The sequence below is a fragment of the Gossypium hirsutum genome, chromosome A10 (genome assembly GCF_007990345.1).
Source record: "Gossypium hirsutum isolate 1008001.06 chromosome A10, Gossypium_hirsutum_v2.1, whole genome shotgun sequence".
NCBI lineage: Eukaryota > Viridiplantae > Streptophyta > Magnoliopsida > Malvales > Malvaceae > Gossypium > Gossypium hirsutum.
The window spans coordinates 117,262,320-117,332,976 of NC_053433.1; the positions used below are offsets into that span (position 1 = coordinate 117,262,320).

At 33.1% G+C, this 70,657-nt stretch overlaps 10 protein-coding genes across 11 annotated transcripts; 5 read left to right on the plus strand and 5 right to left on the minus strand.

Annotated features, from left to right (window-relative positions):
* Positions 1–18,718: 18,718 nt before the first annotated feature.
* On the plus strand, positions 18,719–19,370 carry LOC107943760 (protein EARLY FLOWERING 4). Its single transcript, XM_016877553.2, has one exon. It carries the CDS (start codon positions 18,801–18,803, stop codon positions 19,125–19,127), a length of 327 nt encoding a protein of 108 aa, XP_016733042.1. The 5' UTR covers positions 18,719–18,800; the 3' UTR covers positions 19,128–19,370.
* Positions 19,371–21,439: 2,069 nt separating this feature from the next.
* On the plus strand, positions 21,440–22,193 carry LOC121207880 (protein EARLY FLOWERING 4). Its single transcript, XM_041078384.1, has one exon. It carries the CDS (start codon positions 21,613–21,615, stop codon positions 21,928–21,930), a length of 318 nt encoding a protein of 105 aa, XP_040934318.1. The 5' UTR covers positions 21,440–21,612; the 3' UTR covers positions 21,931–22,193.
* Positions 22,194–22,409: 216 nt separating this feature from the next.
* Positions 22,410–25,589, minus strand: LOC107931852 (peptidyl-prolyl cis-trans isomerase CYP19-4). 2 transcript variants are annotated; one of them, XM_041078385.1, is made up of 8 exons: positions 25,273–25,589; positions 25,136–25,180; positions 24,940–25,012; positions 24,295–24,342; positions 24,164–24,187; positions 23,225–23,407; positions 22,981–23,056; positions 22,410–22,621 (listed from the first exon to the last, which is right to left on the minus strand). In XM_041078385.1, exons 1-8 carry the CDS (start codon positions 25,348–25,350, stop codon positions 22,483–22,485), a joined length of 666 nt encoding a protein of 221 aa, XP_040934319.1. In that variant the 5' UTR covers positions 25,351–25,589; the 3' UTR covers positions 22,410–22,482. The 2 variants fall into 2 exon arrangements, with proteins under 2 accessions (XP_040934319.1, XP_040934320.1); XM_041078386.1 differs by having other exon boundaries at positions 25,117–25,180; positions 25,273–25,492.
* A 1,789-nt stretch (positions 25,590–27,378) lies between these two features.
* Positions 27,379–30,514, plus strand: LOC107931804 (phosphoinositide phospholipase C 2). The gene is made up of 8 exons (XM_016863742.2): positions 27,379–27,925; positions 28,285–28,481; positions 28,672–28,807; positions 28,886–29,086; positions 29,171–29,364; positions 29,525–29,786; positions 29,872–29,958; positions 30,029–30,514. Exons 1-8 carry the CDS (start codon positions 27,629–27,631, stop codon positions 30,329–30,331), a joined length of 1,677 nt encoding a protein of 558 aa, XP_016719231.2. The 5' UTR covers positions 27,379–27,628; the 3' UTR covers positions 30,332–30,514.
* A 4,016-nt stretch (positions 30,515–34,530) lies between these two features.
* Positions 34,531–37,347, minus strand: LOC107931847 (putative serine/threonine-protein kinase-like protein CCR3). The gene has a single exon (XM_016863803.2). The coding sequence runs from the start codon at positions 37,109–37,111 to the stop codon at positions 34,688–34,690; it is 2,424 nt and encodes an 807-aa protein (XP_016719292.2). The 5' UTR covers positions 37,112–37,347; the 3' UTR covers positions 34,531–34,687.
* A 10,290-nt stretch (positions 37,348–47,637) lies between these two features.
* On the plus strand, positions 47,638–49,624 carry LOC107931844 (tryptamine 5-hydroxylase). The gene is made up of 2 exons (XM_016863801.2): positions 47,638–48,582; positions 48,915–49,624. Exons 1-2 carry the CDS (start codon positions 47,692–47,694, stop codon positions 49,530–49,532), a joined length of 1,509 nt encoding a protein of 502 aa, XP_016719290.2. The 5' UTR covers positions 47,638–47,691; the 3' UTR covers positions 49,533–49,624.
* A 359-nt stretch (positions 49,625–49,983) lies between these two features.
* On the minus strand, positions 49,984–52,572 carry LOC121208152 (probable phosphatase PSR2; the record flags this gene model as incomplete). The annotated part of the gene is made up of 4 exons (XM_041078647.1): positions 49,984–51,138; positions 51,248–51,401; positions 52,286–52,367; positions 52,443–52,572. Coding segments are annotated over 4 exons (471 nt in total), but the record flags the coding sequence as incomplete, so codon positions are not given.
* A 747-nt stretch (positions 52,573–53,319) lies between these two features.
* On the plus strand, positions 53,320–56,969 carry LOC107931802 (DEAD-box ATP-dependent RNA helicase 38). The gene is made up of 8 exons (XM_016863740.2): positions 53,320–53,553; positions 53,642–53,935; positions 54,596–54,835; positions 55,754–55,819; positions 55,978–56,382; positions 56,449–56,560; positions 56,634–56,719; positions 56,809–56,969. The coding sequence occupies exons 1-8, from the start codon at positions 53,377–53,379 to the stop codon at positions 56,869–56,871; spliced, it is 1,443 nt and encodes a 480-aa protein (XP_016719229.2). The 5' UTR covers positions 53,320–53,376; the 3' UTR covers positions 56,872–56,969.
* Positions 56,970–57,530: 561 nt separating this feature from the next.
* LOC107931845 (carboxy-terminal domain RNA polymerase II polypeptide A small phosphatase 2) lies at positions 57,531–60,680 on the minus strand. Its single transcript, XM_016863802.2, has 6 exons — positions 60,127–60,680; positions 59,481–59,609; positions 59,273–59,393; positions 59,117–59,198; positions 58,076–58,229; positions 57,531–57,966 (listed from the first exon to the last, which is right to left on the minus strand). The coding sequence occupies exons 1-6, from the start codon at positions 60,430–60,432 to the stop codon at positions 57,832–57,834; spliced, it is 927 nt and encodes a 308-aa protein (XP_016719291.2). The 5' UTR covers positions 60,433–60,680; the 3' UTR covers positions 57,531–57,831.
* Positions 60,681–64,589: 3,909 nt separating this feature from the next.
* Positions 64,590–67,999, minus strand: LOC121207882 (probable serine/threonine-protein kinase dyrk2). Its single transcript, XM_041078387.1, has 6 exons — positions 67,470–67,999; positions 65,934–67,039; positions 65,732–65,839; positions 65,361–65,639; positions 65,128–65,271; positions 64,590–65,050 (listed from the first exon to the last, which is right to left on the minus strand). Exons 1-6 carry the CDS (start codon positions 67,759–67,761, stop codon positions 64,877–64,879), a joined length of 2,103 nt encoding a protein of 700 aa, XP_040934321.1. The 5' UTR covers positions 67,762–67,999; the 3' UTR covers positions 64,590–64,876.
* Between the last annotated feature and the right edge of the window lie 2,658 nt (positions 68,000–70,657).

The following is a 70,657-nucleotide window of genomic DNA, read 5'->3' on the forward strand; positions in this document are numbered from 1 at the left end:
ACAAAATGAATTTTTTTTAGAAAATTTTTGACTTATATAGGGGTCCAAAACGATGCCGTTTTGGACCCCCTCTGTTTAGACTAAAAACGACACCGTTTTGGACGCGGGTCGGGTCGACCCGACCCGCACCAGGTCAGATCCGCGTGTTTTTTAATTCAATGGTATATTTGCGCATTAGATCCTTCCGCATTTTCAGTGTTTTAAATCAGGTTTATTTTTGTTTATAATCTGGCCCTAAAATTTAATCTGACTTGCAATCTACTCCCTGTTGATGCGCTGCGTTTTGATAGAATGGGAATATTACTGATTCCGTCCCCCATGTTTCGCGCGTGTTGCAATACGATCCCGTGGCTTATTTTTAACCCCAAAACTTCGATTTTAATCCAATTTTGGTCCTTTTTTCATTTATCTTTCATTCTTATCTAAATTTTCTTGTATTTTCATATTATTATTATTATTATTATATATTTTTATTATATGCATATACATATATGTATTTATGTTTAGTATTTTAGCTACTTTATTTTAACATTTAAATGTTATGCTTGCTTTTATATATTTTAATAATATATTATTATTATCTTTATTACAATAGTGTATATTTTTATTTATGTGTATAGATTTATATATATAGTATTTTTGTGTTACATTGTTGTTCTTCGTATTTTAATGCCATTACTATTATGATTGTTAATGTAGTGAATGTGTTGTTGTATGTATACATCTTTATATCGTCATTGTTATTATCATTAACCATAGTATATATTTTGTTATATATGTATATATCTATTTGTGCATAGCATTACTTTTTAATTGCTTTATTCTAATATTTCTATATCAATTATATGTATATATATTTAATATGCCTATGTACATATCCATGTATTATTAGCTGTTTGTTCCCTATATGTATGCATTATGTAAATATTTTAATATTATTTAACATATGTATTTTCGTTTTATATGTTTTACATACGTTTTTTAATATATTATACTTTATATATTGTTATGTATATTTTTAGTATATATATATATTTGTGAAATATTATCAACAGTTTTATTAATATTTTTAAATAAGTATATATATCGTGCACATATTTTAATACTACATTCTACAAATTTTTATATTATGTATTTAGTCCAACATTATATACTTAGTATTTCTAATATCCTTATTATTTATATCGATGAATGTATATGTCTACGTAGTATATTAGTAAGTCCATTTTTATATTGTTGTTATTTCCAATGTATATGCATATATCATCTATGTGTTATATATATTATATATTTTCAATATTTTTGCGTTATTGCCCTATATGTTATTTACTTCAGCATATTTTAATTTTTCCATTTATTTATTTTTATTTCATCTCAATTTTGTTTTACATTACTTCAAGAATTTTATCCATGTCCTTCTAATTAATTTCAACAATCAAGGCAATATACCGATTTAACATTAAGTCATCGAGTTCATCGCTATGTTGGGTGAACGTCAATTGACTCGTGTTAAAGCGATATACCCTTCTCAAAAATCGGAATAAACTAAAATTTCTCGTCTTCTTTTAATTGGTTCACGACTAAATTTTAATATTGAACTCGTATTTTTAAAAATCAAGACAACACGTGTTTATGAGATACCAATTTCTGGGCGTCGCAAGGGTGCTAATACCTTCCTCGCGCGTAACCGACTCCCGAGCCCTAATTTTTCTCTGGTTTTTAACCTAGACCCTAAACTCAGCCTTCTTTTTGTTAAAAAAAAAGAAATCTAATAGGTATCCGATCATATCTAGGAAAAAGGATCGGTGGCGACTCCCGGTTTATTTTAAAATCAAATTTTAGCTTTCAAGCTTTCAATAGATCGCCTCAATTAGCGACCGAAACTGAACAAATTTTTACATCGCTACAGCTGGCGACTCCGCTGGGGACACCTTTTTGAGAGTCGTATCTGGAATTAAACACGTTTCGTCAAAATTTTCAAATTTCCTTGTTCAAAGTAAATATTTGGTCGTGATCCGAGAATCTCGTTTTCAAAATTCATGCATTTGTATCGTGTTGTAAATATTTCTTCTAACTTGCTTATTTGGTTGTTTTTCAGTTTTCAATTTTTATGGTTTTAATTTTGGTCTAGTTTCTTTAAGTAAAACGTAAAGGTTTATGAGTTTTTCCCCACACACCGTGCACTTGCATTTTCGCATAACATGAGCTCTCTACCCGGGCTCCGTCCGTTTAAGTGAAAGTAAACGCTACGCCTTCGTGAGTTAACTCGTCCCTCCGCACAGGCTAGTGAATACTTTCGGGTTACATATGACTTATGCTTTCGTGAGTTAATTTGTCCCTCCGCATAGGCATAAGTAAATGTAATCCCTTGAATTGAACTCGTGAGCCTGTGATGGGTTATGACCGAGGCTTTGTACTAATCTTAACAGATGCTAGTACGAGCAATTAGAGTACCTATCTGGAACCGAGACTGCATATAATGAACCATAGGAGCTATCCAATTAGAGCCATGCCGAACCTCTGTCCGCTTATAGTCACCAAAATAAGTACACGGGGAAAATGCCTTTTGCCTTTCATTTACACTGTTTATACAAAAGATTTGGATTGGGTAGTTTAATTTGTTTCTTAAATTATATTTGTTGTGTTTACTAACCAAGTTTGTTTTTATTTTTATTTTCATCATGCATCATAGGCATCATATTAGGAAGGTGTTGATTAAAGGTTGGTTGCCAAAAAACGGGTTTCTGATGGAGGAGTCAATTACACAAATAACCGAGAAGAATACCGTGGTCGGGACTGGTCTCTAAAAACTCAAAGAGAAAAGGGGGATAGTCTAGTGGAGGGGTGTGTTGCCAATTTGCCCGAACATATAACTGTAAATGTTCGCCAAAATAACCTTGAGGATTTGGTTCGAATTTGGAATCAGTGGGATTCAGACATTAGGGGCATTTTCACTAAGAGGTACGGAGATATAGCTCACTTGATCACCATCCGTGTAGACGAACAGTTGATTCAAGCCATGGTTCGATTTTGAGACCCAGCTTATCAGTGTTTCACCTTCAATCAAGAAGACATGACTCCAACCATAGAAGAGTATGATGCTTTACTCCGCATCGACAATGTACAATTTGACAAAATATATGTGAAGGAGCCTAAGCCGATGACCTTCAAGAAAAAGTTAGTAAGACTGACGGACATGACTGATGCATGGGTTGAAAAACAAATAAAGAAGAAGAATGAAACCATTTGCATTCCGTGGTCCTCCCTTCGAGATTTGGTTCTGAACCATCCCGACATGCTGAAAAGGGTAAATCTATTCGCTTTGGCCATTTATGGTTTGGTCATTTTCCCAAAAGTTCTCGGACATCTCGAAGTTGCAGTAGTTGATTTCTTCGAAAGGTTAAAACAAGGAGTCAACCCTGTCCCGACTATCCTAGCCGAGACCTTCAGGTCCCTGAGTACTTGTCGAAGGGTTGGAAAGGGACGATTTAGTGGATGTGCTCAGTTGCTCAATGTTTGGATTTTGAGTCATTTTTGGAAAGTAGAGCGCACTCCGTTCCATATGTTTTCAAAAACATTTTCCCCGCTAGAAGCTTACCTCAAGAAAGAATGGCCGAAGGAAGTCACCGAGCAACATTGGGTATCAGTCTTTCAGAATCTTCGCGCCGAGGATATAACATGGAGAGCACCCTGGATCCGTCCTTTAGTTCTGCTATACAAATGTGGAAGCCAAGATTGGGTACCTTTACTCGGGTTATGGGGAGGAGTTGGATATGCTCCACTATTAGTCTAAAGGCAATTTTCTTCGCGACAATTCCTACCCGCAACTGGAGGATTAGCACAGTTCGAGTTCGCTTTCGCAGGTGAAGGATATATGAAGAGAGTCCGAGACACTGCAAAGTCTTGGAAGGAAATTCATCTCATGGAATTAGCCTTGTATGCTGATACCCTTACCCAAGATTACAACATATAGAGGAAGCAACGGGTAAATAGTCAGCAAATCTCGTCAACAAACTACACTATCCAGAATCCTTTCTCGGAGGAAATACCGTCCGAGCTGGAAATGGCTAGACAAGAATTCGAACGAGAAAAAGCTAAGATGTTTAGGGACCTTAGTACCCTTCAAGAAGAAAACTATCAGCTGAATATTGAAGTTCAGGTTGAAAGGTCCAGAACTGAAAAAGTACAAAGAGAAGCCGAGATCGTGAGAAACGACTTAAGGGACCTTCATTTGGAAAACAAGAAATTAAGAAACACTATAAAGAATAGTGGGTTGGGCAAGTCGACAACAGAGTGGAAGGAAGAAATTAGCAATATCAAGGGAGAAATGGAATTTTGGAAGGGAAAAGCAAAGGAAGAGGAGGAAAAGGCTGCACGCGCTGTGATAGAGTTAAGAAGGAAGAACGCCGAGTATAAAATGGTGACTGCAGAATTTGCGAATAGTCAGTCTGAACATCAAGAATTAAAAAGGAAAGCACGAGATCTAGAAAATATGCTGCAATCTCGTCAACAACAATTAGATAACCTCCTGAAGGCTCTAAAAGAAAAGAATGATCAGTACGATAGGGACATTCATGCGTATGAAGGAACTCTCAAAGAAAAAAAAATGCAACTCGACTTCTTGATCAATGAAATTCGCAAAGCGGCTATGCAAGTTGTTCAATTATCAGATGAAGCCGAAGTTCTCAGTTGCCAATTCCCTCCGAGCCAAAGATCAAGCATATCAGAATTTTTAGAGCAAGTGAAGAAACAAGGCAATGTGGCTAGAAAATTTGTGTAACTGTTGGAAAAATGGAAACTTTTTGTAATAGACTATGTTGATAAATGAAATGCCTAAATATGGGGCCATCTTGAAATCAACACCAAATTCTTGCATGTTTACTCATAACTAACATTTATGCATCATTTATTCTTTGGACATTCATCCATTCATATACTCATTCATCCATTCATATACTCATTCATCCATTCATATACTCATTCATCCATTCATCGCGTGTACATATCACCATAATCATCCACCGAAACTAAAGAACCGTATAATCCGCAGTTGCAAGACTTCAAATCTGGAACCACGCCATTCCTATAAAACGCGCCGACAAGCTAGAGTAATGGAAGCTGAATTCAATGAGAGAATTGAAAGGATGGAAAGGGCTCAAAAGGAATTACAAGAGCAACTGGCCAAATCGCAACAAGAGACGAGAGACCTAATGGTGAGATCTCGAGAGGAATCACTCGAGCAAAGAGATCAGATGGCTAAAATAATGGAGATGATGACAACTTTGGTCAAAGGAAAAATGCAGAACCCCAATGTTATGGAACCTCAGTCAAGAATTCACCACGATCAGGATCCACTCTATCCCCCGGGATTCACTCCACCGCCCGCATATACAACACAAAGAGGGTATACTCAAGGGGAACCCACAGGCTTGGAACATCGACCTATGCCACCTGCTCCACCCACTAATTTGGGGCAAGGAATATTTGCGTCGAACCCAAGGGCTAGTCCTGCTGATCCACTAGTTCCAGATCTGGATGACCCAGCAGAGGTAGCCAAGTTGAAATTGGATAACCATGACGCAAAATATAGGAGTCTAGAGGAAAGACTCAAAGCAATAGAAGGCACTGAAGTCTTCTCCGCACTAGGTGCCAAGGAACTCAGTTTGGTACCTGATCTAATTTTGCCTCCGAAGTTCAAAGTGCCTGATTTTGAGAAGTATGATGGGACAAGGTGCCCAAAAGCACATCTCATTATGTTCTGTCGAAAAATGACCGGTTATGTGAACGAGGATAAACTACTCATACATTGCTTTCAAGATAGTCTAACAGGGTCAGCTCTTCGGTGGTACAATCAACTTAGTAGAGAAAAGATTCGATCCTGGAAGGACTTGGCGTCAGCATTTTGCGAGCAGTACAAGCATGTATCGATATGGTGCCAGACCGTATGACCTTGCAAATGATGGAGAAAAAGCCATCAGAGACTTTTAGACAGTATGCGCAGAGATGGAGAGACGTCTCAACTCAAGTGGAACCCCCACTAACAAAAACGGAGATAATCGTTCTCTTTATCAATACTTTAAAGGCACCGTTTTATGACAAATTAGTGGGAAGTGCCACGAAGGATTTCGCGAATATTGTAATATCCGGTGAACTCATAGAGAATGCCGTCAAGAGCGGTAGAATGGAAGGATCAGAAGGCTCAAGAAAAGCAGCACCCGTAAGGAAGAAAGAGCCAGAAGCCCACATGGTGGGAACTAGGAGTCGTTACATTCCCAATTCGTATCCTAATCAACTCCAACCTCGAAATTATCCACCTCCAAATTTCTATTATCCTCCTCAAACCCCTTACTACCAAGCACCACATCCGTCCTACCCCGTATACGCCACGAACAACCAAAGACCCGTCACCACTTTCCCACAAAACACAGTACCCGCCTAAAGCCAACCCAGAAACGAACCAAGACCAGCAAGGCCTAATCTCGAGAGACTGTAGTTTACTCCCATCGCTGTGTCGTATGGGGAATTGTACCCAAAACTTTTGGAGAAACAACTAATTTCTCCCCATTACATGGCACCCCTTAAACCTCCATACCGAAATGGTACGATCCAAACACTAGTTGTGCATACCATGCCGGGAACCAGGGGCATTCTACTGAGAACTGTCTTGCTTTCAAGAAGAGAGTTCAAGGGCTCATTGATGCAGGCATTTTGCGATTTGATGGTACCGGCGGTACGACCGGGAATCCATTCCCAAACCACACCGAATAGAATGTGAGCGCAGTAGGAGAGGAGGATAAACGACAAAGTAGAAGATGGGTTACTGAAATAAAAACACCTCTGCAGAGAATCTGGGAGGTACTAGTTGAAAAAGGGTTGCTCCGTCGTTTTAACGGAATATTTGAGGGAAAAGATGCAAAAGGTCACAGTTTTTGTGAGTTCCATGGCATTGAAGGGCACGACATTCAGTCCTGCGAGGAATTCAGAAATTTACTGCAAAATATGATGGATAACAAGGAGATTGGGATTCTTTGTAAAGCCAAAGAGGCCGATAGTGGAGAAATATGTGCCTTTGACAATCAATCATCAGGTTTCCCGTATAGCGCCGACCGACCGTTAATAATTTATTATGACGCGAAGAAGGAGCCGGTGAAACCACAGATGGTAATTGAAGTACCGTCTCATTTCCCGTATAAGGACAACAAAACAGTACCGTGGAGATATGATGTTAATATCGTTACACCAGAAGTTGAAAAGTCCAAAGCAATAACTAAAGATGTTGGGGAGGTAGGTCATTTTACTCGAAGTGGACGTTGTTATTCGAAAGAAGTCGAACCAGTAAAAAAGAATAGTGATTGAAGGCAAAAAGGGAAAGCAGTGATGCACGAAGTCGAAGTCGAGCAGGAAATTCCACCCGTGCAAGGAACCAAAAAGCCTGTGAATGAGGAAGAAGCTCAGGAATTCTTGAAATTTATCAAGCACAGCGAGTATAGTGTGGTGGAACAATTGAGTAAGCAGCCAGCGCGAATCTCAGTTCTATCTCTACTGTTAAATTCAGAGCCACACCGGAATGCTTTATTGAAGGTGTTAAATCAAGCTTATGTGGCCAACAACATATCTGTCGAAAAGCTTGATAGGTGGGTAAACAATCTGAATGCGGACAATTTCATCTCTTTTAGTGATGATGAGATACCGCCAAATGGTAGAGGCTCGGTGAAAGCGCTGCATATCACGACTCGCTGCAAGGGCTACATAATACCGAACGTACTCATCGATAATGGGTCAGCGTTAAATGTTATGCCATTGGCCACGCTTTTCAGAATACCGATAGATTTGTCCCACTTAAGGCCCTGTCATTCCACGGTAAGGGCATTCGACGGAACGAGGCGCGAAGTCATGGGAAAGATCAAAATCCCTTTGGAAGTGGACCCTTACATTTATGATGTCGAGTTCCAAGTCATGGACATTACACCCTCTTATAACTGCCTTTTGGGAAGACCTTGGATCCATTCTGCTGGAGCAGTCCCATCATCCCTCCATCAAAAGGTGAAATTTATCATGGACGGTTGTTTGGTCACTGTCGAGGGAGAAGAAGACATTGTCGTATCTGTCTCTGACGATACACCGTATTTGGAAGTGAACAAAGACGCATTGGAATGTTCCTTTCGATCCCTTGAATTTGTCAATACCACTTTCGTCGCTGAGGAAAACAGAATTCCGATGCCAAAACTGTCGAGAAATACCAGAATGGGTGTCAAGTTGACCGTAGGAAGGGGAGCTCGTGCGGGAAGAGGTTTAGGGGGACATCTGCAATGAATAGTTAGGGCTTTAAAACTAGTGCACCACAAGGTCCGATACGGTTTGGGGTTCCAGCCTGACATGCGTCAAAGAAGAAGACAGTGGAAGAAGGATCAAGAGAGAAGAATTGCAAAAACTTTGGGCCGAGAACCAGAATGGGAACCAATAGAGTACCCTCCTTTGTCAAAAACATTTACATCTACGGGAATGATGTACCCTGGACAAGATGATCCACGAAACATGCTGGGGTTAATTGAAAGGGGTTTTCAGAATGTCACTATAAATGTCATTGACAAAGGGGCTGGTGCAAGTAAAGATGTCTCGAGGATACGCCTTTGCCCTCCTGGTTTCATGTTGAACAATTGGACTGCTGAGGAGCTTCTTGTAGTTTATAAGTCTTCAGAGTAATGCTAAACATTAACTTTCTATTGTGTCCTTAGATATAATAGAATTCTTTTGTAAGAGCTTACATTCGCTCTTTATCATTTAAATGAATATCAATGAAAATGCATTTTGTCACGATTTTTCGCATTATCACTAATTTCATAATCATTTTCTCATTTCATAACCTATCCTTACATTTGTTTCATTGCCATGACATAACATTTTGTTTGTTGTTTCCAATACTTGGATGTCCCTCTATAGCTTCCTTTTCCATTCAACTTTCAGGTGCTCAGATATTGACGATATGAATAAGCCCGTTACGAATCTTGAAATTGATTTTGAGAAGGCTGTTTGCTTAGGAGAATTTGAAGCCAAAGAAAATGCTGAAGATTATGTCTCGTCTCCTGAATTGTTAAGAATGGTGGAACAAGAGGATAAACAGATTTTGCCTCATGAAGAATCTGTGGAAACAATAAATTTGGGCATTGAAGAGAGGAAACAAGAAGTGAAGATTGGGACTTCTATTTCAGAGAATACCAGGCATAGTTTGATCACTTTACTCCGCGAATACAAAGATGTTTTCGCATGGTCATACCAGGACATGCTAGGGCTAGATGAAGATTTAGTGGTCCATAAGCTCCCATTAAAGCCAGAATGCAAGTCCATCCAGTAAAAATTAAGACGGATGAGACCCGAAATACTGTTGAAAATAAAAGAGGAAGTCAAGAAGCAATTTGACGCTGGCTTCCTACAAGCCTCCAAATATCCAGAATGGGTGGCTAACATAGTCCCAGTACCAAAGAAAGATGGCAAAGTACGAATGTGCGTGGATTACCGTGACCTGAATCGAGCAAGCCCAAAAGATAATTTTCCCTTGCCACATATTGACACGTTGGTGGACAACACAGCAAAACATTCATTGTTTTCTTTCATGGATGGATTCTCGAGGTATAATCAGATCAAGATGACCCCTGAGGATATGGAGAAAACTACCTTCATAACAATGTGGGGAACGTTCTGCTACAAGGTGATGCCATTCGGGTTAAAGAATGCTGGGGCAACATATCAGAGGGTAATGGTAACGTTATTCCATGACATGATGCATAAAGAAATAGAGGTCTACGTCGACGACATGATTGCTAAATCCCGAGGGGAAGAAGAGCATGTAGTGCACCTCAAGAAGTTGTTCGAAAGGCTGAGAAAGTTTCAGCTAAAGCTTAATCCAGCCAAATGTACATTTAGGGCTACCTCGAGAAAGTTGCTAGGCTTCATTGTCAGTAAAAGAGGTATCGAAGTTGATCCAGATAAAATAAAAGCCATCCAAGAATTACCACCTCCGCCCACGCAAAAGGAAGTTAGAGGATTTTTAGGGAGATTAAACTACATCGCCCGATTTATCGCTCAAATTACCAACCAATGCGACCCAATCTTTCGACTTCTTCGAAAACATAACCCGGGAGAATGGAACGAGGAATGCCAGGTGGCCTTTGATAAGATAAAACAATATTTGTCTAGTCCTCCAGTGCTAGTACCGCCAACTCCTGGAAGACCATTGATATTGTATTTGACTGTGTTCGAAAGTTCAATGGGTTGCATACTGGGGTAACACGACTAGTCAGGAAAGAAAGAAAAAGCGATCTACTACCTCAGCAAAAAGTTTATTGAATATGAGGCAAAATATTCGTCCATTGAGAAATATTGTTGCGCTCTGGTTTGGGTAGCTCGGAGACTCAGATAATATATATTGTATCACACGACATGGCTAATTTCAAAGCTGGACCCAATAAAATACATGATGGAATCGCTGGCACTATCAGGAAGAATGGCACGATGGCAGATCCTCCTTTCGGAATATGACATTGCCTATGTAAGTCAAAAGTCGATAAAAGGGAGCGCAATAGCTGACTTCTTAGCAACTCGAACGACAGAGGAATATGAGTCTTTAAGATTCGATTTCCCAGACGAAGACTTAATGTGCATCACAGAAATAGAATCCGAGTCATCAAAAGAGAAGTCATGGAAGATGTGCTTTGATGGTGCGTCAAATGCTTTAGGGCATGGAATTGGAGCAATCCTGGTATCACCAGACGGGAATCATTATCCATTCACCGCAAGGCTGAACTTCTTCTGTACCAATAATATCGCAGAATATGAATCCTGTATCATGGGGCTTTGTGCAGCTATCGAACGAAACATTGAGATCTTAGAGGTGTACGGGGACTCAGCCCTAGTGATCTACCAAATCCGTGGAGAGTGGGAAGTGAGGGACTCAAAATTGATTAAGTACAGCGATTTAGTGGCTGGATTGATCAAGGAATTTAAAGAAATAACTTTTCATTACTTCCCACGAGAAGAGAACCAATTGGCTGATGCCCTAGCCACTTTGGCTTCAATGTTCAAAGCAAGTAAAGAAGCAGAAATAATGCCCCTCAAAATGAGCATATACGAGGTCCTTGCACACTGTTGTAGCATTGAGAAAGAGGCAGACGGACGGCCATGGTTCCACGATATCTTAGAATATATCAAGAATCAAAGCTATCCCGAACAAGCGAATGAGAACGACAAAAGAACAATCAGAAGAATGGCAGCGAGATTTGTTCTTGATGGGGATATCCTGTATAAAAGAGGAAAGGATCAAGTACTTTTGAGATGCGTGGATGACGTTGAAGCCAGAAAGATACTTGAAGATGTCCATGAAGGAATCTGTAGGACACATGCCAATGGTTTCAGTATGGCCAGAAAGATTATGAGACTCGGTTATTACTGGTTGACGATGGAAAGCGACTGTATTAGTTTTGCCAGAAAATGCCACAAATGTCAAATCTACGGCGATAAAATTCATCTAGCCCCTTCGCCCCTTCACGTCATAACTTCTCTGTGGCCTTTTTCTATGTGGGGCATGGATGTCATAGGGCCTATTTTCCCGAAAGCTTCTAATGGACATCGATTCATTTTTGTGGTCATTGATTACTTCACAAAATGGATAGAAGCCGCTTCGTTTTCCAATGTGACCAAGACTGCAGTTTGCAGGTTTTTTAAGAAGGAAATCATTTGTCGATATGGTTTGCGTGAAAAAATCATTTCAAATAACGCCATGAATCTGAATAACAAGATGATGAAAGAAGTATGCGAGCAATTCCAAATAAAGCATCATAACTCCTCGCCCTATCGCCCAAAGATGAACGGGGCTGTTGAAGCAGCCAATAAAAATATTAAAAGGATCATTGGGAAAATGACTGAGACATTTAAAGATTGGCACGAGAAGCTTCCATTTGCTTTGTTTGCATATCGCACATCGGTACGAACATCTACAGGAGCAACTCCCTTCTCTCTGGTTTATGGAATGGAAGCTGTGCTACCTATCGAGGTTGAGATCCTTTCTCTACGAGTCTTAATGGAATCAAAGTTAGAAGAAGTAGAATGGGTACAAGCTCGATATGATCAGCTGAACCTCAATGAAGAAAAGCGTCTCAGGGCAATTTGTCACGGGCAGATGTACCAAAAAAGAATGATAGCAGCCCATGACAAGAAGGTACGACCAAGAGAATTCCATGAAGGAGAACTCGTGCTGAGAAAAATTCTCCCGATACAAAAAGATCTGCGAGGGAAATGGGCACCAAACTGGGAAGGACCGTACGTCGTAAAGAAGGCATTCTCAGGAGGAGCTTTGATCCTTACCGAGATGGATGGGAAAGAGTTGTCGAATCCAGTGAACTCAGATGCTGTGAAGAAATATTATGCTTAAGATAAAAACCCGAAAAGGGCATCTTAATAAAAAAAAAGATTAGGATGAAAACCCGAGAGGGCGTCCTAATGAAACAAACCTGGCGGACGAACGATAGGTCAAGCAGTGAGGCTACAGTATTTGAAATATTTCTGAAATTATTGGCATTCAATAAAAATTAGATTTTTAGGATAAATTGAGAAAAAAATAATTTAAATATAAAATGATACCAAAAATAAAATATCAAAATAAATATAATTTAATGATTAAATCATAAATCAAGCTTAAGTAATTAGGCATATAAAATAAGATTTATAAATAATTTACTTATTTTTAATATTTTTCATGTCTATTTTATAATTTATGTTTAGGATTGATGTCAATTTTATTCAAAGTTTCACTTTCAACACTATCCAATCTTTGATCCTTGAGGTCAAGGATCCTTCGACGAGGGAAAATTTTCCTTTTTTTTTAGTGAATTACAAGAGTAATGAAAAATTTGAAATGATAAGTGCGATTTAAATTCAAGTCACACTTAAGACGGTAAACATCATGATGATCAGTTTATTCAGACGAGGGGAGTATTTGTTAAGGGATAGAATCATAAGCTGAATTGAGGCGACTTGTTACCAACCAACCAAAAGGACTTTCCTAACATCTCCTTCCTCGTATCTTCGACAAATCTGAGTACATCGAATATATAGAAATAATGTTTGTTATGGTCACACGAATATGATCCCAAACAGAGTTAATCATGTCTACAATATATCTCAAAACATCACCTTCAATATTAGACCAATTTGAGACATTTGCAAACTTTTCATTCATGGAAAGCTTTTAGGGTTTGAAAGGAATTTATGAGTTTGATTAGAGACGGCCAGGCCAGCAAAGGTGTTTAGTTTTGTACGGTTTACATTAGTTTCATGGAGACCTGACCAGCAACTTAATTACAATGGGCTGATTTGAACAAAATTCGAAAATCGAAAAAAATACCAATGATTAAACTGGTTTATAATTCTTTTAATACTTTTCAAATTTTTTATAAAATTTTAATTATTATTTGATTGATGGTACAACTATTTTAAATGAGTATCAGTGATTTAATTGATTCGACCATCAATTCTATTATTGAAACGCTTTATATTCAAAGGTAAATAGTGGCCTTTTATTTTTAAACTAAACTTTTAGATTTTTTTTTTGCAAAAAAAATACAATCAATTAAACTAAAACAAAGGATTGTTTGTAAATAATTGCAACCCTTCCTCTTTCTTTATAAGCTATTTTAGCCAATCTATCGACTTCTAAGTTTTCTTCCCTAAGGATGTAATCGATTATCCAATTCGCCTGAGGAGCGTCGACCTAGAAAACATTGATTCTGAATCTTGAATGGTTTTAATAGCTTCCAAACTATTTGTGAGAAACAGAACATTGATAATGGCTATGTATCACAAAGAAAATAGAAGAAAAATAAAGAACTCACCGATTTTATGTAGAAAGCCTTACGGGGAAAAACCACGGATAGAGGAGAAGATAATTCACTATGTCGAATTCAAATGATACAAGAGGAGTATAGACTGCGTCTATTTATAGTTTTAAAACATCTTATTCTAATAAACATCTAAAGGAAATAGTGTAGTAAGGTTGAAAATACCTTATTCAAATCAACATCAAACAGAAGAAAGAAACTTTTATTCGGATTTCTTTTGTACAGCCTGTGCTCTTGTAGGTTCCCCTATTTTACTACTTGTATTTTTAAAAAAAATATGAATTTAGGTAACATCTTTAACCGATTTCATTCTTTGTTTTTGTAATTTCTCACAAACATTTTGAAGTAGTAGTGATCTTCAAACTTTGGAGAGGCTTCCTTATATACAACATCAGCAAGGGTAGTTTTGCCTATCCCACCCATTCCCCATACTCCTATTATACGACTGCCTTCTTGATCAATCAATCTTAGAATCGTCTTTTTCTGATCATCTTTTCCAACCAATTCTTCGGGGACACTTTCAAACTTTTTTATAACATATTCAACAATATCCTTAATTGACTCAGTTTCAGGTCTAGCAAATAACACAAAAACAAACATTAAGGGTAGGTTTGGATAGGCGATTAAGTGAAGTGCGGTGCAGTGTATTTAGCTTACTTTTTGTCTCACGCTACAGTATCGCTACAGTATCTAATCTCACCGTCACCGTTATTTTTACACTAATCACAGGTAAATGCACCGCCCATCCAAACCCACCCTAAGTATATATAAAATCTAAAACAAAGATAAGTCAAATATAAAAAGATGAAAAATAAGTAGTTGCCTATCGAATTTGCATCCTTTCTATATGCCACCCTTTTAATTTACAAACTTCAGCGAAGGCAGCTTGCTATTGCTGTACTTGATATAGCTTTTGGTAAAATTAATGGATTGGCGTTATCTTTATACAGTTTTGTTAATTTATATTTGAATAAGCTGCCATTTAGTGGCACCATTAGGCAATAGGTCGTGCTTCAACCTTTGAACCACAAGTAAAATTTAGTAGTACTTAGATCAATTATACTTACTTTTATGAGTAACCTTATAAAAAGAATAATTGATGAGCTATAAAAATAATATATTTTAATCACATTCTTAATGAGTTTTTGGATGATTAATTATGTAAATTAAAGAATTTGATGCTCTTAATTTTTTAAATTCGCCTTTCTATACTTAAGAGAGCATTTGGGAGCGAAATGAGCAAAAAACGAGCCAAAATCGAACAAATAGAACTGTTTTCAGGAGCCACGCGTTCAGGAATCTCCACACGGGCTGGACACACGCCCATATGCTAGCCCGTGTCGATTTCACAGCATGCTTCCCAAATACACTGAAAAACCCAATTTTTAGGCTTTCTGAGCATTTTAAAGTCTATAAATACCCATTAGAAGAATACATAAGGGAGCAATCAGAGAAGATCGAAGAAAACACTCGAAGAACACTATCAGAATCAACTCGGAAGTGGATCTCCATTGAGATTGTATGAAACATGAATATTATCGTTTTCCAATAGTTTAATGCCACATCAGCAATTTCATCCTGAATTTCAGGATTTAATTTTGCTCATGATGAAAATCCTAATGTGACATTAAATTATTGAAAAAAGAGATATAGATAATGTGGTTTCACTGTTTCATAGAATCCTTTTCCTATTTGATGTAGAGATTGTTGTTGATTTTATAAACTATGTTGTTCTGAGGTTTTTTTTTTTGTAGTATTTATCTGTCAATACTTATGTCTATACATATTTGGGTAAAGGCATGAGAACCTGACTCTCCAAATACACAAATAATTTTAACATATCAAACACATATTTTTATCAACACTCACACCCGAATTCAAATAATATAATTTAGATCGAAAAAGAAAAACAAATGCTTAAGTTTCTTTTTTGGCTGCTAGATTATAAAAATGTACAAAATATCACCCAACTAATCGCATTTGTCTTTTTTTTCTTTCAATTCCATTAACTGCCACTAAATTTTGTGACAGAAAGATAACGTAGTAGCTAGTTCTAAAATTGACATAATAACAATTTTAACGTAGCAATTCTACTTGCATTGTCATTACTAAAACGATCATAACCTGACATCTCAAACTCAAAATAACACGTTTCAGCATGTATTATGAATCAAAGAGACAACTTCCATCGATGAGCAGATAAACAACTTATACATACCCAAATCCCATCTAAAAATATATTGTAAATTGACTGATTTTCTAGACTTGAAAAGTGTCAGCTTTGATGAATTTAAATTATTAAATTTCAACTGATTTGTGCAATATGAATACTGAATCAAAATCAACAAGACATAAAGGCAAGAAGTGTCCAAAGGGATGCAAAAGAAGATGAACCCATTGAGCATGTTCTTTTCTTCTATCCATTTACAAAAAAAAGAGGTGTGGGCAACTTCTAGTCTCAATTATATCGCAATGAGAAATTGCTTTCGGAATTTTCAATGGAAGGGATCGACACTTTTTTTTTTCTTTCTTTCTGAATTTTGGTTCTTTTACCACAAGATCTCTTATTGTGGTCCTTCATTGGTTTATTTGGAAAGCTAGAAATGAGTTGGTTTACAAATAATGTTGAAGGGGGATCCCATCAATGTGCTTTCCTACACAAAGAACAAGCACATAGACAAGCAACTATTGCTAAGTGTTCACATCAAGAGCACTGCCCTTTTTACTGGATTTTCTCTTTTTCAATTGAGTGGAAAAGTGTCATGTAATTTCAATTTAGCATAATATTAATTTTAGCGTACAAAATTTATAATTTATCAATTTAATCATTATTTTTAAATGAAAATGCTGACAGTATACATATACTTAATGCTGATATAACATTATTTGTCTTATAAGACATGTCAACAAATTATTTAAATTTTTTTGTAAAAATATTCAAAAAAAAAAAAACAATTTCAACAATTTTTTTAAATATTCTAGTAAGTACATGTAGATCGTCATGTGGACTATCATGTGTAAAAATTTAACGTTTTAGTCAATATTTTCATTGAAAAACAATAATCAATTTTTTTTAAACATGATAGTTAAATTCAATTTTTTTAGGTTAAAAGGCCAAATTTAAAAGGATGAAATTAGAAAATGTCATTGAAGGTTAATTTTTTTCAAATTCCTATTAAATAAAATAAGAGATTATTTGCAAGTCAATTTAAACAAAATATATTTTCTGTCTAAAAGAAATATTTATTAGTATAAGATATTTAGCATCTATTAACATAATTCATTTTACCTATAAATTTGGCCTATAAATAGGTTATACAACCTTAGAATAAACGCTCATTAAAGATTAGAACTCATAGCACTTTTTAAGAATTTTGTGTTTATGTTTTAAGGATTCGTTATATTCGAATTTCAAGATTTAGTTTTTATCTCCATCTTTTATACTCTTCATTCTTTTGCCATTATAGTAAAATCATTTTTGCTCGCGGTTTTTATCCTCTTTTGAGGGGATTTTTCACACTAAATTTGTGTGTTTAATTTCTCAATTTTCTTTCAATATTTTTAGTTATTCGTTGCTTAATCGAGTTTATTTCCAATAGAAGTATTAATTTCAGTTATCAATGGGAAAAATGCTTAAATTCAACATTACTATTTTTATTTTTGTATTTTCTTAAGAAAAGTAGTACCAAAATTATAATCGAAACTAAAAACAATGAAAAAAAATAAAGGAATCTAAAGAAAAGGGAGAGGAAAGTCAAAAAGAAAGAAAGTAGGAATAAAAAAGTGCATTTTTTCGATTGGGAGATATTTATATTCCAAAGATATTTTTCTGCCACCTTTACTCCCGTTTTCCTTTTTTAAATAAAAAGTACAGGCCTAAGATATTTCTTATGACCTTTATTACCACTCTCAGACAAGGCGCGTGTTTTCACCTATCCACTTATTTGAGCTCTTTATCCGCACTACATGGGTCAACATCTATGTAAATATTTATTGTAATGGGATTCTACGAGATTTATTTAAAATTTATATTTAAAATTAAAAAAATGAAAAAGAAACACAAGTCATCATTGATTATATTACATAAAATTTTATTTGAAAAATATATGTTTATTTTTTTAACGGATTCAATAAGTTTCAACACTTAACAAAGAAAGAAAGAAATTAGTTGCGATTATAGAAAAGAAGATGCGTCTTCTTTCTCTTTCATTAACTGGTTGAACATGTTCATGGTTGCCAGCACAATTTTTGAAATTTTGATGTGATTTCACCGTATGGATTCAAGATTTTTTTTTTGTTTTTTAACCAAGTAAATTTAAAATGGATTTACATGATCCTAATAATAAGATCCCACCTTAAATGTCACGTATATATAAACTATAAACTTTGGTATAAATGAATTCAAGGTCCTTTTTTTTGTTTTTTAACCACAATTGTAGACTTGAAATAGATTCATGGGAACCTATTATAATAAAATCTTACCTTATACGTCGCCTACATATAAACTATAAACTTTAGTATAAAATATTTTATTAAGTTTATGGTAATAACAACTTAATTTAAAAATAAAAAATTTATGATTTAAAATTAAAAATTTAATCTAAATATTGAAACCTAATCAATTTTTTAAGAAAAGTGAAGATTCGATTAATGGACTCAAAGTTGTGTTGAATTTTATTTATGCATATAGGGAAAGGTTTTAATCACACTCGCTTTGGTCGTGCGTGAAAAGGAGCTTTCTTCAAAGTTCCACCACTTTCCATGGTGTCACCCTACCCCAGTCCTCCAACAATATATATAACCCCAAAACTTCCCTCCCAAACCTCATCACCATAGCCATTTCTTCTCTTACATGCAAATGTGATTAAAAAAAAAAACCCCATCAAAAAACCAAAAGAAAGAGCAAAAACCATGGCCAACAACCCTAGAAACAACGCCAACAAGAAACTGAAACATCATCGGAACCAAGATTCCGACGACTTTGACGGTAACCCCGAAGCATGGGCAACGCTAGACAAGAATTTCAAGCAAGTCCAGTCGGTTTTGGACCGGAACCGGATGTTGATCCAACAGGTTAACGATAACCACCAATCGAAGAACCCCGACAACATGGTTAAGAACGTTGCATTAATTCAAGAACTTAATGGGAACATATCCAAGGTTGTCTCACTTTACTCTGATATGTCTTCCAATTTCTCCACTGCCTTTCATAACAATGGACACCACAAGGAAGGCTGAAGTTTATTATCGACAATAATAATAAGGACGATGAAGAAGAAAAGTCTTCTTTTATATGTATGTTGTTGTTCTATAATAAATACATGTCCGGTTCCTTTCAGTTTGGTTTGGTTTTTGCCGATTTTTTTATCTCTCGTGCTTTGTACTGATTTGATTCTAGACTATAACTGATCGGACATATATTTGTTATTAATGTATTGTATTTGTACGAAAGGGTTTTAGATGAATGGTTGGTGTTGATTTATTTATGTTTTGTATTTTCGAATTATTTTATCAATTTAATTTATATATGTTACATATCGTAATCGAACCAATTAATTCCATTGTCAAAATCGATTGATCAAAGTTGGGGTCTCATGCAACAAATGACCCAATAAAGATAAATCCATACAAAGAAGAACTAAGTTTAATAACAAGTAGCGGTACGATTCACTCTTTAAGGCAACAAGTGAAAAACAAAAATGGATTATTTTCTTTTATATTCCTTATGTTTTTAATTTGATTCAATTTAATCATTATCCTCATCCATAATTCGATTTCTTATTGAATTTAATTTTTTATATGGTGATTTAATATTATATATTAAGGCTCTTGCATGTTCTTTAGTACTTAACATGGACTTGGTTTATTATATATTTTGCATGATTTTTTTGTAATTATGACATAATTACATTGACTTTTGAAAAGAAAAAGTCAACACTTTATGACATATAATGTAATATTAACAATAAGTAATAATTTATATAGTATAACTTGTTAGTTAAATTGGGACAAATTGTATAAAGGTCTTTGTATTCCCTTAATTTAGAAAATTGTCCCACCCTGGTCTTTCGACTTTTTTTAGTTCACTTTAATCCCCAACACTTGGAAGCTTTCCCAATTTAGTCCATGAATTTGGCTTCCATTAAAGTTTGATACTTTGGAACATTTAAGATTACATCACACCATCACTTGAATTTCTATGTAATAATGTGACACGATCTCAAAATATCATATCATTATACATTAATAAAATCTAAATTCACCGATCAACCGAGAAAAGTTGTCAGATTTCAAGATTGGTGCAAACCAAAAAAATATATCAGCCAAAAATACATAATACATGGACTTTTATAAAAATTAAACCTTTAATTTGGATATCCAAAAGCTTTTATTTCTTTCCTCAAATTCCCAAATTGCAACAAAAACTATTACCTTCACTCATTATTTTTTCCTACAAATTATCCTCAAAATTTTCAATTTTTTTTAAAAAAAAATCTTATCTTTACATAAGAATCCATACCTTAACATACCCAAAATGCAAATTGCTATTTTATTTCTCTTTTTGTTATTTTTTTTCTAAAAAAAGTACTAAAAATATAATTAAAAATGAAAAAAGGACCAGAATCTAAAAAAGGGGGAAAAAAAGAGGAGAATAAAAAAGTGCACTTTTTAAATTGGGAGATATTTATATTCCAAGATATTTTTCTGCCACCTATACACACTTTTGCCCTTTTTAAAATAAAAAGTGCAGGCTAAGATATTTCTTATGAGCTCTCATTATCAGTCTCAGACAAGGCACGTGTTTTTCACGTACCAATTTTTTTATATATTTATATTTCCAGTATTTTTTTAATTCATTCCAAAATAAGTTTTTTATATTCTTGATTTTATATATTTATTATATATTTAAAAAATATATGCAAGACAAGTTTAAAATAATTTTATTTTTTATTAAAATTATAAATTAAAAATAATTTAAAAATTATCAATTAAATTTTATTATTAAATATTTAATCTGAATATTTATTAAGAATAAAGTCTATTATACAAATTAAATACATGAGTATTATATTTTATTTAGTAAAAGTAAATTTATAAATTATCATTACATTTTTAGAAAAGTATTTAGTGAACTTAATGTGATAATGTAATTTTCTCAGATTTTAATCAATACCTTCCAATATATACTAAACGTTAAAAAGTAACTTTCCCGACAATCACATCTCCGACAATCACATTCTGAAGAATCACAATATATTAAAACCATAATATGAGAAAGTACCAAATTCTATCTAAATTTAATCGAGACACTTATGACTTTATGCGAGAATAAAAGATAAAAAAATAATAATTTTCAATTTTTTTGGTAAAATAAAAAAATCCTTTTACTCAATAGAATAAATTTTTTAAAATATATTAAAAATCCTAATTAATAATTATTATATATTTTTCACGAACCGTTTAAGGCGAGATTAACTATTAAGGCACGTGATAGTTCTTACATTTTACCTTGGATAAATTTTTTTTATCACACTCGCTTCTGTCGCGCGTAAATAAAGCTTTCTTCAAACCTTCACAGCTTTCCAATGGCGACCCAACCCCAATCCTTTCAACAATTTATACCCCCAAAAACCTAAAACATAGTCTTATCATCATCATCACCATAACCTTTTTCTTTACATGCGAATGTGAAAAACTCCATTAAAAAAAGACCAAAAAAACCATGGCCAACAACACCAACAAGAAACTGAAACATCACCGGAACCAAGATTCCGACGACGGTAACCCCGAAGTTTGGGCAACGATAGACAAGAGTTTCAAGCAAGTCCAATCGGTTTTAGATCGGAACCGGATGTTGATCCAACAAGTCAACGAGAATCATCAATCGAAGAACCACGACAACATGGTGAAGAACGTAGCATTAATTCAAGAACTTAATGGGAACATATCAAAGGTTGTTTCACTTTACTCTGATTTGTCTTCAAATTTCTCTACTGCTTTTCAGCAACAACATATCAATGAACATCCCAAAGAAGGTTGAAAGTTTGTCATTGAGAATAAAAAAATGGAAAATAATGATAATATTAATAAAAAAGGGTCTAAAGTACTCTTGAATCTTTTATATATTTATGTTTATCTGTTGTAGTTTGGTATTTAGATTTTATGTTCTTAGATAAATTGGTTTCTGGTTTTTGTGTTTTAAGAACATGATGTGTTGGGTTTTATAGGGTGTTGATGTTGGGATTTTATGTTTCTGTTTTACTATGTGGTTTATAAAAATCAGGTTGCATTTTATCCTTTTTATTTAAAAAATTAATTTATTTGTACCGATAAAAATTAATATCCGTGGGTACTTCCTTGACTAACAAAAATCAATTTTTAACAGTAAATATGCGTGATATTTTTAATAAAAGAATCAATACGGGAATTATTTTACTCATATTTTGGTAAAAATAAGTAAAATACAATCTAGCTCTTAATAAGTAAAATACTACCAAAAGCCACATTGGATGGCAAAACTGACCGGAAAAAATTATCAATTAAAACAGAATCTAAAAATATGCATTTAGTTTGAAACAAAGTGTGTGTGAATTTATATAGGCATTTCGCCACTATCTACAATGACAACTTTAGCTTTTGGTACCCCACTTTGTCTTCCTTGAGCTTCAATCTTGAAGACAATATCCATTCCGGCGATCACCTTGCCGAATACAACATGATGACCGTCCAACCTTTCATAAATCAACGGCATGCATGCGTGCATGTCAGCTCGGGAAAATCTCATACGATCATAATGTTAATGTGAACTATGAAAAGTTCGTGCATGAAAAATAACATGATCGGAGTTTAATATTTGACCAGTCACAAGATAAGAAAACCGATGTTGCCCAATTCCATGTCTTTCACAAGGGAGAAAAATAGTAAAAAGCTATAGTACTTGAACTCAGAGGTTAGTGTTGGGTAGTGAAACATGTCCAATGTTTGGAGTAACATGCTCTCATCCCTATATATGAATATGAATCGGACATAGATGACAGATACGGATAGTTTTAGTAACAAAGATAAAAAAGTTCAGAGAAAAGGCAAATACCAGCCGGTTGTTATGGTTGTGATGAAGAATTGTGATCCATTGGTGTTTGGTCCAGCATTGGCCATTGAAAGCCGTCCTGTTCATAATGAAGATAATAGAAAATGTAGACAATTAATAATGTACTTCTTACCAGCCTTGCCGATTTGTAGTTCGAGTTTACTGTCCCACCAATGACTAGGAAAACCTCTTAATAGAAAGAATGCATCGAAGGAGACTTATAAGCTATACAAGGATCGTAACTCACCAGGTCCTTCATGCTTAAGCTTGAAATTCTCATCGGCAAACCTTTCACCGTATATTGACTCTCCACCTCGCCCGTCGCCACGAGTAAAGTCGCCACCTTGGATCATAAAGCTTGGGATAATTCTATGAAACGTGCTCCCTTTGTAATGGAGAGGTTTCCCACTCTTTCCGGCTCCTTTCTCCCCTGTAATTCAAAGAATGAATATAAGTAGGCAGCTATAAAGTAGTGAGTTTTCATGGTTAACTAATCAGAACTAAAACAAAAAAGTTGAGCACCAATATTGAACTAAAGATCTACTCTTCAATCCATTTGGCAGCAATTTCAAATCCCACATGCTATGTTACTTTGATTCTTCATCAACACTTGTGTCCAACACATGGATATGGGATATGACCTACAAAGATCCTTCAAATACATGAAAAGACTAAGAAAAACTAACCATACCCGTGCCAGATTCAGGTAAACCCAAGTCCAAGTAACATATCCCACGTTATATATATATCTTGGTATTATCATCTAATACATCTAAACTTTATAAGACGACTTTTACTCGATATTTGTACACGTAGTGTTAAGGCATGTCATGGGACTCTTGAATAACGGTTTTCCTCCTAATAAACAAGGTTTATACTTTCATTAACGAGCTGAACATCCAAAGATGCAAATAGACAGATAAGATACTTAGAATGTTCGGGTCAAGAAGATATTGAAGCATATACTCAGATCCAGAAAAATGAGGCCCAGCCATTGCTAAATTATGCAAAAATAAGTTGCTTTTATAAGTAAAAATACATCTATAATAAAAAGATTGTCACTTTATTATACAATACAAAAATCACTGCAACTTAGTGCCTGCTCCGTGCTTGCGAGAAATAAATCACATTACTTCGAGCACTAAAAACATATAACATAAGAAGGGAGCAGATGTTACTTATTTACCTGTACAAAGGGCACGGAAGTTCTCTGCAGAAAGGAAACAAAAGTTATGATTCGTAACAACTAATGGGTAATTGCACATTGTTTCCATGAAAATGAAGGTCAAAGAACAGCAAAATTTCTGAGCTATTTACCTGCAGTTTTAGGAACGGTTTTGCCGAATAGGCCTATGACTATTCGACCTGAAAGCAAAAACCAACCAACATAGTTATTGTATCTAAGAAACCTTCTAAGCAATAACAGTGTGGGATACAAATTTACTGTAAAAAAAAAGAGGGTAAAAGTACTATGAAGACTCTTGTACTAAGAGTCAGATTGCATTTTGTCCTCTTTACTAAAAAAAAAGGGCAAATTAGCCCTTGTACATAAGATCAAAGAGCAAATCGACCTTTTTTACTAAAAATTTCATCCATTTTTTAAGTAGAAAGGGTAAAATGAAATATGACTCCTTGTACAAGAGTCTCCATGCTAGTTTTACCTAGAAAAGCAAGAAAACGAAAAATTCGACATTTAGTCCTCCTATCATTCCAATTTTTCCAACTGATGATTGCATGTTTTGTTTGTAAGACCCTAAATTTATATAATTCAACAACAGAAAAAGGGACTACTTCAGAATGATTAATACAAACATTGGATAGTGGGAAATTTTCAATTTTTAAATGATAAAAATGAAAACTTTACAAAAAAAGGGAAAAAAATTAAAAAAATTTCCTTTTAAAGTACACTAGCACAATAAATACCACTATTACAGAAAAAAATATATCAAACAAAAGCCATACCAGCAGATTTTCCATCAATCTGAACATCAAAGTAAACTTTATGCGTAATTTCCTCTGAATCATCATCAAAACCCTAAAATCACATTAAAAAAGGACAAAAAAACCCCCAAATTCACTTCAATTAAATAAACATACCCTATAGATCCATAGATTCAAAAAAAGAGAGTAAGAGTTTACCATAAATGAATTGACAAACCTGACTAAGCTTAGGCTCTGGAACTCCAGCATCGCTAAATCGATTCTAAAAAAAAAAATCAAAAAAGAAGGGAAAAAACCCTTTTTTTCAAATTTTTAGGGGTAAGGAAATAAAAGAGGAGAGAACAATAAAGGTACCTGAATTATAGCTAAGGTTCCAAAAAGAACTAGAAACCATAACACTGCAACCGAAGCCAATCTCGTTTTAGTGGCCATCTCCTTGCTTCTGGTTTTTCTTCAGAAGTATTTCAATGGCGAAAATGGTAGAGTGTGTGCATATAACGTATAGAGTTTTTCTTTTCCCTGTTGGGGAATTTCAGTTGAAAACCGGTTTATTGGGCTGCTTCTGTTTCATGGGTAAATTATACCCAGGGTACCAAATTATTCAAAAACTTTCATTTAAATTATTAAACTGTTAAACTCGTTATTATATAATTTTTTTGTTAGCATCAATTACAATAAACGAAAGCACTCATTTCTTTTCTCTTATATAATTTACGAATCAATATGGTGTTACTCACTAACAAAATTTCAACTCTATCGAGTGAAAAAAATTGCTAGAGACCTAATCGTTTTAGGAAATAATGAGTATGCTTCGAAGAGTTTTTCTTTTTGTCCTTTAATATTTTGATAAAAAAATTCAAAATATACACACAAAAATAAAATTTTAACTTTTCAATTTCATCATTTGAAATCTAAAGTTGTCAATGGATTAAATTATTTGTGTAAGTCTAAAGACTCGTCTGAACCAAAAGATTAACTTAGACAAAAATATAAGCTCATATCTTAATCAAATTGGGATTTGGGTAAATTTTTTTAATGTTACTTTAAAATATTTTTAAAAAAAACTACCTCACCCCGAAGCTTAAATCCAAATATTCCATGACAAAAGAATATAAATATGCATATATACAATTAGATAAAGAATATGTATGCTTTAAATGCACTAGTCTGCCGGTTGAGTCTTAACTCGATTGACATGGGTATTATTGTCAATGCAGGAGGACGTGGATTTAAATGCGCTGAAGCACATTATCCTATTATTTATAGGTTGGGAAGGGACTATGGATGATTTTAGACATTGTGTCGAAAAGAACATATATTATCAGAACCTATAACAAGATTGTTCAAAAAAATTTTGCAGTAATCCTCTTCCAACGATAGCTTATATTCTAAATTTTAAATTTCAAAATATTTTAATTAATCATTATCGTCTCAATTAAATCCTTTTACCATCTTAGTCATTAGCTTGTATTTAAAATTTTAGCCCATATTCTGCTTGAAAATCATTTTCTTTTCCCAAGTAGCTTGTAGTGTATTTAAATCACATGGACCAAATTAAATACACTTTAACATTTATTATATAAATAATTTGGATATAGTTTATTTTCAAAAATCTGTTTAAATATTTTCGAAATTAGTTGTCCTTTTTAACTTATCAGATTCAAAATGTTCATATACGATAAGTACACATGTGTTTACAATTTTATCCATATTTTTAAATATGTATCGGATCATATCTGAATTGACATTTTAACTCTTAAAGATAGCTAAGATAATAGAAGGATCTAATTGATATACTAACAATACCTTTAGGACTTAATTAGAATCTGACTGAAAGTTTGGGGACTTTTGATAGAATTAACCCTAAAACAAAAATGCATCTTTAGTAGACTATTGATTTGAGAAAACAAAAAAACAGCCAGCAATGGCATAGCCTTCCCGCCATTAGGGTAAACTTATTACATTAGTAACTCTAAAGTTGGTTACTCCACAATAAAAATTTGATTAAATCGGTCAATCTATCATTAAATAGTAATAGAATACTAACGTTATATTTTTATGTTAGCCACTCTAAAATTAAGGTAAATTACTCATTAATCACTCTAAATAAGGATCGTTCTTATTTCAGTCACTCAGAATTTTTTTGTACAAATGTATCATTAGTTTCCAGTTACCATTTAATGGTAGACTGACCAATTTGATTAGTTTCTTTTTTAGATGACCAAATTAACAAAAAAGAAATTTACAATAACCAAAATAAGAATAACCTTTATTTAGAATGACTAACGGTGTAATTTAACCTGAGTTAATAACATCCCTTCATTTTTATTTGTCTTAGAAGGAAAAAAATTAGCCATATTTTAACAGGTTTCTTCACAATTTTCGGTTTCTCTTTCCCTATAAAAATTTCATTGACTAAAAAACATGTTGGATTGAATTTTTTAGCAGTCCATGTAGACATTTAGATAAAAAAAAGATGTCCAAAGACCCCCAAATCCTTAAAATTTTCCAAACATCAAAACAACAATGGCAATATCAGCTGTCAAATATTGGTTCATCACCACCCAAGTATTTAGAATCGATTAAGAAACACCCCACAAAGGCCACAGACACAAGACTCAACCATCCCATAACATCATTTGCATGTTGTCTTCTTGTTTTGTTTTGTTTTGTTTTGGAGACATTGTAAGAGAACAAACAAACAAACCCAATGTCCAAACAATCTTATAGGGTTTGCCTCTGCTTTCGGAGGAGGTTTAAGATGGCGGTTGCACAAGCACCAGAAGATGTCAAAAACTTGTTTGAGATGTATTCTGAGAATGGGTTAATGAATGTTGATGGATTGCATAAGTTCTTAGTTGAGTATCAAAAAGAAGATGAGACTACAACAGATGATGCTCAAAAGATTATTGATGGTTCGAAACATTTGCCTAAAAACGGTTTACATGTTGAAGCATTTTTTAGGCACCTCTTTAGTGATACTAATTCCCCTCAAGTTTCTCTAGGGGTAACAATTTCTCTCTCTCTCTCTTATTATTATTAGTTTTAATTCGTTCATTATCATTATTGTTTGAACATTTTGAATAGACTTAAGCGCATAATCTTTAGAGATTGAGAGGGCTACCATTAAAAATTGACATAGCTGATGGAATAACCTCATATCGACATACATGGACCAGTTTTTAACAATAAAATTAGATGAAATTTTTAACAGAATGACCAGTTTACTCTTTGATCTAATGTAAATAGATTAATTTTTCTCATATTATTAGTGGAAGGACAAAATGCAATCTGACTTTTCACGGTACTTTTATCTACACTTTGTGCTATTGTTGTTTATGTCATGTTCATGTCCTTGGTTTTCAGGTACACCATGATATGAATGCTCCTTTGTCTCATTATTTCATATTTACCGGTCACAATTCTTACCTTACCGGGAATCAACTCAACAGCGATTGCAGCGACGTCCCCATCATAAACGCACTTAAGAGAGGTGTGAGAGTGATAGAACTTGATATATGGCGGAATTCAGAAAAAGACGATGTTCATGTTCTTCATGGGGGGTAAGTGTAAGCATTGCCCGTTTCTTATCTGCACTTGCCGCCATCGAAAGCCAAAGAAAACATCGAATTGCACATGACGTAGCTTAAAAATGGTTGCTTGTTTATGTCGCAAGGCATCTTGCACATAAGCATTTGTTGCTATTGTTTATGTTTCGTTACTATAACTACTTATAATTTTTCTTTCATGTAGGACTTTGACAGCTCCGGTGACGCTCCTCAAATGCTTGAGTTCTATTAAGGAGTACGCTTTCGTTTCCTCGGACTTTCCTGTCGTAATAACTCTAGAAGACCATCTCACTCCGGATCTTCAGGCTAAAGCTGCCAATGTGAGTGTTGGTGCTTTTCAATGTGAATGTAAAATTCAGTATTGCCATATCACTTATGCTTCGGTGGCTAATTTCTAGATGATCACCCAAACGCTTGGAGACATCTTGTTTACTCCCGGCTCGGAAGTCTTTAAAGAATTCCCTTCTCCGGAGACATTAAAGAAACGCATAATCATATCTACGAAACCACCAAAGGATTACACAGAAGCCAAAGAAGATAAGGATAAAGAGAATGATTTGAAAAGCGATAAGGCCGACGATGAAGTGGCAACGAAAAAAGTAAGTTCCTAACCTTAAAAGTAATGTAATTGATTACAATGTGCTTGCTGATGTTGTGTGTTATGTACTACTTCAAAATGGCAGGCCGAGCCGCACGAAAACAAGCCAAAGCAAAAAAAGGCACCGGAATATAAACGTTTAATCGCCATTCATGCTGGGAAACCAAAAGGTGGATTAGATGAGTGTCTAGAAGTGGACCCCGAAAAAGTGAGACGGCTTAGCTTGAGTGAACTAGAACTTGAAAAAGCTGCAGAAACTCATGGAAAACAAATAGTCAGGTAACTCATAGCAATACTAATAATACATGTTCCAAGTGATCTAACTAGTATAAACATTTATCGAGAGCACTATCCGTTGCTTCACTGCTTCGATCGAAGTACTATACCCGATAAGCAAGATGTAGACTTTCTTTGTTCTGATGTCTCTGCATTGTTACAGGTTTACACAGAGGAACATGCTTAGGGTATACCCGAAGGGCATACGAGTTGATTCTTCCAATTACAACCCGATGATTGCGTGGTTGCACGGAGCTCAAATGGTCGCATTTAATATGCAGGGTTGTGATAAACATTTATGGTTGATGCACGGAATGTTTAAAGCCAACGGGCAATGCGGATACGTGAAAAAACCCGATTTCCTACTAAACACTAACGAAATCTTCGATCCCGAAGTTAAGCATTCAGAGAAAACGATTTTGAAAGTGAGTGTTTTGATTGCCATGTGAACTGAAATATATATTTAATCTTCAATCAATACTTATAGTTAGTTGTTTCTTGTTTCAAAAGGTAACTGTCTATTTGGGTGAAGGATGGTATTATGATTTTGATCATACACATTTCGATCCGTATTCGCCTCCGGACTTCTACGTAAAGGTAAATTTCATATACGTCGAGTTCCTTGTAACACAAGCAATCTTCGGATCAATAATATCTATTTCTATAGGTGGGGATTGCAGGGGTTCCAGCAGATAAACAGATGACGAAATCAAAGATAGTAGAAGATAGTTGGGTGCCTAGTTGGAACCAAGAATTTGAGTTCCATTTAACCATGCCTCAACTAGCTCTACTTCGGATCGAAGTCCACGAATACGACATGTCCGAAAAAGACGACTTTGCAGGCCAAACATGTTTACCGGTTTCCGAAATAAGAAGTGGGATCAGAGCAGTTCCGCTCATGGACAAAAAAGGCGACAAGTACAACAATGTAAAACTTCTAATGCGGTTCGAGTTCACCAATCCATCATAACTCATTTCAAAAGGTTTACCTTTATGTCATTTACTGGTTTTTGAGAACCGCTGTGAAGTTATGTGATACATATTGTAATACACAATTTTGTTGACAAAGAAAAGTGAAACTAGTTTTGTATTTAGCATGGTGATAATGTGTTTTTGAAAGAACAAAATTATTTTGAAGTATTTTTAATTTTTGGCGTAATGAATTATTCAGCTCTTCAACTTTACAAAAAAGTTATTTTAGTTTTCATTTAATTTTTCTCCAATTTTAGCCCTTAAAATTTTACATTGTTTATCACCCAAAAATAGATAGAAAAGTTAATATTTGTTAACTTTATTGGCGTGACAGTCCACGTGTATATCACATTACAAATTAATTATTTTTTAAAAAATTAAAAAAATATGTTTTATATTTTTAATAATTTTTGTAATTTCTTTATTTTTAAAAAATTTAAATAATTGTTGGTAACAAACATTAATTTTTCATCCATTTTGAGGTAATTTGACAAATATCATAAGTTTAAGAGTTAAAAGAGACGAAAATTAAATAAATAACTAAAATAATTTTTTTGTAAAACTGGAGGGCCAAATAAGTCATTGTGCCTTATTTAAATACCAATTAAAGTTTAAAAACTTATTTGGATGTAATGAAAGTATGATGGCTTATTTAAATAAGGGTAAACTATATCAGTAGTCACTAAACTATGGGTAAGTTTTTGTTTTAGTCATTTAATTAAACAAAGTTACAATTTGGTCACTGAATTATTTAAATTTTTTCATTTAAGTCATTGAACAATTCAAAAGTTTTTATTTAAGTTACTGGACTATTAAGTTTTTTATTAAAAAAAGTTCCGCCAGCGAGTTCCGCCAGCGAGTTCCAAGCAACAATTCGATGATCTGTACGGTGGATCAGTATCCATAATTTAATAACTAATAATATAAATTACCTTTTAAATAAAGTAACAAAGTTCAACAACTTATTTAATATATTAACCTAAATTTATTTTGGATATAAATTAACAACCAATTTGCTAATAAAGTCATATATATATATGTATATATATATATAAATAATTCATTGAGGTCTTAATTTTAGAGGTAGGTAATGATCAAATCAAGTATTTATCAGTCAATATGCAGCCCTTCAAAGTTTTCAGTATCTTGAAAAACAAAAATACCTTCGTGCAAATCCAAAACTTTATTACCAAAATCCACTGTTCTTTGATGTGGATTTAGTATAATGAAATAAGAGGTGAAAGCGGAAAGACGGAATTAAATTATATATTTTTACGATAGTAAAAATAGTAATTTTATTGTTTTAATAATTTATATATTTATAATTTTTCAAATATTAAATCAAATTTTTATTATTTTTGAAGAGTCAAAATGTAAATTTACCATTACTAATTTAAAATTTTATAAATTATAAAGAGATCTAAATGAAATTTTTTTCATTTTAGAGGATTACGAGGCCATATATAAATGTGCATAGAAAATGGATTAAAATTTTGAGATGTTAAATAGTTATTTAATTTAATATTTGTAATGATTGATTTTTATGTTAATTATCGATACAATTGTGAGTTTTAGTTTAATATATATATGGTTAATATAATTTTTAGTCTCTAAATTTGATAATTAGGTCACTTTACTTTGGTGTTTGTACATTTTTTGCCGACTTTGGTATTTAAATTTGACAATTAAATCTATTTTAGTCATTAAATTTGAATTCCATTTGAAGTGGCACAATCTCTGCCACATTATCAAACTTTTACATTTATCAAGTGTTGAGGTGCCATAGTTATAAATGTGTCCATGTTCTTCAATTGGATCATTCTTAGCCTCTATACTTTTTGAAATTCAGAATTTTAGCCTTAACGCAAACGACAGTCGTTAAATCCATTAACTAACTTTTTGTGTTTAATATGTAAAAACAACAAACTGAAATGACATTACACATGCTACAATATATTTGCTACATTAAATTTTAGAAATAACAAAACTTAAAGAATATAAAAACTATTGTTTGATCGGGATAGAAATTTTAAAATTAAATCAAATTAAAAAAATAAAGATTAAATCCACAACTTACACATAGTACAAGGACTAATAGCAAAATTTAATCTGAAAAATAAAACTCCAAATCTAGGCGGAAACATGTAGTGGCCTTAGTCTCCCAAAATGAAAATTTCTCTATATAGACTCTTCAATTTTTATGAAAATTTCTCTATATAGACTCTTCAATTTTTCCGTCATGTCTCATTAAAAGAGACAATAGAATAATTATACACATAATTACCATTCACGGAATTGACGTTCTTGATAAGCTCTATGAATGGTGGACACATGTATTATTCTAGTCTACTTGCTATACTTCATAGTCCCACACGCAAACTCCTTGGTATATGCGAACTGGGATCGCGAATTACCCTTGCGAGCCCCCACTACGAGACCTGCACGCATCCAACTATAATGGTTAAATTCCACTTTAACTTCTCCAAAAATTCATTATTAATTTCTGGCCCAAAAAAAAACTATTTTCTAGCTAAACCCCCCCTTAAATCTAGGTCGTAGATTTGTCTAGTGATAAGGACAAACAACTGGGCTTTATTGTAATGACCAAGCCAATTCTTCTAATTATTCAAAGTCAAAGACCTTTATCTAGTTTTCATTAAACACCCCCCCTTTTTTTTATGTAGCTGTGGCCCCCAACGTGCTATTTTTAAAAAAATAAAAATAAAAAAATGTGTGAAAAACAGCATTTAATTAAATTAAATTCAGTGAACAAAATTTGACAAAATCATGGAACCCATCCATTTTTGGGCACTGAAATTCCCAATGAATCAACCTCGAAAGCTGGTGGTCGATGCCAATTTGTAAAAGTTTCAAACCACATGCCCCAAACTCAAAGTCAAGTTGTTCTAATCAATTATTTATTGTTTGGTCCAATTTCAGTTTTAGTCCCTCTATTATACGTAAATTTGGTTTTAATCTATTTTCATTTGGTTTAATTTTATCTTATTTTAAGCGTTTGACTGAAATGTAAATTTATTATTGATTGAATATGATTTTTATAAGACCTTGATTGTATGGTAGAATAGCAACAAAAAATAATCACAATCATCACTTTCATTGTTGCAGCTAAGTATGCTATTAATTTGGACCTGCTAATAACATTATAAAACAAAGAAGTTAGAAAATTCTTTTAGGAGAACGAGATTATATTGTAATTTTTACGATAGTAAATATGTAATTTCACCATTTTATTAGCCCATTTCTTTATAATTTTTAAAGGATTAAATCAATTCTTTATAATTTTTAAGGGGTCAAAGTGTAATTTGATAAGAACTATCATTTTCATCTCATTTTACCCTCAAAATATAAAAGTAGATGATCAAAGGTTCTATTTACAATATCTCTTGAGTTATAATTGTTTTCTCACTTTGGCGGCCAAACTATTTTTGTTTCACTTTTAGTACACGAACTATCACTTTTGTCCAATTTTATCCCAAAAATTATTTACATCCAATAAAAGTATGCCACATGTCAAATTTTTATTACCACTTTTTCTTTTAAGTTAACCTGCAATGAAATTCAAGTATCAAATAGAGACAAAAAAAAAACTTATGTACCAAAGTGAAAAAAATATATATACTTCAAAGGTCAAATCATGAACTAAGCCCATTAAATTACACAAATTAACTCTCAAATTTCGATTTAGTGGAGTGACTAAAACCATAATTAGATCTTATCAGTTATCTTTAAAAAGATAAACCACACTAGTAGTCTCTCAACTATTAACAAAATTCTTTTTGGGTCATCCAATTATGAAAAGTTACAAAATTACCACCCAACTATTGTAATTTTTTTATCACCCAACTATTCAATTTATTCTTTTCTGGTCACCAGTTGGTTAGCGTGAAAATAAAAATACTAAAAAAATCCAAGATAATTGGGTGACCAAAAAAGACAAAGTTGAATAGTTGACTATTTTGTAAATTTTCATAGTTAAGTAACAACAAAGAAATTTACTAATAGTTAGATGACCATTTTGTAACTTTTCATAATTAGGTGGCCAAAAAAATTACTAATAGTTGAATGGCTAGCAGTATAATTTACCCAAATTTAAAAAACTAAACATTATCTTATGAAAAATATATATATACCCAATTCCTAAAACAACAAAACAACAAAAGAGAGTGACAAAGCAAATTGTGAGGCAATCAATTTCTCATTGCTGTCAAAAGTGTTCACAAAATCCTTACACTACAACTCAATGTTAGATAATATAAAATCTTTAAAATATAATAAAAAAATTAATTTTTTTTCTTTGGGTGTTTTTTTCTTCTTTTTTTTTTTGGAAAAATTTTCACTCTGAAACAATGGAGAATCCACCACTAGAGATGCTATCATAGTGACTGCCATTACAGACAGTCACTGCCCTTTCCAAATTAGAAACAATGTCACCAATTGTTGGTCTTTCTTTCCCTTCTAAATTCACACAATGCATTGCAGTATACGCCATTAGCTCCACTGCTTCGCTTTCGTTCATCTCCGGCTGTCCGACTCTAACATCCAAAACCTTACCCAATTCACCCGCCATAATCGCTGGCACCGCGAAATCGACTAAGCTTATTGGCGTCCCTTCATTTTCATCATTCTTGAATATAGCTCTTTTACCTGTTAGAAGCTCTAACATTACTACTCCAAGCCCGTAAACGTCGCTTTTTGTTGTTAGTACATTTAGGCCGTAGTACTCCGGGTCGATGTAACCCACTGTTCCCACTGCTTTCATCGGCCGGTAATCTTTATCAGATTCCGGTCCCATTAATGAAAGTCCGAAATCCGAAACCCTTGCAGTCCAATGCTCATCAAGCAATATGTTGGAAGACTTGATATCTCTATGGATTATTGTCGGAACCGCGTAATAGTGAAGGTATTCGATCCCTCGAGCCGCATCTAACGCGATTTTGATCCGCATTTTCCATGAATTCAACAAACTACTCGATTTTTCGACGTTGTATTTATCGTGTAAATGGTTATAAAGTGCGCCGTTCTTCATGTATTCGTAAACTAAAAGCCTTTCGTCCCTCTCTTGGCAATAGCCTACAAGCCTAACCAAATGCTTGTGATGGAGCCGGGATAAAAATGCTAACTCCGATTCGAATGCGGTCTCTTTCTCTTGGAATTTCTTCGTCTTTTGACCCGTTTCGCCTCGCTTGATCGCCACCTCACGACCGTCGAATAATTTCCCTCGGTAAACAATGCCGAAGCTGCCGGCTCCGATCTTGTTTTCAAGGGCAAAATTATTGGTAGCTGCCGCGAGCTCAACTAAGCTGAATTCCTCAGCTCTGTCAGCGTGTTTTGATGATGATGTCCCGCTTCTCTGTCGCTTCATTGATCTCGAACCTTGTCGTCTGATCGTCAATGACCTTGATGGCGGACCGCTGTTCGAACCCGGACCGCTGTTTGAACCGGCTCGAGTAATTGTTGGCTGGACCGAATTATGTACCTTCTTTTTCCCAAAACAAACACCTGTCCATAAACAATAAGCAATAGTACAAATCCCCATAAAACCTCCAATTGATCCAACTATTGCAAAAGCCAATAACCCTCTACTCAACCCTCTAGACGTCGTCGACCGCCGTGAAACCTCCGGCGGCGGCGGAGATGACGGCGACGGGGATGGGTTGGTGAAGTTAAAACAGGGTGATGGTCTACAAATGTTACGAGAACCAAAACAAAGCCTATTTGATAGAGGATATGACCCACACTCATTACAAGAAGAATCAGTGCAAGGACCTGGTAAAATCTCAGCTCCCAAAGGTAACTCATTAATGGAGGAATTTGAACTCGACTGATTCAACTCAGGCCAACCAGGACCCCAACAAATTATTGAAAAATTCCTTGTTGTCAACCCACAAGTGAAATTCACACCAGCAACAATGGATTCAAATTGAATCCCTTCAATGGCAGTTTCATTCATAGAACCCCAACAAACAACTGTACCATTTGATCTCCTAATCCCACAGCTAAACCCATCACCCAGAGCTAACCCTGAAGCAAAGTTCAACCCTTTGTTTGAAGGAACATCGAGTTGACCCGTTGAGTTATCTCCTCTGCAAACCAACTCACCTTCCGAGTTAACCCCACAAACATGGTTTGCCCCAGCTTCGATGTTCTCCATTGACATGTTCCCGAATTGATTAACTCGGGCTGCCGCCATTGAGTTACTTCCCCAACAGGTTACTCGTCTGTTTTGACTCAGTACGATCCCACATGTAAACCCGAACCCGGATGTGATTTTACCCATTGTGAGATTACTATTGGGTAACTCTTCAGTATTGTTCCCCGTTCTCCAAAAAGTTACCGGCGGTGTATTGTTCATCGCTGTAGCGCAAATCAGTTCGTCGCCGACGGAGAGGGATTGAAGGAGTACGGTGTCGTTATTGTAGAGGCGTTTACTGGGTAAAGACTGGATGGTCGTGTCCCAACAGAGAAGGCTGTAACCGCCGGACCGGATTGCGCAAAAGTTAGTTCGCCCACCGGCGACGGCTGAGTAAGAGACGTTAGGGGAGATTGAGATGACAGCAGGGGAGGAGGAGAAATCACCACCGGCACGGTAGCAGATAATACGCTGATTCGGCTCCGCGGCTACGATGGCACAAACGGTGGCGGTGCCGTATACGACGGCGAGTGTAGAGCCGGAACCCAATGCATTAGTTAACGACGGGAACGAGAAAACGTTAAGGAAACTGACGGCGACAAGGAAAAGGAAAGTTTGTTTCGTCATTTAAAGAATTCAAACTTAACGGTGGAAGAGATGGCGGCGGTTCTATCCGTCAGCTTCATTTGGCGAGGGAAAAATCAGAGGCAAAAGGGAAAGACTTTCGAAAACTGAAAGTTCAAAGTTTCAGTTTTTTAAGTGCATTTTGAGAATAATGGAAAAATAGGCTGTGTTTGGGAGCTGAGAATTTTAATTAATTAATTAATGAAAATATTAACCGCCATTTTTTACTTGCCATATTCGAAGATACTACCATTTCTTCTCTCATATAATAATATATCCACTAAATTAGTTGAATATTTCTAAAAAAAAAATTAATTGATGAAATAGGTCGTTTTTCAAAAGAGTGTGTACAAACTTATTCAGTTAAGTGTACTTTATTACTAATTGTACAGAACACGCACCAGCTAGACATGCTTTTCATGTTATATCAGTCGGAAATTTAGTTTAACGTGTTTTTACACCCTCTCTTTAAAAATAACTTATTTCTTTAAATTTTTTAAAAATTGACCTATTTTGTCAAGTAATGTTTTTTAGCATATTTGGGCTAATTTAACCTAATATATGTAATTAAGACAAGCTGAGCATGAATACCATAAAGCTCAAAATCGATTTGATATTTAAAATTCAATATTTGATTCGAGGTTGACCGAGTATTTATTTATAAGTTCAATTTAACATAAATTAAGTTCAAGCTCAATTAAATCCATTTATCAATTCTTGTATTTAAGCCCAATTAAGCACGTACATTTTCAATGTTGAACTTAAGCTCGACTTGATAATTAAGCTTACGATTAATAATATATATTAAAGGTAACGATGTAATTTAATAATATAAAAATAAAAAGCTCGATAAGATTCGCGACATCTAACCGTGTATTACTAAACTTGACTTGGCTTGATAATTACTAAATCAAATTCAAATATTAATCGTGTCAATTTTATTATCCTTAAAATAAATAATTTTTAAAATTTTTTTCACTTTAAAATTTACATAAAAAGATTCTTATAATTTAAATTTGAAATCATGAGCTTTTAAAAAAAAATTAAAAGTAATTTCTTTAATTCTATCCTTTATATATTTTTCTCAATTTATATTAAATAACTTTAAATTTGAAATTTGAAACTCACAAAGAATATTTCTTTTTCTATACTTTATATACTTTTTTTTTCAAATAATATTAAGGGTGAGTTTGGATGGGTGGTGCGTTTAGCTGCGGTTAGTGTAAAAACAGCGGTGGGGTGAGATTAGATACTGTAGCGATACTGTAGCGTGAGATAAAAAGTAAGTTAAACGCACCACACCGCAGTCAATCGCCCATCCAAACGAAACCTAAATAACTTTAAAATTTGAAACCCACAATAATATTTTTTTTCTTTTATTTAAAAACATTTTTTTTGCCTTTTTTTTAGATACTCAGATAAAAATAAAAATAAAAATAAAAAGCCAAACACGTCATACCATGCGAGTATGGAAGCTTTGTTATTCGCTACGGAAAGCTAGCACGTAATACAAAATGAAATATCCTTACTCGCTTACGCGGTGCATATCACACGCTTGAATTGTCGACACGCGACAACATGTATTATTGTATTAATGAAACGTGTACCTAATTTTGACCAAATTGGTCTTCCTAAGGCATGCTTTTCTTGAAAAGATTTTTTTTTTTGATTTAAACATATTAACAAAAAAATGTGATTTAAATGTTTAATTTTATTTTTTATAAGGGTAAATAAATTCAACATAATATTCAATAATTTGATTTTTTTAATTAATATTAAAAAGTTGGCATATGAGTTTTTTTTTCTCAATTTGATCCCTTAATTTAGCTTCAATATTTACCTAGACCAAACAACATCATATCGATCGATGAATGTTTAACAGGTATACTCTAATAAAAAAAGTATAAGTACTTAATTGGGATGTACCAGATTGAATCTTGAAGCTAATTCATATACTTAATCAGGGCAAAAAGAATCTTAAGTATCAAATAGAACATTCGACCCAAACTCAAGTATCAAATTGGGACAAAACACACTCAAATACCAAATTAAACATTGAAACAAAACGTAGGTACACGTTTGCTATATTCAAATTTGGGATTTAGGTCCTTACATTTTAATTTGACATAATTCTGTATATCTACTCTTATAATGTTATTAGCTAATCCGATTAAAATGCTAACGTGAATATATTTTGAAAAACACGTTTTCCAATTAACCATAGGAACATAATTTTTTTTTGCATGTGTTTAAAGAGGTGTTTTCAAAAAAATTTACGTCAATATTTTAATTTAAATAATTAACATTATTAATTATCTGGACTTGATATAACAAAATATTATACGTTAATTTAGAGCATAAATATCATTCTAATGCGATACAAACTTTTTCAACATTTTTTTATATTTTTAATCTAAATTTATATTCAATTAACTCGTAATATTAAGTGAATAAAAAATTTATAAATGATATAAATTCAAAAATTCTTGAAATTGAAGAGAGTTGATGATCATGTACACCCATCTCATCAATTTTGTTTCCTAATGGGTGAAGTATTAATTTTTAAAGTTTTAATTAATTATATTATTTACTAGAAACTTCTAAGTGTAAACAATATTTATAATTGCCTCTCTTTTTTAATTTATTGAATAATAGCAAATTATGTTTTTTTTTGGTTACAAATTCAAAAGCAAATCAATCTTGGAGTCTAATTTACTCAGTCAAACAGCATGAAATCTAAAGGCTGCTTTTTGTTGAGAAAATGATGTAATGTATATCTATATTTACATTTTCATGAGTTGGTTTTACTACATATTAAATCGGGTGAGTCATAGTTTGATTGGTATGTATATTATTCTCAATGTAGAAAGATGTGGGTTCGAGTGCGCCGAAGTACATTATCTTCCTATTTATGGGTTAGGGAGAGACTATGAGTAGTTCTGAGTATTGTATAAAAAAAACCCAGATATGATCCGAACCTATAAAGTTTTGACACACCAATCATTATGTTGATGGGAAAAACACTTTAGAAAAAAGTTATTTTATTAGTTTATTAAATAGTTTTTTGTTCTAAATTCATGCATAACGAAAATAAATATATAAAATAATCATACTTAATTACTTTATTATTATTACATATATATAAAAACTAGAAATGGAAAAAGGTTGGGTATGGCTGTTATTCATGTACCTATAGGTGAAAGTGTCTTTTAAACCCTTCTATTATAGAGACTAAATCAAATTAGTCCCTCTCTTGTATTATAAAAATAATAATACTAAAACTGTAATCGAATTAATACTTATTGTTTAAAATATTATATAAAATTTATTATTTAAACCCATTTGTAGAACCATAAAAAACTTTCAAATTATTAAATCTATTAAACAAGAAATGACATTTTTTATATTAGATAATAATATAGGGTCTAAATTAATCGATTTAATAATAGATGAACTAATTTGGTCTGATCCCTATATTAGAGGGACCTTTCAAGTAAATTCACCTATATATAGCATGTATGTTTGTATGTGAAGATTTTGATGGTCAAAAGAGTTTTTTTTTTTTTAATTTAAAAAATCTTATCTTTTTAACTTCTCCCGCACAAATAATTATTCAATGAAACTATAGTTTATTGACTTTAGCCTTTTTTTTTCTTTATTTGAACTTCAAAAAAAAGACTAGAAAGTAGTAGGTAGTTTGTTATAAAACCATGGAAAAATTAACACAATATTTTATAATTTTATATTTAGAAATTAATTGATACCATTTACTTTTCCACGTGGAAGGATGACATAATTTCTTTTTCAAAATATTTACTGGATTGAGTTTAGTGATTATTTCTTTTTTGCGTTCGATTGACCTATTAAAAAAATAGGTGCTGACCACAATTTTTAAAAACTGCTTCATATCCAAAATAACAATCCAAGTTGATGAACTTTTTTTTTTAATTTCCCAAAGTATCCATTAGAGCGAGCTCAATACCTAATCCTCTATAATCTATAAGCTCATATTGATCACGAATTTTAAAATTACTCTATACCCAGGACGAGGATCGAATCCTCAATCGAGTTGATGAATTTTGTTTGAATTTTTTAAAGCCTTCTTTTTGGAATATATAAATACAAAACAGGTGTATGGATGTTTCTGTTTTGATAAGTATTCACATATTGTAGTGTTAATTGTACTTGATGTCCCTAAACTATTATCTAAATTTTAAATTAGTTCGTAAATTTTAAAAGATCTTAATTAAATTTTTGAAATATCAGTTTTATATTAGGAATGACAATTTAGATTGTGAATTTAGATATTAGTAAATGAATCAAATTACTACCTGCCGTAGATTTAAAACAGATGTGGATAGATATTTCAGGTATTCATTATTTAAACCAACATTATAAATTTGAATCCATTGGTTACAAAACGACTATTATTTTGATTATATACATATAAAAAGAATTTTAGAATTCGAAATTTTTCAGATTTTAATTTTAAAAAATGATTGAAAATTTTGAAATTAAACTATTTGCGGATTCGGGTATCCAATGAATAATAGTATTTAAATTGGATTTGAATTTGAATGATAACACACAAATAATTTGTGAATAAAAAACAAATTCAAATTTTTAAACAAATTTACAGATTCATATTCAGATAATTTTAACTTCATTCGTGTTAAATACCAGCTCAATAAAATAGACAGTTCAATAAAATTTAACAATATATAAAACTATATTTTAAAATTGATCCACGTTTTAAATACGCTTTACATCAAATTCGAGCTAACATTATTACAATTAATATTAAATCAAAGAATAATTATGATTTGACATCATGTTAATTTCCATCCATTCATACAGGCATATCATATTTATATTTTTTATATGATATAATTATTTTAATATCATATAAATGTGTGCTATTGAGAGTTTAAGAGGAAGGCAACACTAAGTTTAAAGAAATAATTAATTATGGGTCCCTAAACCTGTCAAGGGCAATCATAGCTGCTTCATAAAGTGTATAAAAACACTTGTTTTAGGTAATAAATTTATATATATATATTTTTAAAATGTGTTATTTTAACACTAAAAAATGTTTATACAATGTATATTATAATTTATATAAGTGCACCATGTTGCATACTTTACCATCAAATACAATCAAATGTAATGATCTTATATGTCACAAAAAATTAAACAAATCCATAAATATGAGGTTATTTATCTATTAAAATTTGATTTTGTGATTGATTAATATAGGAGTATGTGTGTTTGAGTGCGCTGAAGCACATTATCTTCCTGTTTATATGTTGGGGAGGGGCTATGGGTAAACATTGTGTCAAAAAGAGCAAATATGACCAAAATCCATAATGAAATTGTTTAAAAATAATAATTTTTATAAGAACTATTTGAAAAACAAAATTCAAACTGTTGATTTTGATCTCTTCAAGTTTGGGTCTTCGAATCATTTTAGATTCGAATTGAACAAATTCAAACTGTTAATTTTTCGTGATTAAATTAAATAAAATAGAGTTTAAATTCAAATTGACTAGATCATATTTTCAATTTCAGGTCAAAATTAACAAATCTAACACTTATTTTTTCATATATATCTTAATTGTTTTCTCCATATCTATAAAGGCTTAGTGCAAGTTACACCAGCCATAGGAGCTAGAAAGGAACTTTGGCCCCTCAAAAATGTTGAAAATTTTCATAAAGTTTCTAAATTTTTAATTAAATCCCTAAAAAAATTTAAAATTTTTATAAAGCCCAAAATTTAATACCTGGATCTTCTACCGGATTAGTGTTGGATATTGTCAGATCTACTTGTCTACGAAGGAAAAGGTGTAAGAGAGAACTTGTGATGTTCCTTGTCACTGCATATATGTATGTTTAGAAGCTTTTAGGCTGCTTTTGGGTACTTGCATATAAGCTTTTTGAGACATGGAAAGCTGTAACTAAGCTTCAATTTCATTGCTTAAAGTTTCTAACATTCTGTCGGGTGCTACCTAATTTTATACAATTTTTGGAACATGATTGTGGAACTAAAGCAAAAACCCATCTCTCTTTCATGTGACCAATGCTGAGGTTGTCCATTTTTTTGTGCCAGATTGTTGAATATTGTCGGACTATATCGGTTTACACATTATGAGAAAATCTAACTAAGGTTGGGGTCCGAGAAAAAAGCATTGTATTAAAGTTTGTTTGAGAATATATAAATCTTTGTTGTTATTCCTCGTAAGTGTTTTTCTGATATAAAATTACGAAGTTTAACTAAAACGAGTTAAATTTGAGTAGCGATAAGTTCAAGTTCAAGCTTAAGGTCAATTATGTTTGTTTTTCAATTCTTTTATTCAAATTCAAGCTTGTTAGTATGTAAGGTCGAGCTCGTTTGTTGTTAGATTGTTGGAACTTACAAAAATAAAATTTACTCGAAAGTATAAAATTAGTAGATAGCACAACAAGTAATGTCCTAACCATAAAAATCGATAATAAATTTATTTCTTAAATAAATATGAAGGGGGTTTAGTAAATAAAAAACTAAATTAAAATTAAAATTTTAGTGAAGAAAACGGTAATTAAAAGTTTAGAAAAATTAAAGAGGAAAAGTTCTAGTCAAAGGTGACGGAAGAATAGATTTAATGCCTTTAATAAATTAGTTCTAATTGTTGACTCAACACCGGACAACCAATCTCTCTTTAAATGTTTAGGAATGAAGAGGCAACTCGTTTGAAATTACTTACCTTACAAATAAATAACTTGGCACAATTATACAGTTCGTCACAAGTATTAGAATAAATTAAATAATTACAGATTTAATTATTTTAATTGATAAGGCAATCATTCTAAGTTATCAAACGGACAAATATTCAAACAATTTTACTTCAAGTAGAAGATGTGCAAATTCTAAAAAATAAAAAAGGAATAAGCACAAATTAAGTCTCACGAATTTATAGAATTGAACAAATTAAGTCTCACGAATTTATAGAATTGAACTTCAATAATCCTTTGACTAGAAAAATAGAGTTTAGAAAACCATAAAATCGAAAACGCAATAGACAATAAAATAGCTATGATGGTAGAGAATAGCCAAAAGTTCTAACTCCCTCTCAAAATATCATATTTATATTGTTTAGTTAACCTAAACTAGGTTACGAGAGCTTACTTGAGGTTGTAACACTCCTAATTGACCAAAGTACCCTTGAAGCTCAATCAAAACTCGAACGAGACACATCAAAGTAACAAGGTTGGCACTAGGGCATTGGAAGCTCGGCGTAAGGGTGCACGGGCCGGGGCATTGGGGGCAACTAGACGAGTTAGGGCATATGGGCCGGGAGTGAAGGCATCGGGACAAGGCAAGGGCACCAACAAAGGATATTCACCCAACTGCATGCTAGGGCGTTGGCTCGGGGCAGGGGCACTTGGCCTAGGGCAAGGGTGCTTAGCTTAGGCATGCTCTGTTCTGCTCATTTTAACTCCTCGTTTTAGTTTATAATGGTCTCTAAGCTCGAACCTTAAGTTCCCATAAACCTAATTCAATTCACAAAAAATTTAATTAATCATCAAATATTAAAATCAAGCATAACTAAATATAAACTCAAATAAATGTAAACGAGACATAAATCATGCAAAGTAAGCTAATATGCAACATTTCACTTAAGAACCAAACAAAATACTAAGTATAGAGGGCCTAAAATATATGAAATATAAGTGCTTATCATTTGTACTTTAATTTGATTAAGCTCATGCCCATTCGAATCGGGTATTATAGTGATTGAATTCTACTTGGTTGGTAGCTCTAGCTATTAAAGATCAGGCTCATATCGATAATTACTAAATCAAATTTGAGTTCTTTTTAAGTTAAACTCGAATAACTTGCAAACTCTAATATTTTATTTACACCTCTATATCAAGCTAGGGAATGAAGACATGGTCATTACCTCATTTCAAGTGTCGAGAAAAAAGAGAATGATAAGACTTTCTTTGTCACAATATTCTAATTTTTCTTAATAACGTCATACTAATGTTGCAAGCATAAATGACTAATGCCCTCTTTAGGCACTTCATAGATCCTCGAAGTTGTCATGTTAAGGTAAGCCTCTTCATATTCGAATCTAAAATCAAATGATATTTATGTTGCATGAGAAATCCCATGTAAGAAAGACCTAGGTTCATGCACAGAGAGGCACACTTTTAGGTGATAAAATTTTGAAAGACGTATGAGGTGTTCAAAAAAGACAATGCTAACTTATATTTACAACATCGACCCAATTTTTTATTTGAACTGTATTTTACTCCGAGTATAAAATTGTAACGATCCAAATTTTAAGGTCATCGGAAAGGTGAATTTTTGGGTTTTCGATTCTGAAAATTAGATTCGTAAATATTTATTAGAAATATTTACGAAGTTAAGTGAGAGGTTAATTGGATTCTAATTAAGTAAATCTAGCTTAATTAAGGTTAATTTAGTGAAAGGGCTAAATTGAATAAAGTGTAAAAGTTTAATTATAAATTATAGAAAAGTCAAGGGACTAAGTTAGAAATAAACCTTAAGTGACAAGTGTGTGGTAAGAATAAATACATATGTATTATTTTAATTGGTACAAATGTATGTATATATATTATTTACTTATTATATAAGTAAATAATAATATAAAGTAAATTATATTATATTATATAATTATTATATTTACTAAATAAAGAATGAATAAAGAAAATAAAAGAAATAAAACATAAAGAAAAAAAAAGAAAGTCACGAATAGCAGGGGAAGAAAGAAGGAAAAAGGGAAAGAAAAAGAAAAGGAAAATTTAGGGTTTTAGAGTTTCAAGCTTGATTGGTAAGTCAATTTAACCTCTTTTCTTGCAATTTAAGTGTTTTTGGAATCTTAGGACAAAGCTTTACATGAATTATGTTGAAAATTAGGAAGTTAGTGAATTTTAGATGTTGATTAAGCTGAATTATTGAGTAAATTATGAGATAAAATGATAGAAATTCAAGTTAGAAGTGGAAGAAGGATTAAATTGTAATGAGAGATATAAATTTTGAAATAGTAGGATTGAATTGAGAGAATTCTATAATTAATGTTTTATGCTGTAAAATTTAAGAGTTGAATAGTCTAAAGTGAAAATTGAATGAAGATATAGGATTTATTTTGAAGAAAAAGAATGATTATGGTGGAAGGACTAAATTGGAATTTATGTAAAAACTACATAAAAATAAAAGAGTGTGTTGTTAAATAACATATATTGATAATTTTAAATGTTAACTTTTACGTAGCCAACGTAGCAATGGAAAAGTCATCGAAAAAGGGAAAGGAGAAAGTGAACGAGGATATCGAGTAAACTCGAGAATTTTGGTTTGTATTTCTATAAACTATGCTTAATAATTTAATAAATGCAATTGCTATTTTAATTGGTTAGTAAGTACGATAAATGATGTGATGGAAATTGTTACTGTTTCTGTATCAAAACGAAATGATTTGAATACCTTATTAACAGTGTCGGGCTAGTCGGATATAATTGGCATGCCATAGGATTGGAAATGTTCAGGGATATTCCGACTGTGTGTCGATGAGACACTATATGTGTCGACTACTGTTACTATATGTGTTTAGGGATTATTTGAAAGTTTGAATATTAGATTGCTTATTATTTAAAGTTTGCAGGGTTGGTAAATTTGAATTATAAAGTTCATTTTGAGTCCAAACGGCTTGTCACACGAGCGTGTGATCAGACCGTGTGAGACACACGGCTTGCACACGGGCATGTTGTTAGGCTATGTGTCCCCTGCACCTAAAATGCTACAAACAGGTTGCCACACGGGCTGAGCACACGGGCGTGTGTCTTGGCCATGTGAAATTAATTGATTTAAAGGTATAAGTCAGAGAGCCCCACGGGTTGATGACACGGGCATGTCACACCAGCCACACGGGCGTGTGGTACTATTCAAAGGAAGAAATTTTAAAATTTCACGAAAAATTTTCTAAGCTTCCGATCGGGCCCTGGTTTATTTAAGATGTTCTTATTAAATACTGTGGGCCCATTAAAGCTATATTTAGATGTATAGTATTGCATTTATTCTTGAATTATGTGTAAATGTACTGTAATGTCCGGTAATACTCCGTAATTCTATTCCGGTGAGAAGACGGGGTTAGGGGTGTTATAAAAATGGTAACAATGAAGGTAACTTAAGATTCATAGATGCCTTTATTTTTGTGGTAGTGGAAGTAGATTTTGGGTTATACAACAACAAAGCTAGGTCCATGCTATATGTTAATAACAAGCCACCATTTTTGCTACTTTACGTATAAAAACACTCAAACGTTGTTCACGTTTTTGTATTGCAATTATTGTTATTTTGTCCAACGTTCCGTCTTCTTACTATCGCAATTAGTGGTAATTTGTCTGTGTTCATCGACATGATTTCTCCACTATACCCTTTATTTCTAACTTTCATACAAACGACAAACAAGGTTATTTTAGTCATAAAAGAAATGGTCCAACCTTCTATATAAGCCATTTGCTGATAAAATGACCTTTAAACTTTATTCAGTCTTCTCTACATCCGACTACATTTTCAAAAATATATGGACCATTTTACCCCTCAAACCATTTTTATTTCCATCTTACTTCTACTCAGTATCCTTTACTTCATCACTTTCCTACGAAGATGGCTAAAGTCACAGTCATTAACCCCGCCTTCACCACCAAGTCTTCCGATAATCGGTCACCTTCATCTCCTTACCGACATGCCACATCATACCTTCACTAAACTCGCTCAAAAACTTGGTCCAGTAATCTACCTTCAGCTCGGTCAAGTTCCCACCGTCATCGTCTCTTCACCTCGACTCGCTGGACTCATCCTCAAAACTCATGACCATGTCTTCTCAAATCGTCCTCAACTCGTTTCAGCTCAGTACTTGTCTTTCAACTGCTCCGACGTTACATTCTCTCCTTACGGACCTTACTGGCGTCAAGCTAGAAAAATCTGTGTCACCGAGCTACTAAGCTCCAAGCGAGTCAACTCGTTTCAACTCATCCGAGATGAAGAAGTGAGTCGGTTACTAACAACGTTGTCAGCTCACCCCGGTTCAGAAGTCAACGTAAGTGAGCTTTTCTTGTCGTTAGCGAATGATATCTTATGTAGGGTGGCGTTTGGGAGGCGGTTCACGGAAAGTGTAGGATCGTCAAATCATTTGGCAGCAGTGTTGAGGGAGACACAGGAACTGTTCGCAGGGATGAGCGTAGGGGATTTTTTCCCCGAGTGGGAATGGGTTCACTCAGTGAGTGGGTATAAACGAAGGTTGATGAAGAATTTGAACGAGTTAAGACGAGTTTGTGATGAGGTAATAAAGGAGCATTTACAAAGGGGTGAAACTGGGATTAAAGAGGATTTTGTGGATGTTCTATTGAGAGTACAAAAGCAAGATAACTTGGAAGTACCCATTACTGATGATAATCTCAAGGCTCTTGTTCTGGTAAATCTTTAATCTTAACATGTTCAAGTAACAAAAATTTGGGTTAATTATTTTTTGGGCTAAATTTGATAATTATTTTTATATTGGAACTTAAATTTTTTTTCTTAATTTAAAAAATATATTAATTTAAAAAATATATAATTTAACCGACAATTCAATTAATTCATATCTATTCTTAATTTAATAGTTTTAAAATTATTTCTTGGATTTAAACAAGATCAATTCCTAATCAAACCAGTTGAAACATGTTGGTCTTAACTTTATTTATTTATTTTTAAGTTGTGATGTATTCATTAATTTAAAAGTGAAATGATTTTTTTTTGGATGTTTAGGACATGTTTGTTGCAGGAACAGATACATCAGCAGCAACCTTAGAATGGACAATGACAGAGTTAGTCAAACACCCTGAAATAATGAAGCAAGCACAAGAAGAGGTTCGAGCCGTCGCACGTCGAACCGGTAAAGTCATCGACGAAACCCATCTTCAACACCTTCACTTCACCAAATCCATTATCAAAGAGGCTATGAGACTACATCCAACGGTGCCCTTATTGGTTCCAAGAGAATCCATGGATGAATGCATTATTGATGGCTACAAAATACCACCCAAAACTCGCCTCCTTATCAACACTTATGCTATAGGAAGAGATCCCAATTCGTGGGATAATCCCCTTCAATTTAATCCCAATAGATTCCAAGATTCAAACATTGATCTTAAAGATCAAGATTTTCGGTTTTTACCATTTGGTGGTGGGAGAAGAGGTTGCCCTGGTTATGGTTTCGGTCTCGCCACCGTCGAGATCGCACTTGCTCGCCTCTTGTTTCACTTTGACTGGGAATTGCCTTACGGAATTCATACTGATGATGTTGATGTTGATGAAATTTTCGGCCTTGCATCGAGGAAACGAACTCCGCTAATACTCGTCCCGACGGTAAACGAAGGACTGTGAAGTTAACAACCAGGACAATGAAGTGAACTCGAGACCACCTTGTAGAACTGTTTCACTCTTTTAAAATAAAAATAACCCAGGTTATTGCTTTATCCCCAGGGGTGTGTTTGGGTGAATCACTTGCTCTTCTTGATTATAAGCTTTTCAGTCCAATAGGAAATTCAAAGAAAGAAGAATGAACAACCAAATAAATTATTAGTCTGATAAGTTGCTAATGAATTGAAGGGCTCTAATTGATTGAAAAATGAAGAACTAAAACCATTCCTGGAGGGATCTGCATGAGCAGCCAACCAAGGTTCAGCCATGGAAGCACCGAACCCATGGAAAACATGAGCATTTGCTCTCCTCCCATTCCCCATCCACTTCCCACACTCCGCCAAATTGTTGTCAAACACTGCCGGATACTGGCTCTCCGTGGCCAACCTATAGCCGACTGCAACGGTGAATCACATTACAAAGCTTGGCAATCCTTCAATAAAACATATTGTTCCTTGCATTGTCGTTGCTTCAGCTGTGACATTGTAATACCATTGGTGCTTTCTTGTGCTTTGCTCCAGCTTGAAGAGAGTAGCCACTGCAAATAAAAGCACCATCTTGGCTTTTGTCTTCAATCATTCCTATACACGTATTTATTTGAGCCATTTAATACGTTGATGATCAATTTTCATATTCATTCTATAAAAGGAAAGTTAGCAAATTCAAAGATACTTACCTCTTGGATGAACTAGAACTCAAAACTAAGTTTTTTAACACTTAAATCTTCTCCTCCCAAGCTTGGAAGCTCACTTTCCATCATTTCCACATTTCCCACAAATTAAAAATATAAAAACTCAAGCTTATAAAGCTTTCTCATAACAAAAATTTCAAATAGCAAGGTAGGAATGATGGAAGTACAATTTCTTACTTTATTTGGACTTTTCTCTCCTTAAATTCAACTTTCTCTCATCAACCCATGAAGCATTAAGCTTAGATGAAGAAAATAATGGTGGAAATGAGCTTAAAAAAATGACTTTCTACTTAATTTTGGTAAAAAATCAAAATTGGGAGGACTTGATTTCAAGAAAAATGGTAAGAAAAAGAAAAGGAAAATTCTCCCTTGAAGAAGATGGAAGGGTTGGCAACTAGGATGCTGATGGGGTGAGGAGGGAGTTTTGATATAACCAAATCTAAACATAAAAGTCGAAGTTAAACTAAGCAAAATGTGTGGTCCGCATTCAACCTCCAAATTAATACGCATTTAATAGCTAAAATGAAATCCCAATTATATAATATCAAAATAAAAAAATTTTCAAAACTTGTGTGTTGGCTTGATAATCAGGTTGTTCGCTGCCCTAGGTGTGGCTTGAGTTCAAGTACAATTTAATTCATGTACTTTCTCATCTTTTTAATTTAGTCCAAAAAGTGATATTCTTCAAACTAAAACATATTTCAACTCATTCTCATGCTCAATAATTATCCATGCCTATGTTTTCTCAATTTGATCAAATTATATTTTAATTCTTCAAACTTGAAACCATTCAGGCATGTGGAACCGATCATAAAGAAAAGGTCTCACGTCTTTCTGTAGAGAAAGGTGCTTGAGAAGTGGAAGGAGGACATCCAGAAGCTTTTCGACATAAAAACGGTTGTAAACAATGTGTAAGTAATCAGACATAGTATAACTAATCGATATTGAATGAAGGTAACGAGTTTTAAGACAACGGAAATCGTGGTACCTGTGTATCATGTGGTTGCCCCGCAGAAAATGGAATGCATGGGATCCCGTTTAGTGGCTGCAACAAGAAACTAAAGGGATTGTTGTCTACGATAACGGTTCGGCATAAATTTTTCGATAAGCAGGAGAGGTCTTTCACATGTTCCCGAAACTCACTGTAAAATATCAGAAGAAAATCACGAAGAAGTCGATTGATTATGCATCTGATACAAAGGAAAGCACAAATTCGCTTCTAAAACATCAAAAACCTCGCACAAATACGGAGTGTTGGGTACTAAAATTAGTTCCTTCATGTTTAAGGTACCAAAATTTTAATACAAAACCTTATCAATGCATTCCTTACATACAAATGTGACCTTAAGACAGCCTAAAACCCAATGAAATCCTACATAAAACTCGAAAATTCGAAGTTGAACTGATGCTCATTTTACGTAAACGAGAATTTATACATGTAACTCAAGAAACAGCTTCAACACGTGTAGATTTTTGCCCTCATGGATTTCCGCGGCAGAAGAATCTCCGGAAAGTATCATGATCAAGGTCCATTTAGTATAACATAGGGAATGAAATGTAAAGAACCATTAGTAGTATAATTTCTGACACAAAGCACAAGTTTGCTTCTAAAACATCAAAAGCCTCACACAAATACGGAGTTTTCGGGTACTAAAACTAGTTCCTTCATGTTTCTGATTCCAAAATCTTAATACAAAACCTTACCAATGCATTCCTTGCATACAAACATTACCTTAAGATGGCCTAATAGATGAAATCCTACTTGAAACTCGAAAATTCGAAGTTGAACTGATGCTCGTTTTACGTAAATGATAATTTATACATGTAACTCAAGAAACAGCTTTAACACATCTAGATTTTCGCCCTCATGGATTTCTGGGGCAGAAATATCCCCAAAAAGTATCATTAGCATAACATAGGCAATGAAATGCAAAGAACCATTAGCAGTATAATTTCCCATCTACAAAACCGAGAGAATGAAGGCCGGAAAATCATAGAAAGAGCATATGAAGGACGTGGTACTTACGTACAAATTGTAGAAGGCCTATAAAGTCGATGACTAAACCGATTTTCCGCATCAATTCTGTCAACAAGCGGTCTAGCATAGCCTGTGGAGGATTGGAGAAACAAATAAAAAGGATGAAAATGAATGAAAACAAAACAATGTTTAATAGTGCGCAAACCTTCAAGGCCAGCAGTGAATAGAACAAGTTCAGCAAATTCACTTAGTTGATTCAAGAATTCTTGCAATCCCGGGCGCTCGAACACTGTAACGTAGCTGATCTTAGGTTTGCCTTCGAATTCCTTCAAGGATCAAAGCACACAAATGACAAAAGAGGAAAAGAAGTAAAAAAAGAGAGGAGCTTTGAACGGCGGCCAAAAATAGGCTTGCCAGCTGCCCAGATGACGACAAAAGAGGGAGAGAGCATAGGCTTGTTGACAGTAAGGGGTAGACGGCGACGATCAACAGTAAAAATATCTAATATTTATAAAGAAAATAATGTTGGTTGACACATCAGCGTAAATATTAAGTTGACTTACAATTTTTTAATTTAGGAATCAATTAAATAAAAAAATTAAATATCAAATAAATATAAATTATAATTAACACTTTTGGATTTATCGCTTACAAAAATATAATTAAAAAATTCACTAAAATTGTTGATATATCATAAAATATTAGAAATATATCAACAAATGATTGAAATAACAATAGAATTCTTTCGAATATATTTGAATAAAATTTCCCTTATATCGTAAAACTGATAAAGTTATTTGTATTTATCCTAAAAATATATATAATTTTTAAAAAATATATTTACATACTTTTTAATAATTAAATTTAAATAAAATATATTTTTAATTATTTTATTTAATTCAAAACGAATGGAGAGTATTAAGCTAAAATTACCACTAAACAATAAATATTAGATATATAATATTTTTAAAAAATTAATATTTAATTTTTTTATAATTAAAATTTTGACCCATAAAATTACTGCTTAACTATTAAGCTAAAGTTACCCTATATATAGTTTCTACATTCCATCGAAACTAACCGTAAAAAGAAACAAAACCTACCTTCCCGCCATTCGTTCCCTTAATTTAGAGACCTTCATGGCTGCCACCGCCGCAGATTCCGCCGCCCCCACCATTTCCGCCGCCGACACGACGACACATTTGGCCAATTTAAAACACGATGCAATCGCATCCGAAATCGAAATCGGAAACCTAACGATCAACGAGAGCAATAATAAGTTCTTTCATGATCCTGAAAGCTCCAACATTAAAACCGTATACATTCTTGAATCTAGAAATTTTTAGTTTTTTGTGTAGTTTGATTGAGAGATTTAAGATTTTGAGTCGTAATTTTGTTTTTCAGATTACGTCAGGGGATACGCCGTACGTATCGGCATTTACGTTTGAGGAATTGAATTTGTTACCAGAATTATTGAAGGGGTTATACGTTGAGATGAAATATGAAAAGCCTAGTAAAATTCAGGCAATTAGTTTGCCAATGATTTTGAATCCTCCTTATTTGGATTTAATTGCTCAAGCTCATAATGGTTCTGGAAAAACTGCTTGCTTTACTCTCGGAATGTTATCTCGTATCGATCCGAAATTAAAAGCTCCTCAAGCATTCTGTATTTGTCCTACCAGAGAATTGGCCATTCAGGTTTAGTTTCTACCGATTTGAATTTTCAAATTGGATTTTTAGTTATGATCATTGATTTTTAGTTTCTATGGATTTGAATTTTCAGTTATGATCATTTACTTCGGGTTATGTTTGGTTATTTTGATTATTAAGGTTTAGTTTCTATTATTTTAGCTTTTATGAATTTGAATTTTCCATGTTTTAATGAAATTTGACTTTTATTTATGATGATTGATATTGGGTGGTTATTTTGGTTATTTAAGTTTAATTTTTATGAATTTCAAACTTTTTGTTGTGATCATTGATTTCGGATTATTTTGGTTTAATTTTAATGAATTTGAATTTTCGATGTTTTAATAAATTCAACTTTTAGTTGTGATTATCAATTTTTGAGTTATTTTAATTATTTCGGTGTAGTTTTGGTGTTTTAATGAAATTTGACTTTTAGTTATGATTATTGATTTTGGGTTATTTTGTTTCTTCAAAGTTTAATTTTTATGAATTTGAATAAATGAAATTCGATTTTTAGTTATGATTATCGAACTTTGAGTTATTTTAGTTATTTGAGTCTAGTTTTTATGAATGAATTTAAATTTTCGATTTTTAATGAAATCTGGTTTTTAATTATGATCATTGACTTTTTTTTTAATGAAATTCGAGCTTTGGGTTTATTTTGTGTAGAATCTGGAAGTGCTTAGGAAGATGGGGAAATATAGTGGGATAACTTCAGAATGTGCTATTCGAGCGGGATTTGGAAATGAATTTCATAAGGTCAAGGAACAATCTATTAGGCCGCCTGTTACATCTCAAATAGTTATCGGCACCCCGGGCACTATTATTCATCGGATACGTGCTAATAAATTGAGTTTGAGTTATCTCAAGATTCTTGTGTTGGATGAGGCTGATCACATGCTTGCAGAGGTAACCTATGCTTTACTAGTTTATTTTTTGCTTGGAATTTGTAATTTAGAGTTCTCTTGTTTTCTGTATTAATGCTTTTGTTTAGAGCTTCGCTTGGTTTATCTATGATTAAAAGTGTTTGTAGGTCGGATTTAAACATAAATACTAACATATTTTATACTTGTTTAAATTTAAGTTTATCTAAAATATGGATTTAAAATTTTTTCTAAGTCTGTTTATATTTGTAGAAGGTTAACCCAAACTCATTTTAAATCTAAAGGTGTGTTTATAAATCAAGTCAGGTTAAATTTAAGTCAGGCCAAACTTAGTCACGATATTAATCTATGGTTTAATGATTTATTTTTGCTTGGAATTTGTAATTTAGAGTTCTCTTTGTTTTTTCAATTAATGCTGCTTTTTTAAAGCTTTACTTGGTTTATGTATGACTTGATTTTGTATGGTAGTATTGATTTTTCCTCCCTTGTAAGTATGTTTGTTGGTAGAAGTATCATGGAGGTTCATATGTTAGGAGTTAAATTGTATTTTGATTCTTCTACTAAAAAATAGACAAATTAGAGTAAATTGGTCCTTTTTTTAAAAAAATTACATCTATTTGTACTATTAAAAACTGGCGTATGTAACATGGCGTCCACATTTACCTCATGTTGAAGTAAAATGATCAGTTTTCAACAGCAAAAATGGATGAAATTTTAAACTAAATGACCAGTTAGATTAATATGCCCATTTTTTAGTAGAGATTGCAAAATGCAATCCGACTCTTAGTATAGGGCCTACATATTGCTTTTACCTATGTTTGTTTATTGCATTAATCAAAATGCCCGCCTTATGATTGATTTTGGAAGAATGGACATTGCTTTAATCATGTTATTCAATCATATGAACTTACTGTTGATCATCATGGACATTTGTTTGCTACAGGATGGATTTAAAGGTGATTCTGTGGACATAATGAGCAAGATTCGATGTGTCAATCCTCAGTGTCAGGTTTTTACTTCAAACATATATTCTAAATGTTATTTATTTGGTCTAGGATGCATATGTTAAGATTGTTAATATTTTGATGCTAATGATGTTTTGTCTGTAATAAGTGATTTTGCATGCTTAGTGATGGATTGAATGTCTGGTTTTGAATTAATCTTTAGGTTCTCTTCTTTTCTGCCACATTCAATGAGACTGTTAAAGAATTTGCTGCAAAGATAGTTAAAGGAAATCACAACCAGTTATTTGTGAAGAAGGAAGAACTATCATTACAGTCGGTGAAACAGTACAAAGTGAATTGTCCTGATGAACTTGCTAAGGTTATGGTGATCAAGGACCGAATTTTGGAATTCGGAGAGCGCGTAGGACAGACGATAATATTTGTACGCACCAGGAATAGTGCAATAACGTTGCACAGGACCCTTGTTGAAATTGGTTACGATGTTACCACAATTCAAGGTGCTCTCAAGCAAGAAGACCGAGACAAGTTAGTGAAAGAGTTTAAAGATGGGTTGACTCAGGTCCTTATTTCAACCGATCTTCTTGCTCGGGGTTTTGATCAAGATCAGGTATCGTTTCCCTTTTGATCAATCTTTTTCGAGTTGCCAACATCTTAATACTGTATATATCTGCAGGTCAATTTGGTGATCAACTATGACCTTCCTGTGAAGCATAACCATCCTACGGAACCTGATTGTGAGGTTTACATGCATAGAATTGGCAGAGCAGGACGATTTGGCCGCAAGGGTAAGTTGTCGAAATGATTGAACCCTTTTGCGTCTCGTCCTTATGTTAAAACATCATGTACATGGATTTGCAGGAGCTGTGTTCAACTTGCTATGCGGCGATGCAGACGAAAAGATAATGACCAAAATCGAAAAACATTTCGGCACGGAAATAGCAGAGGTAAGCCCTCTCATGTCTATGATGTGTGCATTATCTAAATTTTGTTTTTCCTTTTATGCTTTTTCATTTTCATGTTATTATGGATGCAGGTTCCTGACTGGAGAAATGAGGAAGACTTTGTAGTTGCTCTTAGATCAGCTGGTTTACTGTAACCAAAGCTTGAAATTTGGAATAATTTTGGAGTTTAAAATTTACATGTTGGGATTTTTGGAGGACATTTTGGGAATTTTAGGTAAATTTTGTGGTTGGATTTTTCATAATTTTACATTTTGGCATGAAATGATAGATAAAGGTTTATAAATAAAAACATTATAGCCGAATTGAAATTTTTTCAAAAAAAATTAAACGAACTGAAATATTTTAATTAATTCAGTTGATTAATCGAATTAAGTAAAATTTATATGTTTATGTTTTGTTTTTTTGGTTAAAACAAGTATAAAACATATAAAATATAAATTGATAATGTTCATTTAACCGAATTAAATGAATTAAAACTATTTATAATTTGTATTATTAATTATTAAGTTCGGTTAATTACACAATTTCAAACTGAATTAACCGATAATCAAACTTTCAAAAAATCTCGAATTAGATTCATTTGGTTGATTAATTCAATTTTAACCCAAAATTTAGGGTTCTTGCCCTATACCTTTATTAGAAGGATTTGTGCTTGAACTCAAAACGAACCAATTTAAAAAATTGAATTAGTTCATTTGAACTCAAGCAATTCAAATTTGAAATAACCCAAAATTGAAATAACTAAAACCCGAAATAAAAAATCAGTCTGCTTTGTCCAACACGGATACCAATGTTAAAGCTAAAAATAATAATTGATTTGAGGAGAAAATTTACAAAATTCTGAAAGAAACATAAAACATTCAAACAAGATTGCAAGCCTATAAACAAAGATACACTAAGAATGAACAATTTTTTTTTTATGTGGATCTAAATACATAAATGATTTACCTAATAGAATAAGAGATAGCATTGCATTAATCCATTTGCAAAACATCGTTGGCGTTTATCGACGGAATTCAGATGCTCTCTGTAAAATTTATGATACCTTTGGACGGAGATCAAACGGAAAGTACATGTAACGAATCTCTTTCTTCCTACGCTGACCAACTAGAAGAAGGGATCCCTTGCTTTTGAAACCATTCGGGCATGTGGAACCGATCATAAAGAAAAGGTCTCACGTCTTTCTGTAGAGAAAGGTGCTTGAGAAGTGGAAGGAGGACATCCAGAAGCTTTTCGACATAAAAACAGATGTAAACATTGTGTAAGTAATCAGACATACTATAACTAATCGATATTGAATGAAGAAAACGAGTTTTAAGACGACGGGAATCGTGGTACCTGTGTATCATGTGGTTGCCCTGCAGAAAATGGAATGCATGGGATCCCGTTTAGTGGTTGCAACAAGAAACTAAAGGGATTGTTGTCTACGATAACGGTTCGGCATAAATTTTTCGATAAGCAGGAGAGGTCTTTCACATGTTCCCGAAACTCACTGTAAAATATCAGAAGAAAATCACGAAGAAGTCGATTGATTATGCATCTGATACAAAGGAAAGCACAAATTCGCTTCTAGAACATCAAAAACCTCGCACCAATACAGAATGTTCGGGTACTAAAACTAGTTCCTTCATGTTTAAGGTACCAAAATTTTAATACAAAACCTTATCAATGCATTCCTTACATACAAATGTGACCTTAAGACAGCCTAAAACCCGATGAAATCCTACACAAAACTCGAAAATTCGAAGTTGAACTGATGCTCATTTTACGTAAACGAGAATTTATAAATGTAACTCAAGAACCAGCTTCAACACGTGTAGATTTTTGCCCACATGGATTTCCACGGCAGAAGAATCCCCGGAAAGTATCATGATCAAGGTCCATTTAGTATAACATAGGGAATGAAATGTAAAGAACCATTAGTAGTATAATTTCTGACACAAAGCACAAGTTTGCTTCTAAAACATCAAAAGCTTCACACAAATACGGAGTTTTCGGGTACTAAAACTAGTTCCTTCATGTTTCTGATTCCAAAATCTTAATACAAAACCTTATCAATGCATTCCTTGCATACAAACATTACCTTAAGATGGCCTAATACCTGATGAAATCCTACTTGAAACTCGAAAATTCGAAGTTGAACTGATGCTCATTTTTCGTAAATGATTATTTATAAATGTAACTCAAGAAACAGCTTTAACACATCTAGATTTTCGCCCTCATGGATTTCTGGGGCAGAAGTATCCCCAAAAAGTATCATTAGCATACATAGGCAATGAAATGCAAAGAACCATTAGCAGTATAATTCCCCATCTACAAAACCGAGAGAATGAAGGCCGGAAGATCATAGAAAGAGCATATGAAGGACGTGGTACTTACGTACAAATTGTAGAAGGCCTATAAAGTCGATGACTAAATCGATTTTCCGCATCAATTCTGTCAACAAGCGGTCTAGCATAGCCTGTGGAGGATTGGGGAAACAAATAAAAGGATGAAAATGAATGAAAAAAAAACAATGTTTAATAGTGCGCAAACCTTCAAGGCCAGCAGTGAATAGAACAAGTTGAGCAAATTCACTTAGTTGATTCAAGAATTCTTGCAATCCCGGGCGCTCGAACACTGTAACGTAACTGATCTTAGGTTTCCCTTCGAATTCCTTCAAGGATCAAAGCACACAAATGACAAAAGCTATCGTGTAAATAGCAAGGCATTTAGAGTAGAGAATTGATTATTCATATGAAACCTTGTCTGAAGATACACATTCAAGTTCAAACCACTTCAATCCAGCATCCGTTGCTTGACTGCGAAGGGCCGGTGGAAGACTAGATGTCTCATACGCACATACTAGAGTTTCATCCAAGTCGAGAACTACCTGCAGGAGCAATGATTAGACGTAGAACATCGGTGATACATCGTTGCACAAAACCTCAAGAATCGAGAGGTCCTCCTTTTACATCTATTGAAATACGAAACATCACACAAGTAAAGCTCTTCAATAGCCATGGTTTTACCCCGAGAGAGCGCCGCTCTAATCGCTCTTCAACGCAACGACTAGAGAAAAGAATTCCTCGCTTGTGTGATGTTTTGCATATCAAAATCTCCCAAGTAATAAATCATTTTAGTATTTCTTTTTTCAAGGTTAAATTGAATAAAGGCTAAAACTCTAAGTTCATAATTTTAATTTCTTTGTGAAATGCTTATCTACTTCTTCAAACAACTTAATTTTCAAAGCAAATTAAGTTTAACAAATGCTAATTTTTTTCTAACAATAAAGAAATGAATTTTTTTAAAGCGGTAATTGAAATTCTAACACCATTTCTATGAAATTGCATTTTTATTGCGTAATTTAAAGAAAATAAATCTGACTAAAAATGAAAACAATTTCTTACGGTGAGTTTTTCGATTCGGTCTTCGTCAACGGGAACGGGTGAGTCCAAAACGGCAGCGATCTCGACTGTAGAGGGACACTCGATCTCGACCGAGTCAACGACCGGCAAGGGCTTAAAACGGTGCGTAGAAGACGAAGTCGTCGTCTTCGTCTCCGTCGTCGACGAAGAAGAAAGCAAAGGATATTGACCTACGGCTCTGATGATCTGAGCGAAGATCTGAAAGAAAAAAGCAAGCCAATTCAAAAGCGCCCTCCATACTTGCAGCGACCGAGGCGTATACACCTCGGCCCGAGTCAACTCAGCCATTCGCAAATATCGAACGATTCACGATACACAAAAAAAAACAAAACAGATAACCGGCGAGGAAGAGGAAGGGAGCGCTTATCCTGCACAGTTAACCGGAACCGGACCGGTTCGTTAAATACGGTTAGCCCTTTAAAAAATAAAGAGTCTTTTCTTCACATTTGGTTTAAAGAGGCTTTCTTTTTTCCTTTTATCAGAGGATGTGGTCATGGTGGTGAATGGTGATTCGAGAAAGTGATGTTTACCCACGCGCTCTGTCAAGCGAGTGAGTAGTTATTTTTACCTTTTCAGCGTATTATTTGGGGTTAATCATTTGGGGTTTAATTATAACATTTCCTTCTATTTTGTTGAAGTTTGTGATTTAATCCCTTTTCTTTAATTTGGCATAATTTGGTCCTTATAATATCATTACGGTCCAAATTGATAACACTGTTTGTTGTTGATGTAAGCAATGGTGAGAATTTTTTAAGCATGCTCAAACACATTTTAATGCAGAAGAACGTCGATTTAAGCATGCTCAAACACATTTTATCTTTTTTTTAAGGAATGAGAGAAATTATGGATAGTTCTAGGGTAAAAATAATTTTAAATAGACTGTTGAAAGGTAAAAGTATCATAAAGCCCTCGGTAGTAGGAGTTAAATTGTATTTTTGTCCCTTCTACTCCAACAATGGTCAGATTAGTCCCTATAAGTTAGACAAATAACAAATTGGTTCTTTTTGTTAAAAAAATTCATCTATTTGTATTGTTAGAAACTAATGTGATTGAAGAAATAATCAAACAGCAATATGTCGATCATACCTTAATTATTTTTGCTGCTTCATAAAAAAATCGTTAGTATATTAGAGTAATTTGTAAAACGTTTGACAAGTACCAAATCGAACAAAAATAAGATTATGTATCAAATTAAGAAAAATAGTCAAGTTCATGTACCAAATTGGACCCCCAAAAAGTTTAAATACCAACAGCAAAGTGTCAAGTTTAGATACCAAATCAAGAAAAAAGTGTCGAGTTTAGGCATCAAATTGAACAAAAAAGATTTAAGTACCAAATTTAAAAAAAATATCAAGTTCAGATACCAAATATGATATTAAACCATAATATTATGGTTCCTATTATATAAATTTAATTTTGAAAAGGAAATAGAAAAGGAAATAAATTCCACGCGCTGTGGAGAAAGTGAAATAAAAAAAAATAGGACATTTTCAGTGGATCAAAGCAGCCAATGAGAAGAGACAATGCTCGGTTCTTTAAGACACACACTCTCCGCTCATTATTTTATGTCAGCAACGAATCTATTGTGTTAAAGCTACATTGATATGATTGCACATTTTACATGGAAATAGATTTTACTCTACAATCTTATTAATATTAATTTTTATATAAAATAAATAGATTGTCCAATCTCATTTTCATCCCTCTAAATTTTAATAAAAAAATATTATTTTTTTCAAAATTAATATAATAATTTTTTTATTTTTCGATTTTTCTACTAGAACGAGCCCAAAAAACTTATCTTCCACATTTTATGGGCCTATTAAGGTGAGAAATTATTTTACGAACTATTCTCACCACATTATCTATGGTCTCTTTCTAATTATTTAATGACATTTCAGCAATTTTTTCTATGTCAATGACACGTAATTTATATATTTTTTATCTTGAACCCTAAATCTCATCTCGACCCCAAAATATTAAACTTCAAACCTCAAGCACAAAATCTTGAACCCTAACATTGAAATCAAAACTAAACCCTAAACTTGAATCCTAAACCCAAAATATTGAACTTCAAAATTCAGACCCTGAATCTTGAGCTCTGACACTGAATACTAAATCTTAAATTCGAACCTTAAATTATTTGAGTTAGGGTTTGATTTTGATTTTAGAGTTAGGATTCAAGATTTAGAGTTTGAGATTCAAGGTTAAAGATTTTGGGTTTGGAATTCAAGGTTCAAAGTAAAAAAAAATACAAAAGTTATGTGTCAACGACATGGAAAAATTTGTTGGAATGTCATTAAATAATTGGAAAGGGGCCATGGATGATATAATGAGAAGGATTCATAAAATAATTTCTCCGTTAAGAGAATAGATACTGACCACAAGTTTTAAGCTGCTCCATATCTAGGCAATAATCCAACCTTTAACCACTTATAAATCAATTTTTTTACAAAATTATAATTGCTATAATTAATTGAGCAACATCAATTTTAATTAAAGCCAAATTCCATATCTTGAAATTTTTGTAATATAAATAAATATATTTTAAAATATCCTAAAACCAAATTGACTAAAATAAGCTTCATCTAGAAAGAGAATAAAAAAAATTATTTATTATATAACCAGACATTAAGAATTTATAATTTTTTTTTAAAAAAATTGTAATATTCTTTGCATATAAATGCTTAGATAATGATGATTTTGTCAGCATCTCATTTTGGACTTCAGCTTGCTTTTAATGGAAATAATTGTTCATAAAAATAAAAATAAAAATAAAAATAATTAAATTTATGGGTTTTCGGTTTAATCCTAGTCTCAATCCCTATACTATTCAAACTTTTAAAATTTAGTCCATTTACTTTTAATTTCATAAGTCTAATTTAAAATAAGAGGGACTAAATTCAAAGGTTTAAAAATACAGGGACTAAGATTCAAATTTAGACATTTATTTTTCTTGAACAAGGTCCATGGACTTATCTCTTAATTGACAATGACTTTTTCTTCCTTTCTTTTTAGGGACTTCTTTTTTTTTTTATTTTTGGTTGGTCAAAATTCAACCATTTATTTATGATTTTTTTTAATTCCTAAATTTAATATTAATTGACAGCTATTATTATTGTCCCTACACAAGAACTGCTTTAAGCATATCTAGTTCTTGTAAACTTATATGCCACTTCGCTTAAACTAAACACAATCGAATTAAGTGTTTTTTTTAGTATCAAAATTTATCGGATTTGACATCTAAATTTATTCTAAATACGAAATTAAAAAAAATTGTAAAAAGAATTTATAATATGCCATGCCATTAAGTGTTTATATCGATTATTATGTTCTGTTGTAACTGTCATATGTCATGTCATCACTTATCATACATTATTATGTTCTGTTGTAACTGTCATATGTCATGTCATCACTTATCATACATTAAGGGCTTTAATAGGAAAGATAATTCTGAATACTTAATTGATTATTACTTTGTAATTAAAACCTCAATTGGGTATGGTTTTTAATTAGGACTCAATCGATTAATTATTGATTTTTTGAGAGCTTTTTAATCATTTAACCTTTTTAATAATACCAAGCTTTTTTTAAATATATATACAATAAATTAGAGAAATGTACTTTCCTTGTTTCTCTCTTTGCTTATTTATTCTCCTAATAAGATTCACATGGTTTTGGGCTGACAAAACTATGACTCTTTCAACCTTATTGTCTACAAAGGAATCGAAGATTGAAAGAGACTTTCGTGGATTGAGTTAAGAGTAATTTAGTTCGAATCAATTTATACTTAAATATTTTTAATTTGAGTTAATTTTGAGTTCAAGTCACTTCAGTTTGAAGCTTTTGCCGTTTAAGTCAAGTAATTACCGGTTATTATTGTTTCCTTTCGCCTTAATTCTTTCAAGTTTGGATAAGTTGGATTCAAACCGGTAAAAGTACTATAGAGACCCTTATACTAAAGTTTAGATTACATTTTACCTCTTCTACTCAAAACATGGGTAGATTAATTCCTGTGCATTAGATCAAAGAACAAACTAGTCTTTTCTGTTAAAAATTGACACTTGTATGTCAACATGAAACACACATAACACACCATAAGTCATTGTCTGGTTTTTCTGTTACCTAATTCAATTTTTAACAATAGAACTAAATGAAAATTTCAATAGAATGACTAATCTGCTTTTTGATATAATGTACAATAACTAATTTACCTATTTTTTGACTAAAGGGAGGAAATTACAATCCGACTTTTAGACAAAATATAAGAACCTTCATGATACTTTTACCATTCAAATCAATTCATGGACTTTTTACGATCAAATTGAGTCGATTTTAATTTTTGGGTTCAAATTGATGGGTTCAAATTTTCGGAATCGTGTTCATCGTTGACTCTTTAACGTGTACACAAGTATTACGTACGTACGTACGTACAGTCATTGGTATTTAACAGTTTCAATCAATGAACAAAATGATTTTATTGTATCTTTTTTGTTGTCACTCAAAACAAAGTAGAGAGGATTGGGGAAAAAAAAAAAGAAGACTTGGTGAACAGTTTTGTACAAAAAAAATGTGAATAAATATGAAGTGTGATTTGGTTTTTTTTTTTTTCACTATACATAAAACCAAAATTGAAATCTGAAAATATACTCGGCTTATAAGATATCGATCGATGAATGTGTAATATACTCACCGAAATTGTCGTTCCTCCAGCCATTCGGCGAGTTCCGGTTTAGTACGAGTGAGAAAGCCAGGGATGTTTTAATGCCTCCCTCGCATTTGGCCGCCTTCGAGGATTCATCTCAAGCAAATGTCTAATGAAATCGATGAACAATACGTCGGATACTTGAAGATGATGCTCCAACGAAGACTCCTCGGAAATTAGGTACTCCAGTTGGTCCGTTTCCTGAATAGGCGGAAAAAGAAAACGGTATAAGTCCAATAAGACAAGTTCTATCATTGGAAGGAAAACAATGAACGGACCTCGTTTATATGGTACAAGTCGTATTCTTTCGTGAAATACTTGTATGTCTCTTGCCCATTCTCCAACATCTCCATATCGATGGGACCAAGCATTCCGACCATCCGTGCAAGGATCATCACGACCGCATCATTTGGAAACAAGACCTATAAAAGTAAACATGTACTTAAAATGAGTAATGGGTTAGACTTGAAATCCATCATCGAAACGAATCCATGATAAATCTTAGACATACGTCCCCAGAACATAGCTCAGCAAGGATACATCCGAGAGACCAGAGGTCAATCTTCTGGTCATACGGGAGGCCAAGGATGACTTCCGGGGCTCTATACGAGCGAGATTGAACATATAGACATAGATTGTCGGTCAGGAAACAACTACTTCCAAGATCAATAATCTTTATCTCACATCTTCTATAACTTTTGATAAGAATATTCTCGGGTTTTAGATCACAGTGAATAATTCCCAACTCATGTAAGTAATCAAGCGCCTCCAAACACTGACGAGTTATGACCTGTCCGAGAGAATAAAAACAGCAAATTACTCGAGATATACCTAAAGCCTTATCACTTATAAGTAACTCTTGGCTAGCTGGTTCGAACAAACCTGTAACCTGCTGATCGTAAAATAAGCTTCTCCGCCGGATTCTTGATTGAATTTCTGGAATTCGTACAAGTTTGCTCGGAGAAGTTCACATACAATGAAAAGATGCTCCTAGATCGATTTTGCATAAGTCATAAAGAGATCGTTAGTATTAACAAACACTAACGAAATGGTTTCTCGAGAAACTCGAAACAACATGGGGTACCTGATGATAGAAGTAGTCATAGAGGCGCAAAATGTGGTACTCATCTCCGGGGTCGTGCTTATTAACAAGCTTTAAAAGTTTGATTTCATCCAAACTTTGGTCGAAAAAATCTTTGTCATTTTTAATGATCTTCAAACAAACGTCGATTCCCGTAAGAAGATCATGCGCTTGAACGACCTTACTAAAAGCAGCTGAACCTAGGTATTCCGTTACGTAATATCTTCCAGCAATGACACTATTTAGCACAATAGGCAGGTCCTTGTTTTCTTCGAATCCGGTCCTGTTTTTCCTATGAATGATTCGTAAGTTGAATACTTCATATTCATCCTCATTCGAGTACATTAGAAGTTCGTCTGTAGCATCAACCTCTTCATTTGTAGCAACCTGAGGTTCATTGAGTTCTCCATCTTCAACTTCGTTAGTATCAATTGTATCGGGCAATAAACTTTTCTCGGAAATCTTGTTCACTAAATCGGAATCACCTATAAACCCATCAATCCAATCATTCGAAACCCTTTTGGCCGTGTAATGGTTTGTTTTCGATATACATTCGGAAGTTCCATTATAATCCGTGATAACATCACCAGCAACCTTTACCTCAAAATCATCAAAATTGGTTCCTTTCGAGCCTATACATCCAAAGTTCAAAGGATTTTCATCGTAAGCACATTCCTTCAACTCCGGTACAATGTCATTGTCACCTTCAAGCCCGTTACATTTACCGAAACAATAATAATCCATAACTTGAATATCATTTTCTCCGTCTATACCGGTCATATTAAAAAGGCACGGCTTGTCCAAGTAATCAAGGCCATCTTCAGTTCCAAATCCTTCGGATTTGTCATACGAACTCCGTGTATTATCAAGTTGCTTCTCCATTTCCAAAGTCGTGACAAACTTATCTTGACTCGGACAGCCGTAGAAGTCAGACCCCGCGAAGCAGGGAGTCATGAAGTCATCTTCATCTTTCTCCTCATGCCAAAACAAGTCGTTCTGCATTTCAAAATCGGGATAATCCCGAGCCGTCCCGAATTGAGATAATCGATCCGACGATGTATCGGAATTGGCCTGAGATGCAGAATTAAGTCCATATGGATTCACAAATTCTGCAAAAAATGAAAATTTTTACACAATTGGACTAACATTCATCCCCAGCAGCCACCTAGACATTGAAAAATATAACCAAAACAACAACAACAAAAAATAATTTCAGTGTTACAAAATCCCTTAAAACAAATCTACAACATGTAATGTTTTGGTAAAAGTATCATAGAGTCCCCTATAGTAGGAGTCAGATAACATTTTACCCCTCCACTCAAAAAAAAAAGAGCAAATAAGTCCCTATACATTAGATCAAAGAGCAATCTAGTCCTTTTTATGTCTGAATACGTATCGATTTCGATTTTAAGATCGATATATGTTATAAAGATCATTCAACTTTAATGTTAATTAAGATTAAATTTTTAGAAAACCAAAATTAATTAAATCATTAAAAAATAAAAAAAAATTTAAAAGCTTTATGTTTTTTTGCCTTACCTGAAGAGCAAACATCACTAGAAGAAGACCTCAAGCTAACGAATTCATCGCCATCGGAACCCGACCCATCACCGGACTTCTCTTTCTCATCCTCCTCCGATCGTCGGGTTGTCGCCGGAATCCTCACCGGCGGTGGCATCGGGAACAAGAACTTCTCGAGATCAAAAGCACCCATTTTTTCCCCATCTTCGTTTTTCTCTATCATATCTTGTTGAAGAGCTTTCTCGGCTTCTTTTAAGCCGTTTTTCCTTAAAAACTCCATTACAGCTTTAACATCGAAGCTCACTTCCATTGAAAAAAAAATAAAAACAGCAATTCCCCTCCCCCTCTCTCAAGTGTTGATTTAGGAGGTGCAAGTGTGGAAATTAAGTGAATTTGGAGGGTCAAAAGTGGAAAACGACATGGACAAAGCACCATGTTTCAGGTTCTGCATGTTCGGTTTTTCTTTTGGGTGTGAAACTTGGAAGGCAAAGAACACAGAGAGAGAGAGAGAGAGAGATGTTCCCTATTACCAACTTTGAAAAGTGGACGGAGCTGACATAAGGGTTTAAGTTGGGTTTTCAAAAAAAAAATTCTGTGGGCCCCATTTTATCATTTAGACACGTGGATGAATCAGACTCATACACGTGGATGTCAAGATTGTTCTTTTCTTCATTACATATTTCTGTCACATTTTAAATTAATTTATTTTAATTAAAACCCAACTCTAAGCTCGGTTGATATTAACATTGTTATAAATATAAGAGGATATGAATTCAAGTACGTTGAAGATGAGTTACAGCTAATTCTAAGCATTGTATAAAAAAAAATTTAAATAGGTGGTTGAACTAGTTGAATCAGATATCGATTCTCAATTTAACCGTCTTGTTCAAACAACCTTGAGTAAAACCATTGATGCTTGGTTCAACCCGTTGGATCGATTTAATTTCCAATTCAATAATAATTAAATAAACAATTAAAAATTCATAAAACCAAATCAACTATTGATGTTTATTGGTTCCCAAGCAATTTGATCTATACTGTATCTATACTTCCGATCGAACTAGCCCTGTGCAATTCTAAAATCACTACTTAAACATCTTTCGAGATACATGAATCAAATTATACATACATGTCAAATGTGATCCACATTTTTTTATATTTTTAATCCACATGTTTTAAATATAATACACGTCATACTAAAACTAACATTTGCTATAAAATAATCTAATTAATACAATATTAATATTTTAAAATTTAAATTTTAATTAATTTAAGGACATTTTTTTTTATTGAAAGTCAAGTGGTCATTTAGGGACCATAGCATATTCATTGCCCACTTCCTTTTTCTTTCACTTTGCTTTTTTGACTTTTTTACCTTCAAGTTTTTTTTTAATTTTATTTATTAATTTTAAATTAGGGAATAAAGCTTTATTACCAGACAAAAAAGAGTAACTTGATATAATTAAACCACTGTTTTTTTTATTCTTAAAAAAGGGTCATTAATTTAAAAAATAAAGTGTCATAATCAATGTTTGAATTTTGAACCTAAAATGAAAGCTTCCAAACAAAGGAAAAGAGATATTTCCCCCCATTTTTTATAGAAAAAAATTTAAAAAGAGCATTATATAATTGTCAAATTTATCTTATATTTTAAAGAGAGAAATTAATGCATTAATCATTGTCAAATCTTGAGATTTTTTAATATGGAAGTTGGATTCAATAATTAAAGTTTTATTAATACATTTTGTTATAATAATAGAGATTAATGTTAACAAAAAAATAAATTAAATATGGATTTTTTTTGTCACATTTGTAGTTTAATCTAATAAATCAATTAAATTGTCGATTGAGTCTTAACTCGATTGGTATGTGTATTATTACTGATATAGGAAGACAAGTATTCGAGTGCGTTGAAGCATATTATCCTTTTATTTAAGGGGTTATGGATAGTTTTAAAAAATCAAATTTTATTTAACTTAAATAATTATATGTGAAATTGAAATTTGAGCTATACATAAAGGGTAGAACATTCGATTTTTTTATGAAATTGATTTAAGTATTTAACTGGACGAATTAAAGTTCAAGAATTTAAATAATCGAATCTACTTTAAATAGATTGGTTCGATAGGTTAACCAACTTTAATTATTGGACTTGAATAAAATATAAATATGTTTTAAATCATTAAAAATATATTAAATTAAGTTGGTTTTTTAGGTCAAGTCCGTCAGAAAATTTAAAAACCGATAACTGATTGAAATAACCAACAAAGTTGAACCCATAACTAGAAAAACCGCACAACCCGTCAAAACCAGTTAACTAAAAATTACTCTCCCTTGATAGCATAAATAATTCAAATTCATACATAGAAAAATTATATAAAGAAACTTAATCAATCAACTCAAATTGTTTGATTTCATATTAAATTAAGCTCGAGTTAAAAAAACCTGAAATTTAATTAAATTCGAATAAATTTTTAAATTCAAATTTTTAAATCGAATTTAAATTTGGACTCTAAATTTTAAACTTTTTAGAATTCGATTTTTATTCTATTATACCCTATTATAATTGATTATTTTGGTGTGTGGACCCATTGGTTATTTATTTTATTGGTACAACCTACTTTTCATGGGGTCATGGGCACATGAATAATAATTAAAAAAGAAAAATTCTAGCTCATGCCATGATGAAATTTATCTTCTTTCACCATGAATAGTGTGTCAAAAACAGCCCTTTTTTTTTCACTTTTTAAGTTTCTTTTCCATGTGACTCATAAAAATAAAAGTATGTTTTGAATTTTAATTTATTTTCCCCCACTTATTTCCCCTTTTATAATTATTCCCACCTTTCACTGTTTTTTCCCTTTTTAAAAGAATTCTTATTTTATTTTAGATTTCAAATATCACCCAAAATATAAAAGAAAGTTTTTGATTTGAATAGAGCGTTAATTAAAATTCTTATTAAATATATATTTAGTATAAATTTAAATCGTGTTACCCTTGTCCCGTATTTATAATATCATATTGAAAAACCTTAATTTTGAATTTTTGGTGAATGGCAACCAACTAATAAAATGCTTGAAACTAAAATATGATTTGAATAAATGTCATATTACACTAAATTAGACCAGGTGTCCAAAATTCCAACCTAAAAAAGGGGTGTTAAATTATGTAGTAGGTGAGTTGGTCCAATATAGGACAATGTGTTT

Bases quoted from the DNA above. Each gene is read 5' to 3' on its own strand.
- LOC107943760 (XM_016877553.2), top strand. From the start codon at position 18,801: ATGGCCAACAACCCTAGAAACAACGCCAACAAGAAACTGAAACATCAT.
- LOC121207880 (XM_041078384.1), top strand. From the start codon at position 21,613: ATGGCCAACAACACCAACAAGAAACTGAAACATCACCGGAACCAAGAT.
- LOC107931852 (XM_041078385.1), bottom strand. From the start codon at position 25,350: ATGGCCACTAAAACGAGATTGGCTTCGGTTGCAGTGTTATGGTTTCTA. The intron at 25,181-25,272 runs GTACCTTTATTG...TTTTTTTTTTAG, and splicing joins GAACCTTAGCTATAATTCAG to AATCGATTTAGCGATGCTGG. The intron at 23,408-24,163 runs GTAAATAAGTAA...TTTGAATTACAG, and splicing joins CTTCCGTGCCCTTTGTACAG to GGGAGAAAGGAGCCGGAAAG.
- LOC107931804 (XM_016863742.2), top strand. From the start codon at position 27,629: ATGTCCAAACAATCTTATAGGGTTTGCCTCTGCTTTCGGAGGAGGTTT. The intron at 27,926-28,284 runs GTAACAATTTCT...CTTGGTTTTCAG, and splicing joins CCCCTCAAGTTTCTCTAGGG to GTACACCATGATATGAATGC. The intron at 28,482-28,671 runs GTAAGTGTAAGC...TCTTTCATGTAG, and splicing joins GTTCATGTTCTTCATGGGGG to GACTTTGACAGCTCCGGTGA.
- LOC107931847 (XM_016863803.2), bottom strand. From the start codon at position 37,111: ATGACGAAACAAACTTTCCTTTTCCTTGTCGCCGTCAGTTTCCTTAAC.
- LOC107931844 (XM_016863801.2), top strand. From the start codon at position 47,692: ATGGACCATTTTACCCCTCAAACCATTTTTATTTCCATCTTACTTCTA. The intron at 48,583-48,914 runs GTAAATCTTTAA...TTGGATGTTTAG, and splicing joins ATCTCAAGGCTCTTGTTCTG to GACATGTTTGTTGCAGGAAC.
- LOC107931802 (XM_016863740.2), top strand. From the start codon at position 53,377: ATGGCTGCCACCGCCGCAGATTCCGCCGCCCCCACCATTTCCGCCGCC. The intron at 56,561-56,633 runs GTAAGTTGTCGA...ATGGATTTGCAG, and splicing joins AGGACGATTTGGCCGCAAGG to GAGCTGTGTTCAACTTGCTA. The intron at 56,720-56,808 runs GTAAGCCCTCTC...TTATGGATGCAG, and splicing joins TCGGCACGGAAATAGCAGAG to GTTCCTGACTGGAGAAATGA.
- LOC107931845 (XM_016863802.2), bottom strand. From the start codon at position 60,432: ATGGCTGAGTTGACTCGGGCCGAGGTGTATACGCCTCGGTCGCTGCAA. The intron at 59,394-59,480 runs GTTTCATATGAA...TGATCCTTGAAG, and splicing joins AATGTGTATCTTCAGACAAG to GAATTCGAAGGGAAACCTAA. The intron at 57,967-58,075 runs GTACCACGATTC...TATGTCGAAAAG, and splicing joins GGCAACCACATGATACACAG to CTTCTGGATGTCCTCCTTCC.
- LOC121207882 (XM_041078387.1), bottom strand. From the start codon at position 67,761: ATGGAAGTGAGCTTCGATGTTAAAGCTGTAATGGAGTTTTTAAGGAAA. The intron at 67,040-67,469 runs GTAAGGCAAAAA...CATTTTTTGCAG, and splicing joins TAGTGATGTTTGCTCTTCAG to AATTTGTGAATCCATATGGA. The intron at 65,272-65,360 runs GTATGTCTAAGA...TTACTTTTATAG, and splicing joins CTGAGCTATGTTCTGGGGAC to GTCTTGTTTCCAAATGATGC.